Consider the following 72,089-nt stretch of genomic DNA (forward strand, 5'->3'; position numbering starts at 1 on the left):
AGCCCTCTCCGACTTTGTCCGGTCCAGAGAACGAGCTCCCGAGCCCTCTCTGACCTAGTCCGGAGAACGAGCTACCGAGCCCTCTCCGACTTAGTCCGGAGAACGAGCTACCGAGCCCTCTCCGACTTCATCCGGTCCAGAGAACGAGCTACCGAGCCCTCTCTGACCTAGTCCGGAGAACGAGCTACCGAGCCCTCTCCAACTCTGTCTGGTCCAGAGAACGAGCTCCCGAGCCCTCTCTGACCTAGTCCGGAGAATGAGCTGCCGAGCCCTCTCCGACTTCGTCTGGTCCAGAGAACGAGCTCCCGAGCCCTCTCTGACCTAGTCCGGAGAACGAGTTGCCGAGCCCTCTCCGACTTCCCATGCCAAGCTCCTTGCTTAGACTTTTCCGTGCCAAGTCTCCATACTTGGACTTTTCCCGTGCCAAGCTCCCTGCTTGGACTTTTCCGTGCCAAGTCTCCATACTTGGACTTTTCCCGTGCCAAACTCCCTTCTTGGACTTTTCCGTGCCAAGTCTCCATACTTGGACTTTTCCCGTGCCAAGCTCCCTGCTTGGACCTTTCCGTGCCAAGTCTCCATACTTGGACTTTTCCCGTGCCAAGCTCCCTGCTTGGACCTTTCCGTGCCAAGTCTCCATACTTGGACTTTTCCTGAATCAGGTCAACTCAAGTCGGGTCAACCAGGTCAACCTTGACCAAAGGTTGCACCCACAATCTCCCAAGTTTGTATTCTTCTCAAACATCAAGATACAACTTTTCTATCCTCATCAAACATCAAAATACAACTTCTCTATTCTTGTCAAACATCAAAATATACCTCGAGTTAGGTCAACTCGAGTCGGGTCAACCAGGTCAACCTTGACTTAAGGTTGCACCAACAATCTCCCCCTTTTTGATGTTTGACAAAAATCATAATCAAGTTAGGTTAACCCGATAACCTAACTTAGGTTTTCCAATAGTTCTCCAATCAATGTTCTTCCTTGAACATTCTCCCCAAACTCCAATGTTCTTCCTTGAACATTCTCTAGACATTTCTCCCCCTTTTTGACACACATCAAAAAGAGTGAATCAAGGTTAAGAGTTTCTTCCTAATGAAAGTCCCATACCTTTCATTGAAACCCTTAATTTCCCCTTGATACTAAAGACAACAATCAACTTAGTGACCATCCCATGTCACTCATCCTCAGAAATCGAGTAAAAACTCCCCCTAAAAGTCAACTCCCCCTTGACCATTGCACCAACAATGTCTTGGAGAGTTTCAATCCTTTAGAAATCTAAAATACCAACTTCCAGCTGAAATTTCAGACAATCAGTCGAAAATCAGCATTTTGGCACGCTCAGCCTTTACTGGATCGATCACCAGACCGATCCACACTTCCCTGGATCGGTCCAGTGACCGATCCAGACCTCCCTGGACCGATCAGCATCCCTTCTGATCGGTCCACAAAGCTCTGATAAGAGTTCTGAATTTTTTTTCTTTCCCGGAATTCAGAAACCCCTAATAAATTACAGAAAATTCCAAAAATTGTAAAATTTTGAGGATACATTCCTCATAACATATATTATCATGGAAAAATAGTTTTATATGAAAATAACTTCCATTTTCAAATCTTGATACAAAGTTCGAAAGACTTTGAAATAGTTCAAGGTTAATCCATCTTTGTATCAACTTGCTCAATGATGAATGCTATCACTAGAAAAGCTTCATCAAGGTTTTTCAAATCAATTTTGAAATGATTTTAAACCATTCAATTTAGGACCACAATCTTAGGGCTAAATGTACATGACTTGTACACAAGCTTTCCCTATGATCCTCAATTTAGAATTAGGCTCATCTAGGTACAAGAGCTATGCACCTTGATCCTAACTCATAATCCTAATATCTCACACACATCTAAGGTGTATCAAACACATCCAAGTCAATTTTGATGTGAGATATGAGTTTAGGTCATCTTAAGCTAAGTTCTCATGCATTTTCTAAACAACAATTTGATCTCCATATCAAATTGTGTTTTTATCCTTAAATCAATTTAATTGATCATACAGCAAGAGATGATGACATGGCATAAAATAATATCATAAGTGGAAACATGTGCCAATGTCATGATGTCATGGCATAAAGTATGAAACTTAAATAAGGCATGACATATAACTAACCTAAGCATTATCATGACATTTCAAATGATAGTAAATTAGATATGATGTCATGACATGGCATATGGCAAACAATATATGGCAAATAACATATAAAGGTATAGAAAATACCTAATTCTAGATTTAGTTGCCATTTTTGATAATTTTGATCATTTTGCCATAAATTCTATATTCCTAAGTGTAATAGATCTAAAATCATATACTAAAGATTTTTAGATCACTATGTGCCAATTAGATTGACCCTAGAAAATTCCTCAAGTGTGGTTGCCACATCCTAATCACCTTAGGAATGAGTAAAATTTAAATTTCATTTTCAAGGCTTGATTACACCTTGAAAATTCCTAAAATGCCACCTTTTGCCATGATTAGGTTAACTACCTATCCAATTAAGGTTGTCACACCCTAACCCATCTAGCGTGATGGAATCACGCTCCTTGGAACCCAAAACCTATTTGAGCTCATTGGGTTCACTAAATATTCACTAGGGATGACTTCCCTAGCAACCCTCCTAATGACCCTCCTAGGCTTTAAAGCCTTGGTCATTTGGGACTCATCAAGATCAACTCTAGGGGTGACTCCCCTTGTGACCTTGGTGATGGTCTTCCTAGCCCTAGGTCTTGTTCCATAATCGAATGGAACATTATGATAAGTGGGCTTGACCACTTGAGACTTAGGTTTGTGACTCAAACCTCTCATGTCCTTGGGCTTTTGCTTTTAACCCTTAGACCCTAGAGTTGACTTCTCCAAATTCTTAAGAGTCTTTTCTAAGGTGTCAAGTCTTGACCTCAAGACTTGATTTTCCTTCTCTAATACCTCAAGTTTTAATTTTCCATTTTTCTTTGAGGTATTCCTAAGCATATGTATAGTTGTTTTGGGATTCTTACCTAGGTTTTCCTTAACCTTAGATGGGTTAATTCTAGGGTTGGCATTTCTAGTATCATCCTTACCTGGACTAACATGTTTGGCACCTAAGCACATGTATCAGTTTCTATAGTTATCATGCTTATCATTATTGGCAATTGCAATAAAGTTACTAGCATGTTTCTTATTAGAATTGCAATAATGTGCCTTAAAAGATACCTTAGGGTTTGCCTTAGCTCCCCCCATAGATGAGCTTGGTCTCTTGTCCTTGTGAGGTTGCCTCCCCCTTGGACATTGACTCCTATAATGTCCCCTTTGCTTGCATTGGAAGCACACCACATGCTCCTTGCCCTTGCGTATCGGGACTCCAGCTTCCTTGACTTTTGGTGCCGGTGGAGTTTTCCTAATCCTCTTTAGACATTTACTTTTGTAATGCCTATATTCCATACACTCAAAGCACATTATATGTAATTTACTTGAAATTAAGTTGCTTGAGTTACCTAGGGTTGAGGATGAACATAAGCTCTCTTCTTCATCCCTTCCGGAGGTAGAGGCTTCTTCTTCTTGCTCCAATCTTGAAGAAGAACTCTTCTCCTCTTCTTCCTTAGATGTTGAGTAGCCCTCAACTTCTAATTCCATACCTCCATGATGTGAGCTACTTGGCTCACTTGACCCCTCTTCATGACTTGAATTGGAGCTCTCCTCATGGAACTTAGCCAAGTTGTTCCACAACTCCTTGGCATCGTTGTATCCACCTATCTTACACAAGATATCATTAGGTAATGAAAATTCAAGGATTTTCGTTACCTCGTCGTTGATTATGGATTGGTGGATTTGTTCCTTCGTCCACTTCTTCTTCTCGAGAGGTTCTCCTCCTTTATCCATCGGAGGAATAAAACCTACTTGTACACAATTCCAATTTTCTAGGTTAGTCATAAGAAAATACTTCATTCTTACCTTCCAATACGCGAAGTCGTCGCGATCGTAGAAGGGTGGAATCGTGATGTCTTCTCCAAGTCGATCCATTCTCTAGCTCGTGCTCCCCCGGGTGTTAATCCGACGAAGAGCGAACTCGCTCTGATACCACTTGTTAGGACCTTCGGATGCGGCTAGAGAGGGGGGGTGTGAATAGCCGACCTCAAATTATCGTTTCTTCCTATAATTTAGGTTAGCGCAGCGGACATACAATGTAGAAACGAAAGTGGAGAAGATCAAATCTCAAACGCGACGATATAACGAGGTTCGGAGATGATACTCCTACTCCTCGGCGTGTCCGTAAGGTGGACGAATCCTATCAATCCGTCGGTGGATGAGACCCCGGAAAATCGGCTAATAAATACTCCTTCTGGGTGGAGAAACCTCGCCACAATCTCTTTTGCAACAGCAATAAAGGAGTACAAGAAACAAAGCAAGAAACAATGGATAATATGAATGTAAATACACTCTACAAGTTTGCTTGCCTTCTTCTCGTCGACTGGAGTCCGTTGATGAAGCAGCAACTTCACGGATGATGCCAACAGCAACTGATCAACCAGTCGAGGGAAGCTCACACGAAGCTTCAGCAGTGGAGAGCTCAACAAAGCTCAGATCGCAGGAGCAAGAACCAGCAAGAAGAAGCGTTACTGTAGAGGCCCTCCAACTCGATTATAACTTGGACCTGCGAAGAAAGAAGACAGAAATCTAGCCGTTGTGACTCAACGACTAGGCCTGGACCGATCAGGCCATAGCCTGATCGGTCCAGGACATTCTTGATCGGTCTGTGGACCGATCAGGCCCTAGTCTAATCGGTCCCCAGACCGATCCCAATTCTTCACAGTGAGGGGTTGCCGATTTCTGATCGATCTCTGATCGGTCTGTGGACCGATCAGATAACCTACAGCGAACCACTGTTTGGTTACTAATCGGTCACCAGACCGATCAGATAAACCTGAGTATCACTGGATCGGTCACCAGACCGATCCAATGCCTTAGAGCTTCCCAGCCCTAAATCCTAAAGCCTTCCCGGTCTAGAGAACGAGCTACCGAGCCCTCTTTGACCTAGTCCGGAGAACGAGCTACCGAGCCCTCTCCGACTTCCGCGTCCGGTCCAGAGAACGAGCTCCCGAGCCCTCTCTGACCTTGTCCGGAGAACGAGCTACCGAGCCCTCTCCGACTTTGTCCGGTCCAGAGAACGAGCTCCCGAGCCCTCTCTGACCTAGTCCGGAGAACGAGCTACCGAGCCCTCTTCGACTTAGTCTGGAGAACAAGCTACCGAGCCCTCTCCGACTTCATCCGGTCCAGAGAACGAGCTACCGAGCCCTCTCTGACCTAGTCCGGAGAACGAGCTACCGAGCCCTCTCCAACTCTGTCTGGTCCAGAGAACGAGCTCCCGAGCCCTCTCTGACCTAGTCCGGAGAACGAGCTGCCGAGCCCTCTCCGACTTCGTCTGGTCCAGAGAACGAGCTCCCGAGCCCTCTCTGACATAGTCCGGAGAACGAGTTGCCGAGCCCTCTTCGACTTCCCGTGCCAAGCTCCCTGCTTGGACTTTTCCGTGCCAAGTCTCCATACTTGGACTTTTCCTGTGCCAAGCTCCCTGCTTGGACTTTTCCGTGCCAAGTCTCCATACTTGGACTTTTCCCGTGCCAAGCTCCCTGCTTGGACTTTTCCGTGCCAAGTCTCCATACTTGGACTTTTCCCGAATCAGGTCAACTCAAGTCGGGTCAACCAGGTCAACCTTGACCAAAGGTTGCACCCACAATCTCCCAAGTTTGTATTCTTGTCAAACATCAAGATACAACTTTTCTATCCTCGTCAAACATCAAAATACAACTTCTCTATTCTTGTCAAACATCAAAATATAGCTCGAGTCAGGTCAACTCGAGTCGGGTCAACCAGGTCAACCTTGACCTAAGGTTGCACCAACAGCCGCTTCACCTTCATCAATGCTTTTAATGCTCATTTTGGACGAACTTTCTTCGTCTCCTTCTTCTTGGTGACTTGCCACTAGCGCAAGTCCGGTGATGACTTCAATTTTCGATTCGGACGATGTTTCATCCCACGTCGCCTTTATATTCTTGTACTTGTTCTCTTGGGTTGGCTTCTTATTCTTGATCTTGTCCTTGTCTTTCAATTTAGGGTGGTTATCTTTCACATGCCCTTCTTCATTGCAACGGTAGCATCCCATCCTTCTTTTTCTACCCTGCACTTGATTAAATCTTTTAGTTTTAAATAATTTTTTAAATTCACGTACCATCAATGTTGTTTCACTATCATTAAGAGAAGATTCTGAGTCTTGTTCATCCGTCTTTGCCTTTAAGGCAATGTTATGCTCCTTCTTCGGACCTGCATATCTCGTTTCATGGACTTTAAAAGTTGAAAATAATTTTTCTAAAGTAGTTGAATCTAGATCCTTAGATATATAATAAGCATCTACTAATGATGCACATTCAGTATTTCGCGGGAATACGTTAAGAGTGTACCTTAGCGAATCTTGGTTACTTACCTTTTCTCCGAGATTCGTGAGTCCGGTGATGAGCTCCTTGATCCTTGAGTGAAGGTGTGCGATAGTTTTGCCTTCTTCCTGTTTGATGTTGTTGATATGATTTCTGAGCAGATCCAGTCTTGCGAGTTTTGCCTCCGAGGTTCCTTCATGTAGTTCCAGAAATTTCTCCTAGAGCTCGTTTGCAGACTCGTAGGCCTCGATCCGGTTGACTTCTTGTGGTGGTAAGATGCTTAGCAGATGGAACTCTGCTTAACTATTTTACCACGAGGTCTGCTCCTTTTTGGTCCAGTGGTATTTTTCTTTGCCTTCGGGTGCTATAAAACCAAATTCCATTATTGAAAGCAAATTGAAATCAGTTTTGAAAAATACCTCCATCTTCTTCTTCCAGTTAGCGAAATCCCCCTCGAACTTCGGTGGGTAGATGTTTGATCTGGTCATCTCATGTGCTTCGTTCGGCGGTTAGTTCTCCTGAAGCGAACTTGGCTCTTATACCACTTGTTGGCCCAGATAGCCCGGAAGGAGGGGAGGTGAATTGCTGTTAAGAAAAACCTTCCTCGACTTTTAACTCAGATTAGTAGTGCAAAAAAAAGGAAAAATAGAATAAACGAACAACTAAAAAAACGAGGCCAAAAAAAATTGCTTGGTTACAACCGGGGAGGTTGTTAATCCAAGGCAAGTAAACGCACTAAAGATCTCCTTCTTTGAAGGCGGAGAAATCTCTTACACTTGTTGGAAGTTCAGAAAGTAGTTAGGAAATGAATACAGAGGTTGTTATATATTTCCTAAATCCAAGGGTTTTTTTATAGCCTCTGTAGAATCTTATTCGTAGTTTGAAAGCGCCTTCCATAGGGCTGGAAGGCGCCTCTAGCGAGGCGCCAAAGGATAAAACTTTATCCTTCGGCAATGGCTAAAATTAGCATGGTCGAAGGCTCCTTCCATGGGGCTGGAAGACACCTTCCATGGTTGGTTGAAGGCGCCTTCAAGCCTGCTGAAGGCGCCTTCAGCCTGAAGGTCGCGGAGGCGCCTTCCACTCCTGTTGAAGGCGCCTCTAGCAGTTCCATAGCTCCATTTGAGCTCTTTCGCTGCTCCGATCTCCTAGGTGATTTCAACCAACCGAAATTGAACCCACCCAAACCCAATTTTCGGCCTTCTTCCTCGAGCATTCTTTCACTCCAGCTTCTCGTCCCTCGGGCCACCGCACGCATCCTTCTCGTCTGCCAGTGTATTCTTCCGCAGCACCTCGTCTCTCAGACGCACCGAGCCCGTCGGTTCTCTCCTGTGTCGTCCTTCTTGCTAGCCGCGTCTTCCTCTCGACTTTTTTTGCTCTTAAGCTCCTGCGCACTTAAACACAGGGTTAAACACTAACAGGACCTAACCAGACTTGGTTGATCACATCAAAACTATCACGGAATACCAACATAATGGACTCTCCCTCATAAAACTTTAATTTAATTTTTTATATCAGATACTAAATTGATAATTAGAAACAGATACTATACTTAATCTTAGCCAAAAGTTCGAGAAATATATACTTTCTAATGTCGTCGGCCTAAGGTATTATAGAAGCTTCTTCGTTCGCAGTATTACTAATTCTAGATGTGGGACTCATAATAGTACATATTTTTTATATAAAAAATAATCAAAAAAATTACTAATAAGTTTTAAAATTATTTTCAATATAAAAAGAAAAAAAAAGATATTAACATAATTTCATTTTTTATTTCATCAAAATTAGTTATTAAAGTATCCAGACTCTTAATAAAATATAGTAATATTATGTCATATCCACATACGGGTTACATATGGGAATGAAAATGTAAAAAAATATTTTAAAAATAAAATTAATGTTTCGAATTACTCATCCGTTCATGTTTTTAGATTTGCTTGTCCTTCCATATTTTCTTATATTGATGTTGCATATTGTTGATACTTATATTTTCATATTGTATAATATTATTATAATATATATGGTGATGAATTATCAATTTATCATGTGGCAAAGGTGATTCGCTCGTCCTCAGCGCCCTTGCCCATCCATCTATAGGTCAACACGGAGGAGGTAAATCACGGGTGACTACTAACCATTAGTGCAAATGGCCAAGACATAGGGGAGGTTATGCTCGGTCATACCGAGTTTCGACCCCAAGACCTCATGTGGCAACATCTCATGTCTTAACCATCGCACCGCTCTGAGAGGACGAATTATCAATTTATCATGTGGCAAAAGGCGATTCGCTCGCCCCCAGTGCCCCTGCCAATCCGTCCCTAGGTCAACACGGAAGAGATAAATCATGGGTGACTATTAATCATTAGTGTAAATGGTCAAGACATGGAGAAAATTATGCTCGATCAAATCGAGTTTGAATTATCAATTTATCATGATTCATAAGAAAGTTGATTTAAGTTGGTCGTGCAGACTAACCCGTAACAATGATGGAAAAAAAAGATTAAAATAAACTAATAAAGATGATAACATAAAATCTTAAATGTAAAAAATTCTAAGCCTAGCCTTATACTAGAGTATCTTACAGATATTATATGGTGGCATGATATAACCCTCAATCAGTCTTGATTTGTGTGATGACGCTTTATTATTATAGTCCACCAGTATAAGCTTTTAGCCAATCAATTCGATAACCTATGACATTATTACACTGATAATATTGACTTTAGTGATTTATTTTTAATTAATTTATCATATTGAGACCATTCTATATATATATATATATATATACATACTGATACTCACAGCATTTATGATATTAATTCTTGTTGAGATTATACTATTAATGACTTGTATATTTGTTTATACATTTATATATAAATTGAGAACATAAAGAATTTAAAGTTGACATAATAGATTGTGATCTACTTTATTTCTTTAAACTATTAAATAAGGTTAAATTTATACATATTAATTCTGATTACCTACTTAACTATTTAAATTTAATTTATTCGGCCTCTAGTTTTGTAGACACAAATATCATTTTTGATATTATAATTGATTTTAGCTTGTGCATAGACTCGCTTATAGATTTCGACCTACTACTTCCTGATTTAGCTTATTTTAATTTCGTTGTATTCATGTCTTATTTGACCTACTGTTTTATTTTTACAAATTTTGTTTTATAGATAGAAAATGCTATAAATAAATATATAAATTTAAGAAGTTTTTTGATAATCCTGTCCATATAGTGTATGTCTTTTTTTTAAAAAAAATATATTATCATCGAGTGAGATATCGAAAATTACACTCCGATATATTATCACCGAGTGACGGAGTGAGATATCGAAAATTACACTCTAGAGCATGACTTAACCAAGCTTTGACGACGATTCCTTGAGTATGATTTGTGAAGTTGACAAAAGAGGGAGATGAGGCTTCGTTACGTAAAACAACTTTTCTTATTTTTCATCTCTACCAAAACTATATATTTATAGCCAATTGAAAAAAAAAAATAGCTATTGGATTAAAATTTAGTTATAAATCTAATCTCAACCAATTATAGCTCAATCCAATATTTTTTCGAAGAGTATTAAATTAAATCCAATTTAGTTTATTATCATATAAATTAACTTTAAGAAATTATAAAAAAAATTATTTTAATAATAATTTTAAGATCGCTATAAATTTGTTCTAAAATTTGCCTTCACTCCAAATTAATTCTTACAACACCTATAAAATAAATTTGAGCAAAATACATCAAATTAATATCGCACATTAAATAAACTATTAATTTTACAATATTTTCTCTGAATTTAATTGAATAAATTAACCATTAATCTATTGCAATAAAATTCCTCATAAATCTAATTAATTTATAACTTAATTATTTAAAATTATCAATTTTAAAATTAATCAGAAAAAATCTGATATCTAAATTATTATTATTTTTTTAAAAAAATGCCTTGCTAGTCTATCAATTAACTTCGAAAGTAGAAAGAGATTTTGAAAGCAAAGAAGCAGTTTTGGCGGGGCTGGAGGAAAGTTCCAGATTTGTAGGCATGATTGACGTCCCAAATTGAATGCTGCACGTTTTCTTGACTGCGTCAGTGTCCTCACTGTCTCCGCTCAAGTTGGCCCATAACTAAATCTCGGGGCCGGATCTTCTAGACCAAAAATCCCTGATCTCAACCACATTCCTTATATAAAACCCTCCCTCACGCACGAATCACGTGCACGCGGCAACGCACAGAAAAACAAGCCCTAGCCTCGTCCTCTCGTCGCCTCCCTCCAGCGAGCCCTGTCCCCCCTCGCTCCGGCGTTCCAGCCCCCGGCGACCTCCCTCCCACGGCCTCCGGCGCCCGTGGCGAACTCCAGCGGTCTCAGCGTCGCCTCCCTCCCTCCAGCGCCGTCTCCAGCGCCGCCCTCCTGCACACGCCAACGCACAAAAAAAGCCCTAGCATCTTCCAACTCCAGCGTCGCCTCCCTTCCTCCAGCGTTGTCTCCAGCGCCGGCCTCCCGCCGACCTCCAGCGCTGCCCTCCAGCGCCATCTCCAGCGTCCTCTCCAGTCGCCTCCCTCCCTCCAGCACCCTCTCCAGCGCCAACTCCGCACAAAAGCCCTAGCCTCTCAACATCCAGCGCCGCCTCCAGCCAGCATCGCCGACCTCCAGCGCCGCCTCCCTGACCTCCAGCAACCTCCCGTCCTCCACCTCCAGTGGCCTCTAGCGACCTCGAATTCGAATTCCAGCGACCTCCGTCCTTGGCACCGTGTGGACAGAGCAATTTGAAGATTATTTAAGCAATGCAAGCGGTGTTGTGCATTTGGAACGGATCTTGATCTTTGAAGATCTCTGTCAAAGGTTGGTCCTCTACATCTTCTCAAATATTCCAGTCATCTCCATTTTTATGTGTGGATTGTTCTTAATTCTAGAATTTCGTGTTATTTGCAATTCATTTATTCTTTTCTTACATACAACCCTTTTGCTGCCTAAGCTAAGCTTCACCAATTCTTCATTTTTAACTTGCATAAAATCCTGTCAATTGTACTTCTAATGGTCATAGTAATATATATTTGGTTATGTTATTCAGTTACTTGTGGGTTTGCATTCATTCTACTGTCATATGTGTAGATGTTATTGACATGTAAACTGACAGTGCATTTAGCGTAGAAGTTATGAAATCTGGAGAACATTTTTAAGTGTGTCACGACATCTTGTTATTTTCCCCTATGAACAGGTTTGGAGACAATGTCTGTTAGATCAATTTATAGAGTTTTCAGTTGGATTAAGTGCATCCACTTCTACACATTTTCATTTTCTGTTGTCTTTCAGATCCAACTATCATTGTGCAAAGAAGAAAGAGAACTAAGCACCAACTGGGTTCAAGACAAAAAATGAACGTATTTTTTTTAAAGATAAAGCAAGCACACAGGAGATATCGGAACAAGTAAGAAGTCAGAGAAGAGTTGACTTTGTTTCTCACGCTGATCAGGTTCCATACTCCTGACTATAGAGTATTGACTGACTGAAGTTTACCCTTTCTTAGATTGCTAATGCAGATTTTTTTTTAAAAAAAATTGTGGATATGCAGGACGGGCACCAAGAACAGTTGCTTGGTCTCTGACCTACTCCCAACCTGCTAGCTCTTTGGCTGTCGAGATATAATGGATGTTGATCTAGTGATGGAGAATGATGAGACTAATTTTGAAGCCTAAATATTGAAGGAAAAGTCCTTGGATCATCCCTAAGTATTATTTTCTTCTTAATACATGTGTTGCTTATGCTTGAGGCACAGTGTATATCAATTATTTACAGCAAATTTATATGAAATTAACTCATCTGAGTTTGTAATTTATTTCACCAAGAATTTTCTTGTAGCATTCTACTTGGAAATCCCAAATAAGATAGTCAAGTCATTAAGATTGTGTTCCATTTCCCATTGTTCTATTTCTTTCAATGATTCAATGAAGCCCAAAACTTCATTTCATAAGAGTCTTTTTTTTTTTGCACTGCACTCAGCTTAAGTTAGCAATTTGGCGACTAATAAGGATCATTATTATGAAATTTGCATTGATTTATTTTGTGAATAGCCTACAGAACTTATCTGAGCTATAAAGCATAATTTGCATTTTGATTACATACAAAATAATAAATATTCTTTCAAGGTTGCTGGGTGTTAATTACAAAAATTCCTTTCTATACAAAACATGGATCAACATGAACATAAAAAAAAAAGTTATATGAATCAATGTGTCATCAAACATACATATTTTTTGTTACAAAGGCCAAATCTTTTACACATCACTGATACACAGTCACCATCATGGTAGCTCAACAAAAAAAAGAGCATACCTCAATGAGGAAACAATGTTGTGTGGAGGTGGATCCCTCTTCCATCTATGGTTTTCCTTTTTCTTATATACAGTACAAGCATCAAAGAATGGTTGCTTATCTTCAACAAGTTATACGAGGACCTGCGCTTTTGGAACGCGTCGTGAGCATTTGGCACGAGGATGATTTGTCAGACTGTAGGCACAGCCTTCCAGTAGTTCCATATCTTCCTCAAATGTGAATATGGATGCCATTTCTGGATTCTCAGGTAGCAACTTTGATGCCAGAAACCCAGCAATTGTCCATGTTTGATACAATCGTGATTGATTACTGCTGAATCTTGCGGTCAGGGTGTCATAGTATTCAGGCCATTGATCGTTCGAAAGCCTTTTCTCAGCTACCTAGACAGCTTTACGAGCTAATTCAGGCCGGCCCATCTTGATGCAAGCCAATGTGAACTAGAAAATCACAAAGGCAACTCATTTAGTAACACGATTGGAAGAAATAAAGTGTTAGAGAACTATCGATGAACACTTTAATATCTGCCATAGTAGGGTAGGCCATGGTCCACCATTATGATATGACCAAGGCCTGCAAAATATCTAGTGTTATTAGATCAAGAAACTAAGCAACTACAACAATCATCAAAGGTAACTTTTATGGATACCTGTTACCTATGCTTTTAGAATAACAAGTGATATTTGGTATCACTAACATCAACAATTTGTCATATTAGTAAAGAATGACGGAAATGTGATTCACAAATTATCGAGTGTTGTTAGATCAAGATACTTAGCAATTATGACAATCATCACAGAGAACTTTTGAGTTTATGGTGGCTTATTACTTTTTCTTTTAGAATAACTAGTAGCATTTCATATCACTAACATCATCAATATATCATATTGGTGAAAGATGATAGAAAACTGATTCAAGTTCTAAGCCATGAAGATGAGACTCTCATTAAACAGACGGCTATGTTGGGTTCTTTACTTACGCATTTTTCGGATCACTTCCAGTAATTATGTGCCATTCTTCATATTCTAACGCAGGATAACATATCTTCAGAGGTATATTCCAGATGAAATCCTCCCATTTTTTCTCCATCAGGTTCAGAATCTCCTCGGCTTGTCTCGGAGTGGTTAAAGATGAAGTGATAGCCCATAGATTACCCAGTGAGAAGAACCAGAAATCCATGTGAGCTGGCTGAAGGTTCCCGATCAAGTAGCCACCTTTTTCAGGAATCCAATCAACTAGCCAACTAGGAATTTGCTCCGGATAGATGTTGAATTTGTTAGTAGCACCTTGGGAGTATTCTTCAGTCTTGTAGCGATAAATCTCATTGATCTTCTTCATGTCAACCCAAAAGTACTCTCTGATATGGAATGATAGTGCAGTGAGCCTTCTATTAACAGCAAGCAGCAAGCTCCTGGATCCATCATCAGAGGCAATCATCTCACGCTAGCAATGCAAAGCACAGTAGAATAAAGCCTGTATGAAAATTACCAAATATGCATTATTACATAAATAAACATCAACAGAATCAGCTATCTGTCTCGCTCAGATTCCAAAATTACAAATCACTTTAACCAATACTAAAATTGAACTAAATAAAACAGATTCATTTCATTACTTGAATGCATTAATGTCATTGAGGTTTAAAAGGCATAGTTTATACGGTTCTCATCTTTGGACTATCTTATTGGCCTTGTATTGAAATTCCAGCTATCAATTAGCAATCCAGCTTCTTAACTTAATCTCTGTTCGGTGCAAGCATATCGTTTAACCCCTGAAAATAAATTACTTATGGGAAGCATTTAACTATTTTTATCAAAAGGACAGGGATTAGCCAATTAATTCATGCATGGTGATTTGTCATCATCAGTTGGAAGAGAACAAGTATCTGAGATGGCAAAATAGAACCCGTATTACTAGACTAAATGCCTTAAGGATATTGAATATTCATCAAAAAAAAAAAAAAAGGGAAAGATACACTTACTTGGATCTCAAGAGGAGAAATAGAATTCTGGAGACGGCGCTGGAGGGTGGCGACGAGGGAGGCCGGCGCTGGAGACGGCGCTGGAGGGAGGGAGGCGACGATGAGGCCGCTGGAGGTCGCCGCAGGCGCTGGAGACGGTGCTGGAGGGAGGGAGGCGACGCTGAGACCGCTGGAGTTCGCCGCGGGCGCCGGAGGCCGTGGGAGGGAGGTCGCCGGGGGCTGGAACGTCGGAGGGAGGGGGGACAGGGCTCGCGGGAGGGAGGCGATGCTGAGGTCGTTGGAGGTCGCCGCGGGAGGGAGGTCGCCGGGGGCTGGAACGTCGGAGGGAGGGGAGACAGGGCTCGCTGGAGGGAGGCGACGAGAGGAAGAGGCTAGGGCTTGTTTTTCTGTGCGTTGCCGCGTGCACGTGCTTCGTGCGTGAGGAAGGGTTTTATATGAGGAATGTGGTTCAGGAGGGGACCAGGGATTTCTGGTCTAGAAGATCTCGCCTCCTAAATCTCACACCACATCATCTCCGGTATAAAACCTATTTTAATAAAATTGTTGTCCTAGGATGTAGCACAGTTAGGGTACATGATTTCGTAGTCGAAAGATTCAGAATTCGATTCTCGGGGTATCATTGTCTCGGGTTAACATCCCGATTATACGCTTTCAACTGTGTATCTGTATTTACCTTCCTTCAAATTTGTGGGACCGATTCTAGGGGAACTGATGTGACGATTCCACATTTTTATAAAACATATTTTAATATATTTTCAGCACTAATTTAATATTTTTCCAGTACTAAATATTTTTCTAACTCTAACTAATACACATTATTTTCTATATAAAAGAAATATTTCTTAAAATATTTTATTCTTCCATCTTATAATTTATTATTTAACATACATATTAATTTATTTTAAATATTATTTATTTAAGTTAATAACTGATATAAATTTATAATATATAAAATTTACATAATAAATTCAATTAAATTAAATAATATTAATTTATAATATTTAAGAATATTTTAAATATAAATTTAATATTATAATATATTATATTTTAAAAAAATAACCCTTGCACCATCTTAGTGCTACACTATGCACTTGCACTAAAATGATACAAATTTAGAATTTCCATTGAAGTGTATTTGATGTCCCTTTTACATCAAAATAATCAAAATAATATAAAAGAGTATAGGTTATCGGTGGTCTTAAGTCACTTTCCAGTAGAACTGAGTAACATACTGTCGACCGTTATTGGTTCATTATTATTTTAATTTTTTATCGAATTATCTCTTTATTGAATCATCTAAGTAAATTTTTAAAATTATTAAATCATGTAGGATAATTTTAAAATTATTAAATAATATATTTATTTTTGATTTTTCCTTATCAGTCGGTTGATGTTTTAAAATAATCAAATTGATTTGACTATGTACTAAAAGGTCAGAATTTTAATCAAATCAATAAATTAATTTTTTTGTTTAAAAAAAATTAGTCGACTACATCAAATAATCTCGGATTGATACGAAACTAGTTCCTATTTGTTCATCTATCTCTTCTGATTATTTCTATGCCCTCAAACGTCAATTCGACGTTTGGTACATCAGCTGATTTTACCTAAAATTGGTTGATTGACCAAATGATCTCGGATTGACATGAAACTAGTTTCTGTGTTCCTCTACCTCTCCTGATTATATCCATGTCCTCAAACATCAACTTGACTCAATATATTGAAACCATTGATTTTTTTGAACATGAATATGTTTGAAAATTTTAATTCGTATTCAAAAAATCTAGTTGATGGACTAAATAAACTTGGATTGACATGACACTATATTCTATGTGTTCAACTAGTTCACCTGAGTATATACATGCCCTCAAACTTCAATTTGACACAATATATTGAGAGCAATGATTTTTTAAATATGAATTAAATTTTTTAAATATATTAATGTTAAAAAATCATTACTTTCAGTATAATGTGTCAAATTGAAATTTGAGGGCATGAATATAATAAGGAGAAGTAGACGAACATATAAGGACTATTTCGTGTCAATCCGAGGTCATTTGATTCATTAGTCGATTTTGCTTAAAATCGACTGATGGGCCAAATGACCTCGAATTGACATGAAATTAGATTCTGTATGTTTAACTAGTTCTCCTGATTATATCCATGTACTTAAATATCAATTTAACTCAATATATTGAAAGCAATGATTTTTTAACATGAATATTTTTGAAAAATTTAGTTCATGATCAAAAATCATCGCTCTCAATATATTAAGTCAAATTGATATTTGAGGACATGGATATAATCAAGAGATGTAGAAGAACAAATAGGAACTAGTTTCATGTTAATCTGAGGTCATTTAGTCATCATCCCATTTTGGACAAAATCAGTTGATGGACTAAACGCCTTGGATTGATATAAAACTGGATTCTATGTATTCAACTAGTTCTCATGATTATTTCCATGCTCTCAAATATCAATTTGACTCTATATATTGAGAGCGATGATTTTTTGAACATGAATATATTTAAAAAATTTAATTCATGTTCAAAAAATCCTTCCTCTCAATATATTAGGTCAAATTGATTTTTTGAGGGTATGGGTATAATCAAGAAAACTAGTTAAAATCATAAGATCTAGTTTCTTGTCAATCTGAGGTCATTTGGTCTATTAGCCAGATTTTTTAAACATGAATTAAAATTTTTAAATATTTTTATGTTTAAAAAATTATTGCACTCAATATATTGAGTCAAATTGATGTTTGAGGACATAAATATAATCAGGAGAGGTAGGTAAATGTTAGGATCCTACGTACTCGGCTAGAGAGGGGGGGTGTGAATAGCCGCCCCAAATCGCTCGTTTCTTTCTACAAATCAGGTTAGCGCAGCGGAAAAATAACAACAGAAACGTAAATGGAGAAATCAAACCTTAGACGCAGCGATGTAACGAGGTTCGGAGATGAAACTCCTACTCCTCGGCGTGTCCGTAAGGTGGACGAAGCCTATCAATCCGTCGGTGGATGAGTCCCCGGAGAACCGGCTAATATATACTCCTTGTGGGTGGAGAAACCTCGCCACAATAACTCTTGCAACAGCAAGATAGAAGTACACAAAATACAAAGAAGCACAAGACAATATGAATGTAAAAACAAACACGCTTGCCTTCTCGTCGGAGTACAGGCAACTTCACGAGACGCCTACAACAGAGGAACCTCAAAGAAGCTCACACGAAGCTTCGAACTCAACAAAGCTCAAGAGCACAGCAGCTCAAGAAGAAGAAGGAAGAAGAAGAAGAAGGAGGCTCGCAGCAGCAGCCCTTTTAATAACCGCCAAGAAACACAGAAGAAATCTAGCCGTGGCGCGCGATAAGTGCTGGATCGATGCGTGGACCGATCAGGCTCCATGTGGATCGGTCCACGGACCGATCCATTCCCTCCTTTGTTCCGTCCCCGATCGGTCCATGGATCGATCAGGGAACCTCTGATCGGTCCGGGACCGATCAGGCTTCGATCGGTCCCCGGCACGATCAGCCCCTCTGCGCCTCGCTCTGTTCGCTTCGATCGACTCGATCGGTCACCGATCGATCAGTTAACACATACTGATGTTATTGATCGGTCACCGACCGATCGAATATTTCAGATCACCGGATCGATCACCAGATCGATCCAGCTCATGGTTTTTGCCCAAACCAAGTCCAAACCAACATCCGGTCAATCTTGACCTGTTGGTACATTGCGCCTAGCATCCGGTCACTTCCTTGACCTGCTAGGACTCCCCGCTAAGTGTCCGGTCAATCCCTTTGACCCACTTAGACTTTTCTCTCCGTACCAAGTATCCGGTCACTCCTATGACCTACTTGGACTTCCCATCACTAGATGTCCGATCACCCTTGATCCATCTGGATTTTCCCTTGCCCGGCTTCACTCACCAGGACTTTCACCTAGCTTCACTCACTAGGGTTTTCACACTGCCTAACATCCCAGTTAGGACTTTCTTATTGCCTGGCTTCACTCACCAGGACTTTCCAACTGCCTAACATCCCAGTTAGGACTTTCCCACTGCCTAGCTTCACTCACCAGGACTTTCCACACTGCCTAACATCCCAGTTAGGACTTTCCCACTGCCTGGCTTCACTCACCAAGACTTTCCAACTGCCTAACATCCCAGTTAGGACTTTCCCACTGCCTGGCTTCACTCACCAGGACTTTCCACACTGCCTAACATCCCAGTTAGGACTTTTCCGTGCCAAGTCTCCATACTTGGACTTTTCCAGTGCCAAGTCTCCATACTTGGCCTTTTCCCGTGCCAAGTCTCCATACTTGGACTTTTCGCGTGCCAAGCTCCCTGCTTGGACTTTTCCAGTGCCAAGTCTCCATACTTGGACTTTTCCCGTGCCAAGTCTCCATACTTAGACTTTTCGCGTGCCAAGCTCCCTGCTTGGACTTTTCCAGTGCCAAGTCTCCATACTTGGACTTTTCTAGTGCCAAGCTCCCTGCTTGGACTTTTCCGTTGACAAGTCTCCATACTTGGACTTTTTCCCGAATCAGGTCAACCAGGTCAACCTTGACCTACGGTTGCACCAATAATCTCCCAAACATCTATTCTTCTCCCATATCAAGAATACAACTCTTCCACGAGTGTCAAACATCAAAATACAACTCAACTAGGTCAACCTTGACCTAAGGTTGCACCAACAATCTTCCTAAGTCAAACATCAAAATACAACTCGAGTCAGGTCAACTCGAGTCAGGTCAACCAAGTCAACCTTGACCTAAGGTTGCACCAACAGTAAACACATAAAAACTATTTTCATGTCAATCCGAAGTTGTTTGATCCATCAACCGATTTTATCTAAAATTGATTGATGGACCAAACAACCTTAGATTGACATGAAACTAGATCTTATGTGTTTGGTTAGTTCTCCTGATTATATTCATATCCTCAAACTTTTATTTGACTAAATATATTGAGAGCAATGATTTTTTGAACATGAATTAAAATTTTCAAATATATTCATGTTCAAAAAGTTATTGCTCTAAATATATTGAGTCAAATTGAAGTTTGAGGGTATAAATATAATCAGAAGAGGTAGACGAACATATAAGAACTTATTTCATATCAATCCGAGATCATTTGGTCCATCAGCCAATTTTAGGTAAACCGGCTAATGGATCAAACAACCTCGGATTGACATGAAATAATTCCTATATGTTCATCTATCTCTCCTTATTATATCCATGCCCTCAAACTTCAATTTGACCCAATAATAATTTTTTAAACATAAATATATTTAAAAAATTTAATTCATATTCAAAAAATCATTGCTCTCAATATATTGTGTCAAATTAAAGTTTAAGGGCATGGATATAATTAAGAGAACTAGCTGAACATATAGGATCTAGTTTCATATCAATCCGAAGTCATTTGGTACATCAGTCGTATTTTTTGAACACAAATTGAATTTTTCAAACATATTCGTGTTCAAAAAAATCATTGCTCTCAATATATTGAGTCAAATTAACATTCGAGGGCATGAACATAATCAAGAGAGATAAAGGAATACATAGAAACTAGCTTCATGTCAATCCGAAGTCATTTGGTCAATCAGCAAGTTTTAGTTAAAATCAGCTAATGTACAAAATGTCAAATTAACATTTGAAGGCATACACTTTACAAGTTTGTCTTCTTTATTAGCTTGAACTATAGTTTAGCGTCAATAGATTGTCATTTGAGAGTGAAACTCAAGAGTTCATCTAATTTGTTGTTGCAAATATATATTGTAATTATACATAACAAAAAGTACAAAATAGTGACATAATATTTTCATGGCTATTCCGTTGCTAAAGACATTGTGATGGAATAGCAACGGAAAATGTACCTTTATATACATATCAATCGTTGGCACTATAGCAACAAAATATTAAATATTCGTCGCTATTAATAGCTATCCATCGTTATATTTAATGACAGATAATTTAATTTCGGTCACTACTAGCCAAACGGAGCGAAATCTCTGTTAAGGTATTAGCGACGAACAATTGATATATCCGTCGCTATTAGTGATGTATAATTGATATATCCGTCGTTAATCGTTGATCCGCAGTATCGAGAAGTATCGTATAGATATCAATGTTCAGCTAGTAGCGACGGAATTTTAAATTTCCATCGCGATTGGAGACGAATGTTTGAAATATCTGTCGCTAATAGCGATAAAAATTTAAAATATCTATTGCCAATAACGACGGAGATTTAAAATTATGTTGCTAATTTATGATATAGTGGACTAATGCCCTTTTTGTTTTTCCTATTTTCCTTGTTTACATATAAATCTAAATCACTCCAACAATTATTATAAGTGATGATTTTCACAATAAAATCCTAATGCATATCAATAAAACTTACAATAAACTCACTACACATCAACAATTATAATATAACAAACTCATAACACATAAAGAGCGCACAATAAATCATAAAGAACACAATAATCTAGCTAAAATAAAATGAATAATAGATATATAATAGTAAATTCAAACACAGTTTTGAATCTTATAACATAAAGTTTGTCCAATACAAAGTAATCTTACAATTCATCTTAATCAAAATAAGGAACAAAATCATCTCTAGGTCCTACATGAAATTTCGTTAAAATAACTATTTATCTTAAACTAATAAGTAATTTAGGTAGTAGACATTCTTTAAAAATACATACATGCGTCTGGAAAAAAAATGCCAAATCTAAAAATGATCATGAAAATATATAATATAATCAGAGATGCATATGATTATTAAAAAAATATTATTTTTGACTGAAATTAAAAGTTTAGATAAATGGTACATACCTCAAAATAATCTGTTCTACAGGAGAATGGACGAGATCCTAGGTGTCATGGAACTCCAAATGACGCGGCTCAAATATCTGTGAATCAGGAGACAACGTCGCTGCAAATGCTTCCATAAGACGAACTATCACCTCAGTCTGAACCTGTCGCTACCTCATCTCCCGTATCTCTACGTCCCTCCTCGTCATCGTCTCCTCCAATGATGATAGTCGAGTCCGCAAGTCCTCATTTTCCTTCCGCAATTCTCGTAGCTCACTAGATGAGGAGGAGGAAGTAGGACGATTCCTGATCTCTGGAGCCCTCATCTGCTCATATATAACTTTGGCATGAGAGCCAAACTCGTAGAGGGATGTCTTCTTCCTTCTACCAATGACAACATAATAAATGTCATTAACTACATCGGTGAAAAGAGACTATGACCCTTCTCCCTCTACCCCAGGCTGAGACACCTCAACAACTCTACTGGACATTGGTTCATGTGTCAAAATAATGATTTTATTAACCTCCACATAAAGTCTACAAATATATCACTAAATTTAATATTTTTATGTTAATTGCTGAGGAACACCAATCGATAAATGGATCATCTTTCTTTTTATGAGTTTTGTTAAATATCTTCCAACAAGTGAGATGTCTCTATAATTTAGTAGTCCGTGTACAGAAAATGTAAATACATTAAAACTAATAACAAAACATATGTAAGAAATATTTATATAACTTAATTTTAAACATACCAAGTCAGAGGCATGCTTCACAATCGAACGAGATCTAGTAGTATGCTTTCTGGATCCGGTGCTCAACCTAGCAGGCTTTGAATTACTATTGTTACGTGCAATCGCTGAATTGTCCTACCAATGCTGGACAACCCAAATGACTCTCTAAGACTATCAAACTACATCAGGGACCTCGGATGGCCTGGTGCTCCTCTGCATCCACTTGTACAACATGCCCCTATACAATTTAGAGTAGTAGACATTCCAAATTTTCTTAATCATTTCCTCCTGACTCCTCCTCCCAAACATATCTCTTCTACAATAATATATTTTGACAATTAATATCATGTAAACTACAAATATGTTTCTATTCAAAATACTTATAAAAAATTTACCGTAATAAAAATTCTTCATATCCTGGTCTACGAGCTGTCATGTAGTACCAACAGGAGATAATCGTTCTTTAAACTTTTTAGATATATACGATGCTACCTGGTGATCATCCGGGAGAAAACTGCATGGAAAAATATCATGTATTAAATATGTTTAATAATTAAAAAGAAGCTATAGTACTAAAATAATTACTAAATACTGTATTACTTATCTGTCACCAACAACTCGCAAAATAGTCTGGTCACCACGTGGTCTCTGTGCTGGTTTCAAACGGATATATCCATATGAAGTAAACTGGTTCACATAATCGGACTTCTCGATCAAGATAGACTGTTAAGTGAAGCATGACATCTAAGAAAGATGGGGGAAAATATTGCTCCAATAAGCAGAGTGTAACAACCAAGTCAGATTGCAGCTTATCTAACTTGGCTACATCTATAACCTTGCAACAAATATCTTTGAAGAAGAAGCATAATCTTATGATGGCGTATATAACATGTTTTAGCAATGTATCACGTATGATTATTAGTAGAAAATGCTGCATTAAAACATGACAATCATGAGATTTCAAACAAGTCAACTTTAGCTGATCCATGCACACAATATTGTTTATATTTGAAGAGAAACCTTACAGAACTTTTATATCCTTTAATGACTTGCACACTTGTAACTTTTGTTTTTGTTTTTTTTGTGAAAGAGCAAGCAGCAAGAGGAAGATATGTTCTCTTCTTCCTGACTATAGGTGTTAATTCAGGTCAAATTCCCATCTCAACCATGTCCAACCTAGCTGTCATATTATCCTTGGTTTTTTCTTTAACATTCATCAAAGTATTAATAAGAGATTCGAATACATTTTTCTCAATGTGTATAACATCGAGACAATGCCTAACATGCAGGTGTTTCCAGTAAGGAATATTAAAAAAGATTAACTTCTTCTTCCAACATTTTTTGAAATTTATTGCTCCTAAATCTTTTTCGTCCATATTGACTTCCAACTTATTAGCCTTTGCATTATATTTTTTCCCTCTCACACTTATCTTCTTTCTAAACTCACACCTTATGTCAGAAAGTTTGTCAAACAACTTAATCCCAGATAATGGTCTAACTTCTTCTCCAAGTTCCTCTATGCCATTAAACTCCTTCATTTGCCTATGATGGAGATGAAACTGTGAGAAGAATCATCTATGGCCAGTAAATGACATTTGCTTCATATTTTCCAAGTGCTTTGCATAAATATCTTCTCTGCATACTGGACATGCATAATAACCATGTGTAGTACATCCACTAAGGTTACCGTAGGTATGAAAATCATTGATGGTCTATAATAAGACTTCTTTAAAAGTGAAGAACTACCTTTGATAAGCATCATAGACTCCATCAACTCCTTCCCACAATCATTGCAAATCTTCAACTAACACTCCAGATAAGCATCTATATCGTTTCCTGGCTGCTTAGGCTCTAAAATGAGCATAGTTAGCATGATGTATTTCCTCTTCATGCACATATCTGGAAGTAGATTATAGCTGACAACATGATTGGCTAGCAGTTGTACCGACTACTAAGGTTGCTATGAAGATTAATGCCATCAGCTGCAAGTACTAGGCGAAGATTTCTTGGCTCACTTTTGAAGTCGGGCCACATATGATCCACCAACTTCCATGATGGTGAATCAATTGGATGGTGTAATTGACCAACAACTCTTGTAGAATCTGCATGCCATATTAAATTTCTTGAGGTCTCTAAAGATTTAAACATGTGCTTAAATCTTGATATAGGAGGAAAATACCAAATTGCCTTAGCAGGAATACCTTTCTTCTCAACCTTGCTTTTGGTTAGCTTCCACCATGACAAGCCACATCTAGGGCAACTTACGCCGTTTATATATTGCTTCATATAAAGAATATAATACAATTATTAGAACAAGCATGAATCTTTTCATGAGTCAATGCCAAACAACTCAATGTCTTTTTTACATCATACATTGAGGACGTTAGATTGTAATTATTTGGTAGCATATCCCCAAAATCTAATAGTAGATCTGAAAATAGAGCATCAGTCATTCCATGCCTTGCTTTTGTATTGTAAAGTTTCACAAGTGCACTCAACTTTGTATAATGTTGGCATCTCTTGTACAATGATTTCTCTGATTTCTCCAAAAACTTCATAAACACTTCAGGATTTTCTATATAGTTATCATACGCTGTCTCACATATATGAGCGATTTCAAAGTTATCATAATAATTATTAATTAGCTCCTGGTTGACATTTCATTTTACTTTATCATCTTTGGCAGACTTATTATGCCAAATCCAATTCACATAATTTTGACTAAAATCATGGAAATAAAGATGCTCTAAAATAGACTTAACTGATCCTTTTTTAAGATTGATACATTTGCAACAAGGACAATGAATATCATTGGGTCAATATTAGGATTCTGTAAATAATTTCTAATGAACTGTTCTGCACCCTCCTCATACTATTTGGACTTTCTATCCAAGTATATCCAAAATTTATTCATTTCAATCTAGAAAAATTCTCAAATAAATTAGGTCACAATTTGAAGATATTAAAGTAAATATACAAAAGTTAAAAAAATACTACATGTAGTTCAAAATGTAAATTCCATGAAACTTCAATTTAAAAATCTAATACAAGAAGTAAGAAGATACACTTCAAAGAGGTAGCTGTGTGGTATGAAGAAAATTTTATTAACAGCATTAACATACTAATTTCTAATGATATTAAGTTATTTGTAATATGGGTTGGTTAACAAAAGAGTTAGTAGTTTCATAATTGTATTATAAATAACAATGTAGATTTGTAAATACATAATTGCATTATAGAGAACTACAAAATGGACAACCTACATTGCACAACATTTCTGTAATGGTTAACATGTGGCTTTAAATGAATTTTCTACCATTCTAATGTATCAACAATGACACTCAAAATCATGACACTCAATTCATAAATTGTACAAGTGTTAGAAGAACTATATCAGTATATCCTATGTATGCATTTGTAATCTGAGACACGAGATTCATTTTCATATCAGTAGACTTACGAGTTGATGTTGCAAATGAAGTTTTGAACACGAAAAGGGTTCAACAATAGTCTTGTCTTGTACCAAATTGACAAGTTAAATGATTTAGGAAGATATTCCAGTCAATGGAAACAAAGGTCCAGTATTGATCATAATTCGGTTGTAAAACTATGTAAATGGTTTAGGCAAGGCAAGAAACATCAGTAATTGATCTAACATCCAAAATGTCAATTGAGTGATAGATTTATGGAAAGCTAGAAGAAAACATAGGGAGGAGATACCATAACTATAAGGAAGGAGATGCCAAAAACCATAGGGCAGAAAACCAACCTGGTTGATGAACAGATCGGGCTGCAGGATCGAATCAGTTAGAGACGGCGATCTCAAACTCGAACTCCTAGGAAACACTTGCCTCTTCTTCCTGTGGCCAGGAAACCTTAAAGAGGAAGAGATGACGCTCCAGGGAAAGGAAAGAAGGGGGTGGGAGAGGGAAGACGCGCGTGGCCGAAAGGAAGGGAAGATGAAAAACAAAGGCGACGATGAAACCTCGCGCTCGGCTAAGTTATTAGAATTTTATCAAAGGATTAGTTTAAAAATAATAACTGATTAATTTATTAATAAATAGAAAAAATATTTTAATCGGTTCAGACTTATTACTTCACCATATAAACATATGATTTTTATTTTGTGACTTATTACTTCATCAAATATATATTATGAAATAAAATATCAATAAAAATTAATAGTGAGATCTACAATTTTAAATCTATAAAGTCTAAAATAAAATTTATTTTATCAAATTTATTTCTGAAGTTGATTATCCTATATTATTTTGTAATTATAAATTATTGAAGTAATCTGGGTAAAATCCATACCCAATTTTCATATAGTGCAGCACTATAGTTACTTTATACATGGAGACTAAAAAGATATGTCAAAATATCTAATCCAATAGGACCAAATCCAATATATATACGATGGATTCATATCTGCTATCAGTCCATACGTATGCCCATACAAATTTCACATTAAATAATACAAACTTCATAACCATTAATTAAATCACAAAATAGGTGGTCCATCTTTTAGCGACATAGATCCATATGTTACAAATCATATCAAAATGGATAAAATCCAACAGAAACTTCATTGATTTTCTTACCCTACTGCTAAATGCCAACTTCGAGCGAGTCGATCCTAGAGTAGCATCACCATTGTTGTCGACAAGAAGCTCCCCTCAGTTGCAGCTAGAACGGCATCAATTTCAATGTTATCCCGTATATCATCTACACATATATCCTATCTTTGATAATTTCAGTTTTTCATATGAGTTTTCCCGTATATCATATGTTATCCTGCTGTATGTTTTATTGCTGTCAACGATCGGGATTAAATATGTTTAGATCGGACGGCAAAAAAGAAGGTGCCATTGTGTATTGTATTCGATACATCGCCGTAACTCGTGTTTCGTTGTCGCCGTCTGCACGTGCCACGTGCAACAGCTGTAGAACCGCCTTTTGATAAGCGTTAAATGTTTCCCCCACTCCTCAGTCGCTCACCCAGTCGCCTCTCCTCTCCTCTCCCCTCCCATTACTCCGATCCCCAAATCGGCAAACCCTAGAAGAGATCAGGAATCACAATGTTGGATCAGTGGCTGCCATCGACTTTGGCCTCCATATTTGGCTGGTTCACGCCCACCGTCCTCTTCGTCCTTGTCAACATCGTCATCGGCACCATCGCCATCGCCTCCAAGTTCTCCTCCCACCACCACCACCACCACCACCACAACCACAACCAGGCGTCCGCCCCGGCGCTCGATGAGGTCGCGGCAGCCTATCCCGGGGGCTACCTCTTCCGCTCCCTTTCCCGTTCCCCATCCCTCGTCCTCGACCGCCTCCGCTCCTTCAACCTCAACCGCCACGTCGTCGAGCTCTCCCCTCCCCTCGAGGAGGACCAGGCGCCGCATTTGGGCGCCAAGGAGAAGGAGGAAGAGGCGGACGACGAGCACCAGCTGCATCTGGATCGGAGCCAGTCCGACGCGCATCCGACGGGCGGGGAGATGCCGCCGAAGCTGGCGGTGAGAATAAAGAAGTCGGCCAGCGAGAAGTCGCCGTTCGCACACTTCGAGGAGACGGAGATCGAGAATGCAGCTGCAGCCTCGAGAGAGGCCGCCGATCAGGTGGAAAACGACGGCGTCGGGGGCGGCGAGGTGGACGCGCGGGCGGACGACTTCATTAACCGGTTCCGGCAGCAACTGAAGCTGCAGCGCCTGGACTCAATCTTAAGGTACAAGGAGATGCTTGGCCGTGGATCCACCTAGAGAACAAGATTACTACTAGAATGAGTACTAGAATTAGCGTCTGTCAATTTCGTTGTGCGTCCTGTTGCTCAGAACGTCCTTGCGATGCATTAGTTTTAGGTTTGTCTGATGCATTTGGTATTTTTATTTCTAGTGTCGTTTGTTATTATTGTTATTATTATTATCAAAAGTTTTTGTGCTTCATCATGCCATGGGTTCCCAATTCGATCCGATTGGATGGTTGTGATTCCAACTACTACTGGCCGGCGCATCGTATCTATAATCTATTTTGTTCTGTAATCAACCGCTGTGCAATAATGATTGATAGTTCCTCACGTGTGTTAGGGTCTAAGCATGGTTTAAATGTTTTGATATGGGTGGTGGTGGTGTAAAATTAGCTGCACCGCGGCCCTACCTGACAGGACGCGACGATGGGGCTCGGCTCGTGGGTTAGACCAGACCATATATGGACCTAGACGACTCGGCAAAACGAGGTCAAGAGAGTTGTGTCATCCTTTACCTCTGCAAGGAATCTTAGAACTACGACTAGTCGTTGCAAAGTGAGTAGAGAAATGAGGCGGAAGGTTCAAACCCCTTAGTTCCTTGATTTGTTAGAAGTTGAAAAGTTATACTTGAATGCATGAACGATACTAAATGTTATATATATATATCTTGATCTTGTTTGAAAATTAAGAATACAGAACTGCTAGAATAATGACGTGGATGAAATATTGATCGAGTCATGGTGTCCTGGAGGAGGGGGTGTTGGGATGATTTTTGTTTTGATCAAGTTTTCATAAGTCCTCTGGTCAATGCTACCTGCAGCCAGTGACCGGGTCGCTCTGGTCTTTGGTATTCCGATACTCGAGGCAGATCCAACGAATGTTTAAGTAACAGACTAATACTAGAATAATCAAATGAATGGGGAGTGAGTATGAAAACGTACACTACAACAAAAACCTTCATAGACATTGGTTTTCCACCGATGTCTATTTCATTTTCGACCAATGTCTATGAAGCCGATGTAAAAGGTCTGCCATTTTAGACATCGGGTTAAAATCGGTGTAGTATCACTTAACGACACCGGTTTTCGAATCGGTTATTAACCGGTGTAGTATCACTTAACGACACCGTTTCATCAACGGTGTAAAATCGATGTAATATTGTATGTTAATAACACCAGTTTTGACAGCGATAAATGACCGATGTAATATTAGTTAATAACACCGATTTTGCAGCGGTGGAAAACCGATGTAATATGGATATTTTTTAACAGCACAAATTTGATTTCCGAAACAATGAAAAACCGACAGTAATAAAAAAAAATACACAAATATTCACAAATTACACAAATATTCTTCATTCAACAATATCCATAAAATACACAAATATTCACAAATTATATAAATAATCTTCTTACAACAGTATCCATAAAATACCCAAACATTCTTTTTACATCAAAAGCTAGCTAATAGATATCAAAATCAAGGTAGAACATTCTTTTAATAACACATTAAGGTAGAACCACACTTCAAATGTAATCTAGCATGCATTCAACCCACTCGAACCGCACTTCATCAATTTCAACTCTGGAGTACTTGAGATTTGTAAACTGTAAAAACACATAAATAATATATTAGTAAACTAAGACCAAAAATCATAATTGAAAAAGTAGTAAGAGCACCATGTAACAAGATGACTAATTGGAATGCTTAAAAAGAAAAACATTCATCAATTATCTCAACCACATCATATAGTGATAGATCTATCATTCCTGGGAACTTAATATAATCCAAACTAAAAATTTTAATCTAACTACATAAACAGCAATTTAATCTTTCAAATTCAATTCATTAGTAGTCGACCCAAATGACATAACTGTTTACCACTAAGAGTACATGGAAAGTAAATAAATTCACTTTTAGTTTGCAAATAATAAATTCACTTTTATCACTAAGAGTACATGGAAAATAAATAAATTCCTCAGTATTAATAAAGATGAGTAACATCAATTCATTTATATGATTTCCAATGAGATATATATGCACCTTAGATGATAATTTATGTTTCAGAAGAGAAGCAACAGAGCATAAAGCAACAATAGTCAATAACCACACCTCATCGCCAATGTCATTCATGTAAAGATTCAGCCATAGCAAGGACTTAGTTTTCTTAACATACTCAGTGATGCTAAAGGCGCCTTTGGGACCAATCTCATTGTTGCCAATATCTAGAAGTATTATTTTTCCTAAACAAGAAGAAATATAGTTTTACATAATTGCTGAGAAGTAGTACAATCAATAAATACTGGAAAGTCAACAGATCTGATGAAGAAATTAAATCTGCAAGAAAGAACTGCATGGATAGAAAATCTAAGTGTGTGTAAGTCTTATTAGCTTGAGATGTATAGATCGAATTGCCTTATTCTCAACTAGTACTCCAGCAAGACTTGCAAAACCCTATAAAATTTCACATGGAAATAAGGTGTAAGGAGTAAGGACACCAGAAACAAAGTGTAAAAGATCTAGGAATTTCATAAAAAAACATGAAAGATTGCCCAAGAATAAGGTCATACAGAATATAATTGTGTGTAAGTCTTAAGTCTGTGTGGATTGGCTGTAAATGGATGTGGTATGACTACTTTTTCCCTGTTCGCGCAGATGATCAATTCAGATTGCGACCAGATAGGATTACCTTCATCGGAATTTTGATGGCTTGTAGCCATGTAGGCATGATTGACACTGCTATCATCGGCTTCAATTGCATGAAGACAGTTTATGGAGTTGAGCCAAATGCAGAACATGTTGGATGCTTGGTGGATGCTCTTTCTCGTGGGGGGTATCTCGATAAGGCGAGATCAGTGCTTGAGAGCATGCTTTTCGAAACAAATGCTTCTGCTTGGCGTGCACTTTTAGGTGGATGCTTTGCTCATGGTGATTACGAGTTGGGCGTAGTGGTGGCGAGGCATCTCATTGAGCTTGAGCCACCGGAGGAAAGTGGATATGTAGCTCTACAAAAGTTGTATGCGATTACTGGTAGAACAGAGGATGCATTGAAAGTGAGGAAACTGATGTGTGATTTGGACATCAAACAATCCTCAGGAGCAAGCATGATTGAAGTGGAAGGAGCAGCGTGTGAGTTCTTGGCAGGAACACTATGTGTTGGAGTGTATACTTAAAAGTTTAGCTTTTGTACACATTTATTTTGAAATAAAGAATCACATTGGTCAAATGTTTACATTTATTTGTTAAATGTAATTGTTCAATTAATTTATATAGTAGATAACATGGAGTGTGGAGTCACACTTAGAAGATCATGTTGTCGGTTCTCTATAAATTATAAACAGTTGCTCACGACTAAGATGGAAAGAAACAAACCATCAGAATAGACGTAGTGTAATTAAGTATTAGTTTATCTTGACTAATAAATTACACTGATACACTTTAAGTGTATTGAGTAGAATCATTTAGGTAAGTTCTTTTTGTATTGACTTAGTAAAAGAACTAGACCTTAGTTATTATGGAAGTGTGTGCTCTTAATCCTAATAATAACAAACATGTATATTTAATATTTATTCTTTGACTTATCAAAGGGTGAGGTTTAGCTCGATAAATTAATATGCCCGATAAGTTGGGAAATGATATTACTTATAGTATGTGTTTTTGATTATAGAAGGAAGTTGTGTCCTACTTATCTAGGTTGAGAATGTCCCCAAGAGGAGCTCATAAGGATTGCCATGTTAAACCCTGCAGGTGGACCTAGTCCAACATGACAATAAAGTTGAGTAGTACTACTCTTGGAGCTAGATATTAATTAAATGAGTTGTCAGTAACTCACTTAATTAGTGGACATTCGTAATCTTAAACACAGGGAGTCTAACACACTCATGATAAGAAGGAGCCCATAATGTAATTTGGGATTGGTGCGGTAGTGCGGTAATAACTCTTTAGTGGAATGAGTTATTATCGGTGAACTTGAGTTGTGTGTTCGGGGCGAGCATGGGATACTCGAGCTCATCGGAAGGCCAAAACCAATTTCTCCTCTAGGTCCCTGTTGTAGCCTCAATAAAGCCTCAAGTCCATCCAAAGAAAAGTCTATCTTGGTGTCCAAGAAGGGGTCGGTTCATTGCTTGGTGACCAAGCGATGGCCGACCACATATTCTCTAGAAGTGGCCGGCCCTTGCTTTGAGAAAAGGGGCCGGCCGTAATATTTAAATTAGGAAGGTTGTTTTTGAATTTTTAAATTTCCTCAGATATTTACAATTTGTAAAAAGAGAGATTTTAAAAATTTATAAAATTTTTCTAATTTAAATTAGGCCACAAGGTTTTAAAAGAGAGTTGTAAAATTTATAAAACTTTCTTTTAAAAAGAAATATTATTAGAGATGTTTTAAATTTTAAAACTTGATTTTAAATTTTAAAACTTTCCTTTTAATATCCACATTAGAAAAAAAGAGAGTTTGTAAAATTTTATTAGAAGTTTTCTTCTTTTAAAATTTTATAAAAATTTTTTATTTCTTTCCCTTTTAATAAGTGGCCGGCCACCTTGCTTGGTGCCCAAGCAAGGGGCCGGCCAAATAATTAAACATCAACAAATAGTTGTTTAATTAATAAATCAATCTAGAATTGATTAATTAAAAGGAAAGAAAAAGAAAAAATTAAAAGGAAATAGGAATGAGTCTAATTTTTATAAAACTCTTTCCATAATTTTCTGTTGGGAAACTAATATAAAAAGGGGGGGGGGGGGGGGGGGGGGGCCTTGAAGAACATAACAATTGATATTGTGTTGTTGGAGATCATCAAGTGGCCGACCCCACTCCCTCTCTTCCCTTTGCTCTCTTTTGCTCCTTTGTGGTGGTGGTGGCCGAATTCTAGAGAAGGAGGAGAAGCTTTCCGGGTGGTGTTCGTCTTGGAGGATCGTCGCCCACACGACGTCTAAGATGAGGCGAGGGATACGGCAGAAGATCTCGTGGTTTTTAGCATACAAGGAAGAGGTATAACTAGTATTTAATTTTCGCATCATACTAGTTAATTTTTCCTTGTATAAATACCAAATACAAGAGACATTCGATTCTTGTTTTTCGAATTTAATTTCGATGTTGTGTTCTTGTTCTTTTTTCCTTATGATTTGATTGTTCCTTTTGGTTAACCTAGAGTTATATAAGGAAATTAAATATTAACTTTCCTTAAAAGGCTTTGTCTAGTCGGTGGTGGTTGCTCCCATATCCAAGAAGGCCAAGTGCCTCTCCATGCAGTACTGGAAGCCAATTTTGGAAACTAATATTTAATTGAATTTATAACCTAGGTGATTTGGATCAAACGTGTTAAGTTCCGCAGGAGATCCAAATCTAAACCTAAAAGAACATGTAAGTTAAACTTGGAATCAAACGTGTTAAGTTCCGCAGGAGATACAAGTTTAACTTAAAAGAACACATGGTAGCTAGGAAAGGTTCAGATCACGTACAAAATTTTTGTATAGTAGAGCCATTGGGTTTTCCGAGTAGCAACCAACAATTGGTATCAGAGCTAGGGTTTTGCCTCTGTGTATTTGGTATTAGTTTAATTATGCACATGTCATACATAATTTAGGCAGGTTAATAGTAGGATGTGCTAACTTTGTGGATGCAGGATCCAACTATTATGGCTTATAGTTATTATGTGTGTGATTGGACCCTTGGACATGTCAAGGACATTTATTATGCGTGCATGATTGTATTATAAAATACAGCAGGAGCTGTATTTAGTTTTATTAGGATTTTATTTTTTGATCAAGATACATGTACATTCCTTTTATGGAATATAGGATCGATGGATGTAAAGTTTATTTTATGTTCGATCTAGTTTACATGTACATTCCTTCGAGGAATATAGGATCGAAAAATGTAAAATTCTATTTATCTCGCGGATCGAATCTTGCAAGGCGTGGAACCTTTTGAGGATCAGAGTGGCGCAGCGGAACAAGGAGCAAGATGGATGCGACAACTAGACCCGATGGCGGTGGCCAAAGATGGCAGCAGCTAGGGAAGACGACACACGGAGGACAACAATAGATAAAAGCCATAATAGTTGAAAATTAGTTTTTCTATTTATTGCTTTTATATTGTTCTGTGTGTGAATGTTAGTGTACATGTTTAGTAGGCTAGCATCATCAAAATTCCTCACTTTAAATAACTAAGTGGGAGAGAGATTTATTTTAGTGAACTTCACGGTCTCCATTACTGGTTTGTAAGTGATGCAAACAAACTTGCGCGTTGGCTCTGAGTGCCTTCCTTCATATCGGATGAGTTTGTTTGCGGATCACTAGACCAAACTTCCATTTCGGATGACTATAGGAAATTAATTTAGAGTGTGTGATCTTCCCCATCGGAAGGGGCACAATCTTATTAATGGACTTAGTGTCAAGTAATGGTATACACTTAGGCACGTCTAATAGTATCCTCCCCATCGGAGTCACTGCTATTATTTGTGTGACCGAAGGAAACCAACTATTAATTTTATTTGTCAAAAAGTTAGGTTGACAAGATAATAAAATTAATGGGATATACCCTCCTTTTACAGATGTTGAATTTGTATACGTCCACACTATCGTGGCATACAAAATTCACGGTGTTTTAAGGTGTTGGTTAATTTAAAATAGTATTGTTTGAGGAATCAATATTATTCTAAATTTAGAGTTCTGACCAAAATTTATTTTGTGATTCTTAGGATGACTTTCAACCCACTGGCCATTATTCTAAAAGAAAACAGAGTTACTGGTCCCAACTATATAGATTGGAAAAGAAACCTGGACATTGTTTTAACTGCTGAGGGCTATAAGTTTGTACTGTCAGAGGAATGCCCAGAAACACCTAGCAATGATTCTACCCCAGAGGAGATTCAGCATCATAGTAAATGGGTAAAAGCTGATGAGATGGCGCGGTGTTACATCTTGGCTTCGATGTCAAATGTATTGCAACATCAGCATCAGGACTTACCAACAGCCTATGATATAATGAGCAATCTCAAGGAACTCTTCGGACATCAGAATCGGGCTGCTAGGCAAGAGGCAATGAGAAAACTGATGACAGCCACCATGACTGAAGGGACTCCCGTGAGGGGTCATATTCTCAAGATGATGGCTTACTTAAACGAAATACAAGTTCTTGGAGGGGAAATTGATGGGGAAACCTAGGTCGATATCATCCTCCAAACGCTGCCCAGAAGTTTTGAGCATTTTCGCCTGAACTATAATATGAATAAAAGGATGTATTCATTGGCGGAACTTCTGACAGAACTTCAGGCAGCCAAAGGGTTGTTTCGTCAACATTCTCAAATTCACTATGCTGAAAATGGTTCTACTTCTAAGCCGAAAGACAAGAAGAAGAAGAAACAAAATGGCTCAGCAAAGAAGGTGAATAAACCTCAAGGTACAGGATAAAAAGCTGGAATAAAGAAGCCGAAGGGCAAGTGCTTTATTTGCAAGCAGACTGGACATTGGAAGGTGGACTGTCCTCGTAGGAAACAGAACAATAAAGGTATATCTCATACTCTAGTAGTTGAAACATGTTTAGCGGTGTTATCTGCTAGCACCTGGTGTGTAGATACGGGAGGCACTGATCATGTCTGCAATTCTTTGCAGGGGTTCCAGGAAACCCGACGACTATTTGATAGAGAGATAACTGTCTACATGGGCAATGCTACTAAGGTGGCGGCTGTTGCAGTGGGAGACGTCTACTTATCATTTGATAGGAATAGGAAATTGGTTTTAAGGAATTGTCTTTATGTACCCAGTTTTAGAAAGAATTTAATTTCAGTTTCTAAACTGTATTTGGATGGATATTCAGTTTCCTTTGGTAACAATGTGGTTATAAAGAGAAATAAAGTGATTATCTGTTCTGGTGCATTGGTTGGCAATTTATATACTTTAAATCCAATTTCTCCCACAAAGCAAAATATGGAAATTAATAACACATCTTCTAACTCTAATAAGAGAAAAGAACCTTCGGAAATGAACCAAACACATCTTTGGCATCTAAGGCTTGGTCATATTAACTTGAGTAGGATTCAAAGGCTTGTAGCAGATGGACTCTTGGGTCCATTAGAGTTGGAAAACTTTCCAACGTGTGAATCCTACTTGGAAGGTAAGATGACCAAGAGACCTTTTAAGGCCAAGGGGTATAGAGCCAAAGAAGCGTTAGAATTGGTTCATTCTGATTTGTGTGGTCCTATGTCTATCCAGGCTAGAGGTGACTTTGAATATTTTGTCTCTTTTATAGACGATTATTCAAGATATGGATACATTTACCTAATGCGCCGCAAGTCTGAGTGCTTTGATAAGTTCAAAGAGTATAAGGCTGATGTGGAGAAACGTCTAGGTAAAAGTATCAAGACACTACGGTCTGATCGTGGTGGCGAATACCTCTTAGGAGAGTTTAGGAATTACTTATCAGAGGCCGGGATTCAATCCCAATTGTCCGCACCTAGTACACCCCAATAGAATGGTGTGGCAGAACGAAGGAATAGGACTCTTATGGAGATGGTTAGATCGATGATGAGTTATTCAGAATTACCAAATTCATTTTGGGGATACGCTCTAGAAACAACAGCGCACATTCTGAACTTAGTACCTTCTAAATCAGTATCTTCTACTCCCATAGAATTATGGAATGGGCGGAAGCCCAGTCTAAAACATATTCGGATTTGGGGTAGTCCAGCACATGTGCTGAAACAAGATGCTGATAAGTTAGAATCTCATACAGAAGTTCGTATGTTTGTGGGGTATCCCAGAAGAACGAAAGGCGGTTTATTTTATAGTCCTAAAGACTAGAAGGTCATTGTTAGCACCAATGCTCAGTTTTAGAAGAAGACTATATAATGGATCACAAGCCCAGTAGTAAAATTGTTCTAGAAGAACTTAGAGAGGACACGTCTACTTCAGTACCAACAGTACAAGATGAAGTACCACAAGAGACTACAACACGTGTCACACATGATACACAACAACAGACGGTGCCTCGTCGTAGTGGGAGGGTTGTAAGGCAGCCCGAGAGATTCATGTTTTTGGGTGAGTCTTCGGACTTGATCCCAGGCAAACATGAACCAAATCCCCGGACATATGATGAAGCACTCCAAGATATAGATGCAGTATCTTGGGAAAAGGCAATGAATTCCGAAATAGAATCTATGTATTCTAATAAAGTCTGGGAGCTTGTAGAACAACCTGATGGTGTAAAAGCCATTGGATGCAAGTGGATCTATAAAAGGAAAAGAGGGACAGATGGGAAGGTAGAAACCTTCAAAGCAAGGCTTGTTGCGAAGGGGTACACTCAGAAAGAGGGAATCGATTATGAGGAGACCTTTTCGCTGGTAGCTATGCTTAAGTCTATCCGGATACTGTTATCCATTGTCGCTCATATGGATTATGAGATTTGGCAAATGGATGTCAAGACAGCTTTCCTTAATGGAAGTCTTTAAGAAAACATCCATATGAAACAACCAGAATGGTTCATCGAAAAGGGCAAAGAGCATCTAGTGTGCAAGCTTAATCGGTCCATTTATGGACTGAAGCAAGCTTCAAGATCTTGGAACATCCGGTTTAATGAAGTAATCCAGTCATATGGATTTATTTAGTGTCCGGATGAGTCTTGTGTATACAAGAAGTGTAACAGAAACATGGTGGTATTTCTTGTACTATACGTAGATGATATTTTGTTAATTGGCAACAATGTCAAGGTATTATCGGACGTAAGAGTATGGTTGTCCAAACAATTTGATATGAAGGACTTAGGAGAATGTGCACACATCCTTGGGATCAAAGTTATAAAGGGATCGTAAGAAAAGAATGTTGTGTCTATCCCAAGCTTTATATATAGATACAATCCTTGCTCGTTTTAGCATGCAAAACTCCAAGAAAGGTTTCTTACCTTTTAGGCATGGAGTAGCCTTATCTAAAGAGATGTCTCCAAAAACATCAAAGGAGATTAAGGACATGAAGGCAGTTCCTTATGCTTTGGCTGTAGGAAGCCTTATGTATGCAATGTTGTGTACGAGACCTGATATCTATTTTTCCGTGGGCATGGTTAGCATATATCAAAGTAACCCTGGACAAGGGCATTGGACTGCAGTAAAGCATATATTAAAGTATCTGAGAAGGACTAGAGATTATATGCTAGTTTACCAAGCAGACGATTTACTCCCTGTGGGTTACACGGATTCAGACTTCCAATCAGATAGGGACAACAGTAAGTCTACATCAGGCTATGTGTTTACTTTAGGAGGTGGAGACATTGCATGGAGGAGTGTTAAGTAGAAATGCGTCTCAGACTCAACCATGGAAGCTGAGTATGTGGCAGTCTCTGAGGCAGCCAAAGAAACTGTATGACTCAGGAACTTTCTAATGGATTTAGATGTGATTCCTGGTTTGCCCAAGATTGTCACAATTTATTGTGATAATAGTGGAGCAGTTGCAAACTCGAAGGAACCACGAGCCCATAAGGCAAGTAAACATATAGAGCGCAAGTACCACCTGATACGAGACATCGTCAAGCGAGGAGAAGTTGTCGTCGCCAAGATAGCATCAGCAGATAACCTGGCAGATCCTTTCACTAAGGCCCTTCTGGCGAAAGCTTTTGATCGGCATGTGGAGGGGATGGGAATCAGATGTATGGCAACAGATATGGCAGCTTAGACTTTTAGTATAAGTGGCAGATTGTTGGAGTGTATACTTAAAAGTTTAGCTTTTGTACACATTTATTTTGAAATAAAGAATCACATTGGTCAAATGTTTACATTTATTTGTTAAAAGTAATTGTTCAATTAATTTATATAGTAGATAACATGGAGTGTGGAGTCACACTTAGAAGATCATGTTGTCGGTTCTCTATAAATTATAAACAGTTGCTCACGACTAAGATGGAAAGGAACAAACCATCAGAATAGATGTAGTGTAATTAAGTATTAGTTTATCTTGACTAATAAATTACACTGATACACTTTAAGTGTATTGAGTAGGATCATTTAGGTAAGTTCTTTTTGTACTGACTTAGTAAAAGAACTAGACCTTAGTTATTATGGAAGTGTGTGCTCTTAATCCTAATATAATAACAAGCATGTATATTTAATATTTAATTCTTTGACTTATCAAAGGGTGAGGTTTAGCTCGATAAATCAATATGCCCGATAAGTTGGGAAATGATATTACTTATAGTATGTGTTGTTGATTATAGAAGGAATCTGTGTCCTACTTATCTAGGTTGAGAATGTCCCTAAGAGGAGCTCATACGGATTGTCATGTTAAACCCTGCAGGTGGACCTAGTCCAACATGACAATAAAGTTGAGTGGTACTACTCTTGGAGCTAGATATTAATTAAATGAGTTGTCAGTAACTCACTTAATTAGTGGACATTCGTAATCTTAAACACAGGGAGACTAACACACTCATGATAATAAGGAGCCCATATTGTAATTTGGGATTGGTGCGGTATGTTGGTGCAATATCCCTTAGGTCAAGATTGACCTGGTTGACCAAGCTTGAGTCTTGGTTTGGATTTCGATGTTTGACAATGCAAGGTTGATTGAAGAAGAGTCAAGTAGGTCAAGGATGACCGGATACTTGATTGGGAAAGTCCTAGTGAGTGAAGCTAGGCAGGAGAAAAATCCTGGTGAGTGAAGCCAGGTGAAAGACCTAGTGAGTGAAGCTAGGCAATTGGGAAAGTCCTGGTGAGTGAAGCCAGGCAAGAGAAATCCAGATGGGTCAAGGTTGACCAGACATCTGGTGAGAGTCCAAGTAGGTCAAAGGGATTGACCGGATACTTGGCACGAGGAAGAAAAGTCCAAGTAGGTCTTAGGGAGTGACCGGATACTTGGCAAGAAGAGAAAAGTCCAAGTGGGTCAAAGGGATTGACCAGACACTTGGTGAGAGAGTCCTAGCTGGTCAAGGGTGACCGGATGCTAGGTCTTATGTACCAACAAGTCATGGTTGACTAGATGTTGGTTTAGGGGGCTTTGGGCTTAGTTTTGGGCAAAAACCAAGATCTGGATTGATCAGCCGATTGATCCAGCAGGTTTGGATTGATCCGTGGATTGATCCAGCAGGTTTGGATTGATCCGTGGATCGATCCAACAGATCTGGATCAATCCACCGATCGATCCGGCGAGTCCCTGCGAACAGAACCCCTCTGGATCGATCGGTGGATCGATCCAGAGGTCCCAATCGATCAGTGGATCGATTGGGACGCTGCTGCTTCGCGCGATAAGCGCTGGATCGATCCGTGGATCGATCCAGAAGTTTTTCCAGAGCACAGAGGAGCTCTGATCGATTGGGAGCATTCCAATCGATCGGGATTTGACCGTTAGCGTCGATTTAAGCCGCAGGCGTTCATTTCCTTCGGCAGAACTTCACCGATTCATTCCAGATTCATCATAGCTCCTCCCCAACACTCTCTAAGCTCCTCACCGCTAGTTCTTGAAGGTTCTTGGAGGTTCATCCAAGTCAAGAGGCGAGTTGCAACGAGAAGAAGAAGAAGCTAGGGTTTTTACTGCATCTCTTGTAAGCTTTTGCTTATTCTTTACTACCCTTTCTTCTACTTGTATTGAGAGTCTTGTAGGGCTTCTCCGCCTTCGGTAGTTACCGAAAAGGAGTGTTTATTAGTGGAGGTGTGTGTGTGTGCGTGGATCCTTGGACTAGTCACCTCTTGTGAGGTGGATACCAAGTAAAATCCTATTGTTAGCATTGTTGTAGTTTGTTTCTTTGTATTCCGCTGCGCATCACTTTGAAGAAACAAGCAACGAAGCACGACGAGCAAACGCGAAGCTATTCACCCCCTCCCCCCTCTAACTACTTTTCGGTCCTAACAAGTGGTATCAGAGCAAGGTTGCTCTTCACCGGAATCATCGCCGGAAGGGTCAAGTATAACAAGAAGAGCTAGAGGGTGAAGAAGTTGAAGCAAAATTGTCAAAGTCAAAGAAATTCAAAAGCTTAACTTCTACAATGGAATTCCGAGATGGGCTCGGATTCGACACAAGGGTGGCTCCACCATACGCTTCCACGAGCTTCGATTCTTCGAAATCAAGAATCAAAAATTTTCTTATGATGGAGATAGAGCAATGGTTTGCTCTTATGGAAGGCTTCAAGGCTCCAACAAACTCCAAGGGCAAGCTTCTCAAGAAAAGCAAATGGAGCTCGGAGCAAGTCCAAAGGTGCGAGGCCAATGACAAAGTGACCAAGCTTTTGGTAAATTTATTGCCAAGCACCATCCTTTGCAAAATTGGAGAATTTGAAGATGCAAAGGATTTATGGAGAAAATTGGCCAAGCTTCATGAAGAGATCCCCTCCACTGTACAAGAGCAAGAAGTATCCAGAGAGGGTGACTCTTTGGAGCAAGACCAAGAGGAGGACTCCAAGGTTGAGAGATGCTCAACCTCCGAAGAAGAAGTCCAAGAAGAAGCTTCATCCTCAAGGGAATGCATCGAAGGGAACAAGGAGGGAGCATACTCCTTGTTTCATATTCAAGATGATGAAGCCTCCACCTCTAGGATTGAGGGGGAGCGATCCTTGGTGACGCCGGAACAAGAAGAAGGAGAAGCCTCTACATCCGGGTCAAGAGACGAAGAGGAGGAAGAAGATTCTACCTCCACAAGTCAAGAAAAATCAAATGGAGGGGAATCAAGGTCCGATCAAGAGGAAGCTTCCACCTCTCGATCCAAAGGAAAAGATGCCACCCTTACAAGCAAAGGTATAAATATTTCAATTAATAATAAAAATCATATTATATGCTTTGAATGTAGGGAACATGGGCACTACAAGAGCAAGTGCCCCAAATTGGCCAAGAAAAAGGGCCAAATGGCACAAAAAGGCAAGAAGAAGCTCAAGGAGACCATCCCCGGAACAAAAAAGGGCAAGGAGCACATTGTGTGCTTCCTGTGCAACCAAAAGGGGCATTACCGAAGTCAATGCCCCAAGGGGAAGAAGATGGTCAAGGCTCAAGGAGGCATTAGTCAAGGGGGAGCCTCCAAGGTAAAGAAGAAGGTAACATTTATTGAGCCTACCCCTTTACATTATGGTAAAAAGCATGATAGTTCTAATTTTTATCATTTTAATGCAATTTACCATAAGAATAGAAAGCATGAGGGCTTTAAGGAAAAGAATGTGGCCCTACATGCCAAAACTACCCAACCTAAGGTTAGGAAGGTAGATAGACACTTGGGCGGGAACACTAAGGATAATAGATACATGCCCAAGAACAAAAATGCTCATGGACCAAAACCTAAGGATTTAATGATAGAAAATCAAGTCTTGAGGTCAAGACTTGATAAAATGGAAAAGACCCTAAAAAGGATGGAAAATATCCTACAAGGGCAAAATGAGCAATACCTAGGGCTAGGAAAATCAAAGCCATCAAATGGCCATAGAGGGTTGGGATACAAACCAAAGGCTAAGAAGGATGTGCCCTCGTACCATAGAGTTCCATATAGTTATGGAACGAACCCTAGGCCCAGTGGTCAAGCCAAGAATACTAGGGAAGTCATCCCTAAGAGTATTTTTGCGATAAATGTGACTAAGACTTCTAAGAAGTCTAAGAAAGTCACTAACAAGGTCACAAGGGAGGATATCCCTAGAGTTGACCTAGAAAATGTGACCAAGGCTTCTAAGAAGCCCAACAAGGTCACTAGGAAGGTATCTAGGGAAGTAATCCCTAGTGAGTACCTAGAGCATCCAAGGAGCACCAATAGGTGTTGGGTTCCTAGGAGCATCTTCTCTACCCCATAGATGGGTTAGAGAGTGTCAACTCCGATTAGAAGGGTAGTTAACCCAACTTAGAAGAAATTGACACTCAAGGAGCATTTTCAAGGTTTTTGTTAACCTTTGAAAATGAAATGAAATTATTATTTACTCGAAAGGGTAAAATGTGCCTAATGGTGAAAAAAATTTGATTTTATCTTAAATGGCATAAATTGAGAAAACCTAGAGAAATACCAAGTTGGGATTTTGGTATTCTCTTAAAAATTTAAGGCAATCCGGACCTTGATTTACGTGTTTACTCTTGAGGAAAAATGGAATATGCCAACATTTGAGGATATGCTTAATTTTTAAGTGGCATAAACAAATCAAGAGAAATAGAAATATCAATTTAGGTTTTGGCATTTCTGTGAAGCATTTAGGGCAATCTAGGTTAACTTTTTAAAGTTAAAACAAGTAGTATATTTAGAGTTTAGCTAAGTGGTTAAGGATACTTAGGTAGGTAATCTAGGTATATTTTATTTTAAACCTTGCCATGATTGTTTGCCCATCATATGCCATGACATCATGTCTATTGTTGCATTCATGTCTTATTATGAAAAATCTAAAAATACCATGTCATGACATTCATACATCATATAGTTATAGGACATTTTCTTTTGAAAAATTATTTCCTTTTGATGTATGCCATAACATTATCATGCATTATGTTTAATTCCTTAAAAGCAAGGACAAATGGCATTTATCAACAAGTGTTTTCAACAAGTGGTATTAACAAGTAACATCCTAAGTGGATGTTCAATATCCACAAAATGCCTAGATAGATATGCATGATCCCCAGATTAGGGCAAAACCAAACTTTATATCTCACAAAGACCAATAAGATGACTTGTATGTGTTTTAGTGCACATTAGATACAAGTGAGATGTTAGGATGATGAACAAAACTCAAGATGTTGATTTAGTGCATTCTTTTGAGTTTTAAGTTCATCAAAACATATAGTTATGTGTTTTCCTATCATTGGGAAAGCTAATGTACAAGTCATGTGCATTAAGCCCAAGGAACATGGTGGGATATTGGTTTTGAAAATATTTTTAAAATGATTTTTGAAAACCTTGGTGAAGGCTATCTTTTGATAGTAATCACCATTGAATAGTTAGACACAAACTTGAAGAAAACACTAAAATTTTTGCAAGTTCTCAAGTTTGTGTCAATCTTTGAAAATATGATGTATTTTCATAGAAAACTATTTTTCCATGATAAATTATACCCTAAATAATGTCTACACAAATTTTTACCATTTTTGGAATTTTGTAGAATTTTCTAGGGGTTTCTGAAATTGGCTGAAATTGAATTTCAGCAATTTCAGGCCTCCAATCGATCAGTGGATCGATTGGAGTGCCTCAATCGATCAGCCGATCGATTGAGAAGGCATTTCTCGCGAGCAGAAGCTCGCTGGATCGATCAGCCGATCGATCCAAGAAGATTGAATCGATCAGTGGATCGATTCAGCAGGGTTCAATCGATTGGAACCCAACTCCAATCAATTGAAGATGCTGATTTTGGCTGGGAAAGCTTATTTTCAGCATTTTGAACCTATTTTAGTCTAGGTAACCATTCCAAACCCCTGAAAATACATTTGTATACATAAAAAAAAAAAAGGGTGTTTTCGTGTGGAAAACAAGGATGGATTGGTTAAGGAAGGCTAAGTTGAAGTTTAGGTTGAGGTTTGTTTCAAATTTTGAATATTTGAACCTCAAAACTTCTAAAATTGGGTTTCCTAAAGTTTTGGGGATTCCAAGTCATTGTTGGTGCAATGACAGAAGTTACCACCATGTCTTTATGGGGAGGGACTCTTTAAAGACATAAAAATTATTTTTCATGAACCTTGGAAGGTGGTTAACCTTCCATTAAGAACATGCTCAAGGTTGAGTGTTTGAACTTTAATGGGGAGTGGATATCCTCATTGTTCAAGTGGTTTCAAGTGGATAATGCTCAAGGATGGACATTTGCCTACATTGGGGGAGAATGTAGGGTTAAGGTTAATGAAGGGTATGGGGCATTCATTATCGTGCTGATCACAACGAGTGAAGTTGTGAACGACGATGAGAAACTCTTCAGGGGGAGAGTTTTCAACAAGTGAATCTGTTGATGTGTGCCCAAAAATGGGGCATGGTTTGATGTGTGCCAATAGGGGGAGAATGAAAGGACTTATGAAAGGGGGTAAGTTAGGCTTTCATTACCTAGAGGGAGTTTGCCCTCTTAGGGGGAGAATGGAGAGCTTAACTTATGTGTTCATTACCTAGTGGCATGAAGAAGGAGGCTATGGGATTAGCCTAACTTACATGTGGTATTGTGAGTGTTATTGTTGTATTGTCAAAGATCAAAAAGGGGGAGATTGTTGGTGCAATATCCCTTAGGCCAAGGTTGACCTGGTTGACCAAGCTTGAGTCTTGGTTTGGATTTCGATGTTTGACAATGCAAGGTTGATTGAAGAAGAGTCAAGTAGGTCAAGGATGACCGGATACTTGATTGGGAAAGTCCTAGTGAGTGAAGCTAGGCAGGAGAAAAATCCTAGTGAGTGAAGCTAGGCAGGAGAAAAATCCTGGTGAGTGAAGCCAGGTGAAAGACCTAGTGAGTGAAGCTAGGCAATTGGGAAAGTCCTGGTGAGTGAAGCCAGGCAAGAGAAATCCAGATGGGTCAAGGTTGACCAGACATCTGGTGAGAGTCCAAGCAGGTCAAAGGGATTGACCGGATACTTGGCACGAGGAAGAAAAGTCCAAGTAGGTCTTAGGGAGTGACCGGATACTTGGCAAGAAGAGAAAAGTCCAAGTGGGTCAAAGGGATTGACCAGACACTTGGTGAGAGAGTCCTAGCTGGTCAAGGGTGACCAGATGCTAGGTCTTATGTACCAACAAGTCATGGTTGACTAGATGTTGGTTTAGGGGGCTTTGGGCTTGGTTTTGGGCAAAAACCAAGATCTGGATTGATCAGCCGATTGATCCAGCAGGTTTGGATTGATCCGTGGATTGATCCAGCAGGTTTGGATTGATCCGTGGATCGATCCAGCAGATCTGGATCGATCAGTGGATCGATCCAGCAGATCTGGATCGATCAGTGGATCGATCCAGAAGATCTGGATCGATCCACCGATCGATCCGGCGAGTCCCTGCGAACAGAACCCCTCTGGATCGATCGGTGGATCGATCCAGAGGTCCCAATCGATCAGTGGATCGATTGGGACACTGCTGCTTCGCGCGATAAGCGCTGGATCGATCCGTGGATCGATCCAGAAGTTTTTCCAGAGCACAGAGGAGCTCTGATCGATTGGGAGCATTCCAATCGATCGGGATTTGACCGTTAGCGTCGATTTAAGCCGCAGGCGTTCATTTCCTTCGGCAGAACTTCACCGATTCATTCCAGATTCATCATAGCTCCTCCCCAGCACTCTCTAAGCTCCTCACCGCTAGTTCTTGAAGGTTCTTGGAGGTTCATCCAAGTCAAGAGGCGAGTTGCAACGAGAAGAAGAAGAAGCTAGGGTTTTTACTGCATCTCTTGTAAGCTTTTGCTTATTCTTTACTACCCTTTCTTCTACTTGTATTGAGAGTCTTGTAGGGCTTCTCCGCCTTCGGTAGTTACCGAAAAGGAGTGTTTATTAGTGGAGGTGTGTGTGTGTGCGTGGATCCTTGGACTAGTCACCTCTTGTGAGGTGGATACCAAGTAAAATCCTATTGTTAGCATTGTTGTAGTTTGTTTCTTTGTATTCCGCTGCGCATCACTTTGAAGAAACAAGCAACGAAGCACGACGAGCAAACGCGAAGCTATTCACCCCCCCCCCCCCTCTAGCTACTTTTCGGTCCTAACACGGTAGTGCGGTAATAACTCTCTAGTGGAATGAGTTATTATCGATGAACTTGAGTTGTGTGTTCGGGGCGAGCACAGGATACTCGAGCTCATCGGAAGGTCAAAACCAATTTCTCTTCTAGGTCCCTGTTGTAGCCTCATTAAAGCTTCAAGTCCATCCAAAGAAAAGCCTATCTTGGTATCCAAGAAGGGGCCGGTTCACTGCTTGGTGACCAAGCAATGGCCGGCCACATATTCTCTAGAAGTGGCCGGCCCTTGCCTTGGGCAAAGGGCCGGCCGCAATATTTAAATTAGGAAGGTTGTTTTTAAATTTTTAAATTTCCTCAGATATTTACAATTTGTAAAAAGAGAGATTTTAAAAATTTATAAAATTTTCCTAATTTAAATTAGGTCACAAGGTTTTAAAAGAGAGTTGTAAAATTTATAAAACTTTCTTTTAAAAAGAAATATTATTAGAGATGTTTTAAATTTTAAAACTTGGTTTTAAATTTTAAAACTTTCCTTTTAATATCCACATTAGAAAAAAAGAGAGTTTGTAAAATTTTATTAGAAGTTTTCTTCTTTTAAAATTTTATAAATTTTTTTTCTTTCTTTTAAGTGGCCGGCCACCTTGCTTGGTGCCCAAGCAAGGGGCCGGTCAAATAATTAAACATCAACAAATAGTTGTTTAATTAATAAATCAATCTAGGATTGATTAATTAAAAGAAAAGAAAAATAAAAAATTAAAAGGAAATAGGAATGAGTCTAATTTTTATAAAACTCTTTCCATAATTTTCTGTTGGGAAACTAATATAAAAAGGGGGGGAAGGGGAGGCCTTGAAGAACATAACAATTGATATTGTGTTGTTGGAAATCATCAAGTGGCCGACCCCCCTCCCTCTCTTCCCTTTGCTCTCTTTTGCTCCTTTGTGGTGGTGGTGGCCGAATTCTAGAGAAGGAGGAGAAGCTTTCCGGGTGGTGTTCGTCTTGGAGGATCGTCGCCCACACGACGTCTAAGAGGAGGCGAGGGATACGGCAGAAGATCTCGAGGTTTTTAGCATACAAGGAAGAGGTATAACTAGTATTTAATTTCCGCATCATACTAGTTAATTTTTCTTTGTATAAATACCAAATACAAGAGGCATTCGATTCTTGTTTTTCGAATTTAATTTCGATGTTGTGTTCTTGTTCTTTTTTCCTTATGATTTGATTGTTCCTTTTGGTTAACCTAGAGTTATATAAGGAAATTAAATATTAACTTTCCTTAAAAGGATTTGTCTAGTCGGTGGTGGTTGCTCCCATATCCAAGAAGGCCAAGTGCCTCGTCATGCAGTACTGGAAGCCAATTTTGGAAACTAATATTTAATTGAATTTATAACCTAGGTGATTTGGATCAAACGTGTTAAGTTCCGCAGGAGATCCAAATCTAAAACTAAAAGAACATATAAGTTAAACTTGGAATCAAACGTGTTAAGTTCCGCAGGAGATACAATTTAACTTAAAAGAACACATGGTAGCTAGGAAAGGTTCAGATCACGTACAAAATTTTTGTACAGTGGAGCCATTGGGTTTTCCGAGTAGCAACCAACACTATGATCATCTAGAGACATGTAAATACAATCTCATACAATTCCAAACAATCTTTATCTAAACCAGAAGAGAGGAATCAATGGAATGTGCCTGGGTTAGGCATGATAGAGATCCATCCGAGTCACTTTCCGCACTATGCTCAGTTTGGCATGGTTGTAGTACGGCTCGAGAATTGGATTTTCCCTGCAAGCTGCTAGTATGGCGTAACCCTTTGACACTACCCAATTTGCATCTCTAATCGGAACTACTAATGGAAAACTAACATATCATAAAGTAGAAAATTTTAAGTTCAACATTTTAACCTACCATGGAAACAAACACTCCACAAGAGTATATCTGAGGACATTGTAAAAGTTTCAAGATTGTTCATGTGGGCATTTAGTTTAGTAAAAGGAAGTTAAAAGATGGGCATACAAGTTCCTGACTTACATCTAACAAGTGTCGTAGCTTAACGGGACTAAATTGATCCACTGAGGAACCACTGGTTCTTTCTTCTCTGCTCTTTTCTTGGAAGCAGAGAAGAACTAGCTAAACATAGTGCAGAAAACCGACCTAAACAAACTAAGATAAATATAGTCAAATGAACTAGCTAAACATAGTAGGGTATTTGCATTTAGCAACTACAATTAGGAGTATGCTAATTACTTTGTGTGAATTCCTACTATATCAACCACAGTAAATTTATCTAATACCATTAAAGGATTTTGTCATTTACCGTCAAAGAAATCATCTAATATCAAATTATCAATTAATGATGATAATGAACTTTAATTTTTCTTGTATTCCAATACACTATTGTACTTCCAGCAGAATCAAATTGCTTATTTCCAGATGAATAGGCGCAAACATAAAAATTAGTAAAATTAAAAATAAAAAATGGACTTACCTTAGCTCCTTCATCGCCAATATTATTTCCTGATAGGTTCAGAGTTTTAAGCATGGTATTCATCTGAAGAACACCATCAAGTGCCTTTAGGCCAACTGCTGTAATCCCATTGCCAGAAAAATCAACTTCCTCTGTTGCTTGAGACTTGGAAAAAAACTAATGAGATGCTAAACGACACTAAAAAAAGTTATGCTTAAATGTCTTGCTTTAGTAATGTCATACCTTTAAGAGTCTGGTTCAGCAATAGTTTACAAGTAGAAACAAGAAAAAAAAGTAAGGTTATGGAAAAGGAAGGAAAAGAACTAACCTGATTGTAACCAAGGCTTTCAGCAAGAAAAAACAGACCATCATCACCAAAGTTATGACCTAACAGAATCATGAATTTGTTAAATATCTACAAGTATTCCATTACCTTGGTAAAGTAAATGTAAGTTTAATCCCCTGAAAAGTTATCTCATCATATTCATTACCAGATATTAGATTTAGAAATAATCAGTTATAGAGTGAACAACTGTAATCACTTGCTGTAGATACATTCTAACAAGTTCAGTGTGCTAACCTGACAAGTCAACACTTCTGAATGTTCTAAGTTCCTTGGAAAACTCATTTGGTTTTTTCCTAAACTCTTTTTCAAGTTTTGCAGCACCACCTGATAGCAGGTTAGTCCCGGGAGAAAAGGACCACTTAAGTCCAAACGACGAAGCTTTTTTAATCTCAGATGTTGAGCCCTTTGGTTTTGGCATGATTAGTTTTCCAGCCACCTTCCATAAAACTGTGTGCTGAAGGAGTAAATTAGCTGTACCATCTGAATAACTAAAGCATGATGAAGCAAAATGGAGTTCAACAAAGCTATGATATCTTTTAGTGTTTCTTGATGCATGTTCTAGTTGACGTTTTCTAGTTGACTACTTCAATGAGATGAATAAATCCAAAATGGAATAATTACTGAAAAATTTAGCTTATTTCTCCTGCCATATATAATATCTTGAGATCCTATCACTTTTTGAGAACTTCACTTCAAACAATGTCAAAATCGCTTTATAGTTGGTTGGGGACAATCAATAAACACATTGTGGGCGGTTAAAGTGGACATCAAAGATCATCCGCCTGGATTAATTGAGAGAGACATAAAAATGAAGAGGCATGAAAAGAAGAAGTATCATACAATTCAAGCAAATCAGATGCAACCAAAATATAATATGAAACACGATACCATCAAGGAAAGAGATCCTTGCAAAAAGCAGCACATTTGGGATTGGGCATTCACCTGTCTGTCACAAGGCGAAATCTTTGAGGTAACTGGGATCCTTCCGGGCTCGCTCCTGGAACTTCTTGAACCACCGGTCAAGGATATCCATGGGCACGACGAGCCGGCTTCCGTCAATCCCGCAGAAGGACTGCATGAAATTGAAGAGGTTCTCGCCAACCCTAAGAGCGAGTCGCTCGACCTTCTTCTCCGCAACCGCGTAAGCGACAGGTGGCAAGGAGGCAAGGTCCTCGACCGAGATGCCGATCTTGGCAGAGGTGAGCGCGAGTTGGAGGGGATTAGGGTTAGGGTCAGGAATGGGGGGTTCTTCGGAAGGGTCAGGCCAAGGGAGGGAGAGGAGAGAGGATGTGCGGGCAGGGTGGACGGCGTCGCAAAAGAGGAAGGGATGACCAAGGGGCTGGAAGTAGACGGTGAGGGCCTTGCCGGGTGGGAAGGAGGAAGCCGCAACCGGGAGGAGAAACACACAAAGTTTTCTAACATCGCGGTAGGCATCGCTGACAAGGGAGTTCATGTCAAGGATCCAGTGGAGCAGGTCGATCTGCGCGAACGCCGATGCGTCCATGGGGAATCTCCGCTGTAGTCGAGGTTCTTTTCCATTTTCTTTGATGACTATTTAAAGTCGTCTTCATCGGATCGGTGGAACTTAGTATTACCTTTCCCCCTAGTCGTCTTCATCTTGCCTCCCTCCGCCGCTACTACTCTAAAACCCTAGAAAACAAGACAAACTCGTCACCTCTCCTTTCTCGAAATGCGAAGAAGGGTTTCGGCTAAGTATTGGTGTGAAAATTAAATTATTTTATCTTATCATAGACACCGGGTTTTAAAAACCGCTGTTAAAATCAATGTCTATTAACGAAAAAAGGCGCTCATAGACATCGACTTAAAAAATCGATGTCTATGAGCGAAAATCTACACTTATAGAAATTGGTTTTTGGAAAAACAGATGTAAAATACTCAAAGACATCGGTTTTTACTTAAAACCGTTGTTGTTCCACCGATGTCTATGAGGATTTTTCTTGTAGTGGTACCTAGGCCCAAGGGGCACCCTCAGATGGGACGCTGCTCGAGTTGTTGTGTCTTGGAAGAGCAGACGACCATGAGCAGGCTGAAGAGATGGATAACGCGGTGGCCCAGAACCGGATACGACCTCGGTACATAGTCCGAGTTATGATATCGGCACGGAGGTCGGGATAAGATGTCGGCACGTAGGTTGGGATAAGATATCGGCACGTAGGCCGGGACAAGATATCGGCACACAGGCCGGAATACAACGTCGGTACATAGACAAGAATACAACATAAGCACATAAGTCGAAATACACCAACAGCGCGAAGGCCAGAACACGATAGTGAGGTATGATCAGATCGGATGGCAGCGATAACTGGTGCGGGGCAATGATGCGTATTGGCTGTTGGTGAAAGGTGCTGCGGTGCGTGGTGGCTGCCGACATGGGATGATGGCGGTAGCGGCCGGATCGGAGAAGAGCGACACTAATCTAGAGGCGTTGGTGAATAGGCGGCAGAAGGGGATGCGGCGCATGGGCAGATCTGGTGGAAAAAGGAGAGATCCCTGGAACTGGGGCTTCACACGAGGAAAAGAAAGCGACGACCATAGCATGAAGCTGATGCGAAGGGAAGGACCGGCGACACCGGAGGCGGCTTGATCCAGTAGACGGCGAAGGCAACGAGAGGGGCCATGGGTTGTGGTATCCCGAGCGAATGGAGAGGAGAGCCAGCGCTCCCGTCGGATATCAGCGAGGTCATCGGCAAGGAGGAGCCAGATGAAGAAGTTGGCACGGTGTTGGTGAGAGCCTCCGGCGAAGCGATGTCGATCGGAGATGGCAGCGTGACTTACTCTACCCCTCCGGTTGCTGATTATGGCGCAGGAGAAAAAACCTCCCTTCTTGTGGTGTGGTGACGGCTTGCGTGAAGGTCCGGCTAGCGGCGACGGGGGAGGCGACGCGATGGTGTCGGCGTGGAGAAGGATGCTCAGAGGAGCTGCGGCGAGTCTGTTCAGTGGATGCGTCGCGAGGAGGAGGAAGAAGAGGAGAGGCGGTTGTCGCCGACGTCATGAGAAGAAGGAAGAAGAGGAGAGCCGGTCATCGCCGGCATCGCGAGGAGAAGGAGGGAGAGGAGAGGCGGTCGTTGCCGGCGGCAGCGGCGAGAGAGGGAGAAGCCTCTCTTCCTCCCTAGTTGGCGGCAGCCAAGCCCAGCCATCCCCCCCCCCGGCGGCTACAATGCCCTCTTTCTCCTTTAATGTCATACCCTGTGAAAAGACCGAAATACCCTTCCTTCTTACCATAATTCCTTCTCTACCCTTTATCTATATCCATATCACAAGCCTTCCCTCCAAATCTAGTCGAAGGAGGCGCAAGTCCGACTGACTAGACTAAGCACAAAACAGGCTCGCTACTAGAATCAGATCATTGGGCTCGTCTTGTCACGTCGAACGAGCAGCGTTGGTGATGCTGAGCTGAACAGGGGATAGAAAGTCGAGAAAGCAACCGAGTGAATGCTTAAGGAGCACTCGATCGAATAAAAGTGTGTTAAGCTTAATAACGTATGGAATGTCAAGCTGAGCGACATAAGAAATAGTATTAAACGCATGCCAAGTAAGCAATTGACCGAATACCGAGGGAAATTGAGTGATATAGAGAAGACAATCGAACAAAAATTTTGAGCAGAACGATCGGGCGATTATGTAAATGCCAAGCGAGAAGTAAAAAATAAGTGCCGATCAGGCGATAAATGCGGGGCAAAGCGACGAGTGAGACACAAGCAGCGGGTGCATGACCGAGCGACGAACAAGACGTGGACGACGAGTGCAAAGGGGGAACGGCGAGAGAGGCGCGAGCTATGAATGTCAACCAGGCTGAGTGTCGAATAGAACTGCAACCGCCCCAGAATTTGACCGAACATCTGAATGGTACTCGGGCGGTAGGACGATTGCTAAGCGGGTCGGAAGACGATGGGCGAGCAATGTCAAGCGCGCGACCAAGAAAATGTCATCCGAGCGACCAGGTAATAGGGAGACTGATGGACGAGTAAAGTTATGAGCACGACCAAGAAAGTGCTGACCAGGCAACCGAGCAAAAAAGACAATGCGCGAGCGATGCTAAGCGCACGACCGAGAAAATATCAACCAATAAATCGAGAGAACGTCGATTAAGTAGCCATAGGCATGTCAAGCGACAAAAATGAGTGGTCGAGCAGACAATCAGGTGAGCGGCGGATACAGAGCGATCGATCGGGATAATGCCGAGCGAGCGAATGTCGAGCGGGCAAATGTCGAGTGGCCAAATGTCAAATGGGCAAATGCCAAGTGGACAAATACTGAACAAGTGAACGCCAAGCGACGAATACCGAACGGATGCTAAGCAGGCGATCGAGCGAATGTCGATCGTGCGATAGGGCGAATGCTGAGCAAGCGACCCAAAGAATGTCGAGTGGTGCAAAGCGAACGACCAAGTAATGTCGAGCACATGATGCGAATGGAAAGACGCTGGACAATCGGTGCCAAGCACATGTTCGAAAAAAATGCCAACCGGATAATCGAGAGATCACTGGGCGAGTGAATGCTCAGCGGCCGATCGAGGAAATGTCGAGCGGGCAAATGTTGAGCAAAGAATGTCGAGCGGCAAATGCTAATCGATCACTCGGGGAAGGCTCGGGCGGACGAATGCCGAGTGAAAAATGCCAAAGCGACGAATGTGTATCGATCGCTCGAAGTAATCTCGATCGAGAGAATGTCGAGCGAAAAAGGCCGAGCGTCGAATGTCGATCGGCTATTGCCGATCAGTCGCTCGGGGTAAGCTCGGGCGGGCGAGTGTCGATCGACAAATGCCAAGCGGCGAATGTGTATCAGTCGCTCGAAGTAATCTCGATCAGGAGAATGTCGAGCGAAGAAGGTCGAGCTCCAAATGCCGAGCGGCTAATGCCGACCGGTCGCTCGAGGTAAGCTCGGGCGGGCGAGTGCCGAGCGACAAATGGCATGCGGCGAATGTGTATCAGTCGCTCGAAGCAATCTCGATCGGGAGAATGTCAAGCGAAGAATGCCAAAGTGACAAATGTGTATCGGTCGCTCGAAGTAATCTCGATCAGGAAAATGCTGAGTGAAGAATGCCGAGCGTCGAATGTCGATCGACTATTGCCGACCGGTTACTTGGGGTAAGCTCGGGCAGGCGAATGCTGGGCGAAAAATACCAAAGTGGCGAATGTGTATCGATCGCTCAAAGTAATCTCGATCGGGAGAATGTCGAGCGAAGAATGCCGAGCGTCGAATGTTGATCGTCTATTGTCGACCGGTCTCTCGGGGTAAGCTTGGGCGAGCGAATGCTGAGCGAAAAATACCAAAGTGGAAAATGTGTATCGGTTGCTCGAAGCAATCTCGATCGGGAGAATGTCGAGCGAAGAAGGCCGAGCGGCTAATGTCGACCGGTCGCTTGGGGTAAGCTCGGACGGGCGAGTGCCGAGGGACAAATGCCAAGCGACGAATGTGTATCAACCGCTCGAAGCAATCTCGATCGAGAGAATGTTGAGCGAAAAAGGTCGAGCTGTTAGCTAGAACCCTAGAGCCAATCATTTGATGATTGTATATTGGAGTTATTGTATCATATTCTATGAAAATAAAGGCATTTGGATTTTGGTTATTATACTTACTTGTATTGATGCCAAATAAACTAAGTATAATAATGTCCCTGAGTAGACGGTTCTCACCTATATCAATCGATTAGTTGAACCGATAGTGAGATGATATAGGGAACACTATTCTTAATCATTCCTAGTCGAGTATTAACATTCAGGGACAATGTTAATGCAATAAGACTAGCATGTAGGTCAACTCGATGACTTGATCTCACAAGTCATGGATATAGAGATATCAAGTTGACACATGGGTATACATTAGAGAATGTATACTGAATGACCCGCCATGAGAAAGTATCATGGATTGTTATATGAGTGTCATATACTTTCTCATGTGGCTATTAGTATGACTACTAGTCCTTAGACCTGAAGTCACCATAGATCCCTACATAAGGAGTTATGTACTTTGGTTTCGTCAAACTTCACCCGCAACTGGGTGGACTATAAAGGCGATTACTGGGTATATAACAAATTATGCAGAGGGATATGAGTGATGTAGATGGGATCTATCCCTCCTATATGACGGGAGAGACATCGGTATTCTTGATAGAGTGAGACCACGAAGTGCATGGCCATGCCCAAATGAGTCAATATAGGATATTGAGCTCATTTGATTTAGTGAGTCTACTTGGAGTTCAAGATTTAGATTGGTCAGAGGATGACACGGTCTATGCCTCATATTGACCAATCTAGATGTCTAGGATAGAAGGACACTTGTCATATATTGTGAGGAGTCACAATTAGTAGTCACAAGGTGATGTTGGATCTCAACATTCTTGTAACATTGGGTAGTAATGATGTGTTGCTAGATACCGCTCATTACTTATGTTCCTAAATGGGTTTAGGAGCATTGCCAACGTTACAAGAACCTATAGGGTCACACACTAAGGACAATTAGAGGGAGATTAGGTTCATATGATGAACCTAGAGGATTAGATTCATTTGATGAATCAAATTGGATTAAGAGTAATCCTAATTAGGCTAACTTGAGTTCGACTCAAGTTGATTCATGTGTTCAATGAGTCTAATTTAGATTATGACTCATTGAATCAATTTAATTAAATGAATTAGATTAATTATATTAAGTTGGATTGAATCAAATGGTTGGATTCGATCAACCATGGAAGAGATTTGGTCAAGTTTGACTTGATTTGAGAGGAAGATAAAAAGTCAAGTTTGACTTGACTTTATGCCACCTCATTGGTGAGTTGGCATTGATGTGGACCAATGATGTTACTCCACATCATCAAGGGTGCCACCTCATGGAAGTTACAAAGTCATTTTCTTTAATAGATTCACATTAATTGCACTTAATGCAATTTTTGGAGTTACACAACATGAAGTGGCCGGCCACTTTTGAATGGAAAATGAATGGATTTTCTTCATTCAAGGCACATTGATTCCTTCTTCTTCCTCCTTGAGTTCTTCTTGCTCTCTCCCTCTCCTCTTCTTGCCGTGGCCTATCAAGGTGCTAGCACACCTTTGTTTAAGTCTTCTCCACCTAGGTTGTCCGTGTGGATACTTCTAGAGGACCGTACGCTTGACGGTCTAGAGATCCGGCATTTTGGACGAGCGGGATTCGCGTAGGGCGCACATCAAGGGTATATACATCTTAGCCTTTGTAGATTTAGTGTAAATCGAAGTTTTCTAACTCGTACTCGAAATTTTTCGAATTTTTCCTTTGCACGGATCCGGTGGCATGGGTGATTGGGGGTTTCCGCGACGCGAAAAGCGGTTTTCGCGGCCCGAAAAACCAAACAGTGGTATTAGAGCCACGGGCAAAGCGAGTACGAGTTTCGTTTCATATTTTTATGAAAAATATAAATCTGTAAACTTTCTGTAAATTGATATTTTTATAGTTTTAATGGGTTATTTTCTCGTAGTAACGAAGCACAAGTGTTTAGACACTTGTAGGCTTCGACTACCGAGAAGTTTTTCACGAAAAGGTGAAGTTTCAACCCCAAAACGTTTTGGGACAGCGGTCTTAGGCACTATTGGATCGCTTAGGAGCAACTCGCGATGGTTAGATCGCGGGTAGGGGTACTTCCCCTAACCCCGCAAGGGGATTTGCTCCGCGATTGCGCCCGAAATCGCTAATCGGGACCGCCGGGAAAAATTTACCCATAAAATTGTAAAATTATGAAAAATTACAGAAAATTATGAAAAATATATAATTTATAATTATATATTGATTTTGTGATAGTCATGGCCCAATAGACCCAATTGGATTGGAAATTTGTGTTGTAATTTATAATACGGCCTACGCGCCGTCATTTGTGTTTGCGTGTGTTGTATATCATTCGTGACCTGCGCGTCGTGCCTCTCTTTTATATATTCTTGTTGTAAATTAGATTTAGACTTGAATGTAACTCGAGTTTCAAAATTGTAATGTACAAAATTGGAGCGGTGGAAGGTCCACTCGAGACGGAGTTACGAGGAGGGCGCGAGCAACACAAGGTGGTCAAAAGGAAAGCGCTTAAGAAGCTGTTGACCCTAGGTTGACCATCCGATCTTCTCATTGGCTTGAGAAGATCGTAGTAGGGCCATGACTAAATCACAAAAAATTATTTAATTAATTGATTTTGTGTATGTGATGCATAATTTAGTAATTAATTAGTGCCTTATGATTAGATTAGATCTAAATCGTGCACAAGATGCACCCTTACGATTAGATTAGATCTACATCGTGTACAAGATGCACTCTATCGAATAGATTAGATCTATCGTGTATTTGATACACATCAACGTTTAGATTAGATCTAAATTACGTCAACTCTAATGCCTACCATGCCGTGATACCTACCACTACCTCGATCGCATGCTGTTGTTGAATTTGCCAAAGCAGAGCAACACATACTATCTTGGTAGGGTATGGAGGGACAATCTTGGTCCCGCCTATCAACGCATGGGTGAATACAAACTCAATTAGATTGAGTATTCCTAGTTTACTCGGTTGGATCGAGTACAACTATAGGCATTCTTCCAATGGTTGGAAAGGTAGGACAAAATCACATTTATATTAATTCTCAGGCGTATTAGCCAAAGCTAACTCGAGTTTTAATATAAATGCGGATTTTATCCTATAAACAAGAGTTGCATAGAGATGTAATTGGTAATCGTTACCTACCGATCATACTAAGTCTTGGCCGTATTAGCCAAAGCTAACTCAAGGGTTAGTATGATGTGGATCTTGTCCCACATGAATTATAGAATTCAGTAGGAGCATCATTTAGTTAAAGGCCTAATTAAATGATTTAGAATATGGTATTTATTTCTGCTTTTATTTCTGTTGTAGATTACCATGACGTCGAATACGAACACCTTCTCTCTGCGATCTATCCTTGAGAAGGACAAGCTCAACGGAGCAAACTGTTGGTGCGGTTAGCACTAACGATTTAACCCAGGTTTTGATGAATGACAAATAGGTTAAGTTAGTTGTGTTGTTGTCTGACACTTTGATCGAGTGTACAGGAGAAGTCCAGACAGGTCGACGGGCTGACCGGATGTCTGGCAAGAAGTCCAGCTAGGTCGACGGGCTGACCGAATAGCTGGCAAGAAGTCCAAGCGGGTCGACGGGCTGACCGGACGCTTGGCGAGAAGTACAGACGGGTCGACGGGCTGACCGGACGTCTGGCAGGTAAGTGAGGTAAGTCACTAGAGGGGAGTGACTGTGAGGACGCGTTCCCGGGAAGGGGACATTAGGCGTCGATCCGGCTTAGGTCCATTTCGGATGTCTAAGTCGAGATCGTGACTAGATTCCGGTCTCGGAAAGATGGAATCTAAGTCATACTCTTTTTTATCCATCTGTTGAACTTTAACTGTGCTAACAATCTGTTTTACAGGATACATATTTGCCTCGGACTAACTTTGTTTTGCAGGAAAAGGGAGTTTTCTGAAACAAGGTGGTTCGGGCGCACGGAGGGGATCCGGGCGCCCGGAGGTCCGAGCGCCCGGAAGGGATCCGGGCGCCCGGAGGTCCGAACGCCCGGAAGGCGAATTCTATCCAGCTGAGTCGTCGCCACATGGAGCATCATGGTTTGTGCAACTACGTCACATTCCAGGCGCCCGGAAGGGATCCAGGCGCCTGGAACAGCATATAAAAGAAGCCCGACATGAGCTTGAACAATCAATTTTTTGAGAACTCTTCATCGCGATCTTGCCGCCGACGTTCAAGTGCGGCGTCAACAACGCTCGACAAAAGTGCTCCTCGGTTTTATTTAATTTTCTTTGTCGATATTGCTTTATTGTCACTAGCATTTCCTATTATTCTGTAATCATATTTCGACTTGTTAGTGATTGCCCAACGAAGTGGTCAAGGACCAAGGGCCTTAGAGTCGTCACAGGCTCCGAACGAAGTAAAAACATCTGTGTCTATTTTATTTTTCCGCTGTGTTTATACTCGTCTTTTTCGAATCGATATTCACCCCCTCTATCGAATCTAACGGTCCTACAAGTGGTATCAGAGCAGGTATCGCTCTAATTTGGTGCAACCACCAATCAGACAGGGGGTGAATTTTCTTTTGTTTTTTTAAATTTTAAAACTGGTGTTTCGTTAACTTAATCAATTTATATTAGTGCAACACGAATCTAGATTTATTTTTCCTATTTTTTCCCGCACTACTAATCCAAGACCAAGTCTTGGGATATTTTTTTTGGTTATTTACCTGTGCACAGAATGTCCCAACAAGAAGGATTCAGCACAGTACGACCTCCACTCTTCAACGGGGACGACTTTCCATACTGGAAGAAGCGCATGGAGGTCTACCTCAAAACTGACTTTGACCAGTGGATGAGCATTACGAGACCTTACAAAATTCCGGCAGACACCTCCGAGAATATACTGGATCCTGAAGAATGGACAGCTGACTTGAAGAAGAAGGCGTCAACAGAAAACAAAGCGATCAACACTCTACAGTGCGGACTAACAAGAGAAGAGATAAACAGAGTCAGTCCACACAAAAACGCTAAAGAACTGTGCGACAAACTGATCGAGCTGCACGAGGGAACAAGCGACGCTAAGGTAACAAAACGAGACCTGCTTTTAAATAAAATTTTTAATATAAAAATGCAGGAAGGAGAAACAGCGAATCAACTCCACGCGAGGATCAAGGACATCCTCAACGGGCTTCATGCGATAGGCCACCAGATGGAGAACAGAGACTTGATAAGGTACGCATTAAACGCCTTTCCACGTAATAGCTTGTGGGCATCAATAGTGGATGCCTACAAAATTTCTAAGAATCTTTCTAAATTAAAATTAGATGATCTTTTCTGTGAATTAGAATTACACGAACAAACTAATGCTGGAGCCGAGAAAGGTATAGCTCTATTTGCAGGGTCCTCCAAAGAAAAGAGAAGCAAGCCTGAATTTGAAGAAGACTCCGACCAAGACTCCGAAGATGAAGAACACCTGGTAAACTTGGTAAGAAAAATGTTCACCAGGAGAAAGAGGAGCTTCAGCAAAAAGGACCTTCAAAAGATCAGCTCTCCCTCAGAACAAAAGAACGTGACCTGCTACGGCTGCAATAAAAAGGGACACTACAAGAACGAATGCCCAAGACTGAAGTTCGACAAATCAAAGCCAACCAAAAAGAAGGCACTCAAAGCAACGTGGGACGACTCCTCGGACGAAACGGAGGAAGAAGAGCAGAAACATCAGAGCCACCTCGCACTGATGGCCCGCGAAGCTGAAACAGAAAACGAATCGGAAGATGAAGACGGGTCTGAACCCGAAACAAGCCACGAGTCCGTACTCGTTTCCGAAGGCCCGAATAAGGTATACTTTAATTTAAACAAATTTTTTTTAGAATTATTTCCTGTTTAAATAGTAAATTAACTAACTTAGAAAATGAAAACAAATCACTTCTTGAGGAAAATCAAAACCTCAAGGAACAAATCATAAATTCAAATCCAACTCAAGATCCAACACTTGAGGAAGAAAATTTATCACTAAAAAATGAGATCAACAATTTAAAGAAAATGTTAGAAAAGTTCACAACAAGATCAAAAAATTTAGACTTAATCCTAAATAATCAAAAGGCATGTTATAATAAAACCGGACTCGGATACAAGTCAAACTCAAATAAAACTTTTAAGTCGTTAATAACTCAATACAAATCAACTAATCAAGCTTGGGTCCCGAAAGCGTGTCTGATCACGCAAGTAGGAATTAATCAATATTATATACCTAAAGAAAAAATACATTATATAAAATCGAATAAACCAAACCAAAATCCAAAATACAAACCTAAAACAAATTCAAAATCTAAACACCTTAAAAATCAACAAAATTATCACCAAGTTAACCATAACTATAAAAAGAATCGACACAAACCTAAAACCAAATGAATGGCCAATGATTCAGGGGGAGGCTCCAGAATAGCTGGCACCTCCAAAACTAACCTACCCGACAGGGTAACCCAAAACTAACTAACCCGGTAGGGTAATTAGAATTAGAGACCAAGTTTAACCTGAATCATGGTACTGGAGAAGTTTTTGGATGATAGTACGTTAGGGAAGCTTGGGCCTCGCATGTCTAGAAAGATATGGCTTCGATCTGGTGCATTTGGCCAAGTGGAACTGACCGAAGCTACCCTTAAATGGATCCTAATCAGTTAGACCAAGATTTAGTACTAAGCTCCGTGGATAGGACTATTCGGAAAATCTCGAAAGGTTGGTTACTTCTAATTGTTGGTGCAACATCCCTCAGGTCAAGGTTGACCTGGTTAACCAAGCTGAGTCTTGGTTTGGGTTTAGATGTTTGACAATAAGATATTGATCGAAGAAGAGTCAAGTAGGTCAAGGTTGACCGGATACTTGACTGGGAAGTCCTAACTGGCATGTTAGGCAGAAGGAAGTCCTAGTGAGTGAAGCTAGGCAGAAGGAAATCCTGGTGAGTGAAGCCAGGTGAAAGTCCTAGTGAGTGAAGCTAGGCAGAAGGAAATCCTGGTGAGTGAAGCCAGGTGAAAGTCCTAGTGAGTGAAGCTAGGCAGATGGAAAACCCTAGTGAGTGAAGCTAGGTGAAAGTCCTGGTGAGTGAAGCCAGACAAAGGAAATCCAGATGGATCAAGGATGATCGGACATCTGGTGTTTGGAAGTCCAAGTAGGTCAAAGGATTGGCTGGATACTTGGCAAGGAAGGAAATCCAGATGGATCAAGGATGATCGGACATCTGGTGTTGGGAAGTCCAAGTAGGTCAAGGGAGTGACCGGATACTTGGCACGACGAGTAAAAGTCCAAGTGGGTCAAAGGGATTGACCGGACACTTGGTGGGGAGTCCTGGCAGGTCAAGGGAGTGACCAGATGCTAGGCATGATGTACCAACAGGTCAAGGTTGACCGGATGTTGGTTAGGGAGGTTTGGGACTTGGTTTTGGGCAAAAACCAAGTGCTGGATCGATCCGTGGATCGATCCAGGCTCTGGATCGATCCGTGGATCGATCCAGGCTCTGGATCGATCAGTGGATCGATCCAGATTCTTCCCAGCGAACAGAGAGCTTCTGGATCGATCCGTGGATCGATCCAGAGGTCCTGATCGATCAGCCGATCGATCGGGACGATGCTGCTTCGCGCGATAAGCGCTGGATCGATCCGTGGATCGATCCAGGCGCGTTTCCAGAGCACAGAGGCGCTCTGGATCGATCCGTGGATCGATCCAAAGCCTCCCCGATCGATTCAGAACATTTGAATCGATCGGGTTCCGACCGTTGGCGTCGATTTAAGCTGCAGGCGTGCGATGGCTGCGGCATCCCTTTACCGATTCACTCCAGATCTCTCGCCAACTTCTCCACAGCGCTCTCAAAGATCAGATCGCCAGTTCTTGAAGGATCTTGGAAGCTTTCCAAGTCAAGAGGCGGATCAAAGGCAAGAAGAGAAGCTAGGGTTAGGGTTTTCTGTACTCATTGTAAGCTTTGCGCTTATGTTTTGTTTCCCTTTCCTTTCTTCTTGTACTGAGAGTCTTGTAGGGCTTCTCCGCCCTCGGTAGTTACCGAAAAGGAGTGTTTTCATAGTGGAGGGTGCGTGCGTGGTGTGGATCCTTGGACTAGTCACCTCTTGTGAGGTGGATACCAAGTAAACCAACCTTGTTAGCGTTGTGTGATTTGTTTCTGTATTTTCCGCTGCACATCTTAGAAGAAACGAGCAACGCCGAGCAACGAGCACGCGACGAGCTATTCACCCCCCCCTCTAGCTACTTTTGGTCCTAACAAGTGGTATCAGAGCAAGGCCGCTCTTCACCAGAATCATCGCCGGAAGGGTCAAGCATAACAAGAAAAGCTAGAGGGTGAAGAAGTTGGAGCAAATTCTTCAAGTTCAAGACTTTATCAAGCTCAACTTCAAGATGCAATTCCAAGATGGACTTGGATTTGACACAAGGGTGGCTCCACCATACACTTCTACGAGTTTCGATTCTTGGAAATCAAGAATCGAAAATTTTCTTATGATGGAGATAGAGCAATGGTTTGCTCTAATGGAAGGCTTCAAGGCTCCAAGAAATTCAAAGGGCAAAGTTCTCAAGAGGAGCAAGTGGAGCCAAGAGCAAGTCCAAAGGTGCGAGGCTAATGACAAAGTGACCAAGCTTTTGGTCAATTTATTGCCAAGCACCATCCTTTGCAAAATTGGAGAATTTGAAGATGCAAAGGAATTATGGAGCAAATTGGACAAGCTTCATGAAGAGATCCCCTCCACTGTACAAGATCATGAAGAATCTAGAGAGGGTGACTCTTTGGAGCAAGACCAAGAGGAGGACTCCGAGGTTGAGAGATGCTCAACCTCCGAAGAAGAGGAAATCCAAGAAGCTTCATCCTCAAGGGAATGCAACGAAGGGAACAAGGAGGGAGAATACTCCTTGTTTCATGTTCAAGATGATGAAGCCTCCACCTCTAGGATTGAGGGGGAGCAATCCTTGGTGACTCCGGATCAAGAAGAAGGAGAAGCTTCTACATCCGGGTCAAGTGAAGAAGAAGAAGATGGTGCCACCTTCGAAATTCAAGAAATATCAAATGGAGGAGCAAGTGCCATCCCTACACAAGAAGGTATAAACATTTCAATTAATAATAAAAAGCATATCATATGTTTTGAGTGTAGGGAAAGTGGGCACTACAAGAGCAAGTGTCCCAACTTGGCCAAGAAGAAGGGTCAAGTGACGCAAAAGGGCAAGGAGAAGCCCGAGGAGACCATTCCCGGAACAAAGAAGAGCAAGGAGCATATCATATGCTTCTCTTGCAATCAAAAGGGGCATTATCGGAGTCAATGCCCTAAGGGGAAGAAGATGGTCAAGGCTCAAGGAGGAAGCTCAAGTCAAGGGGGAGCCTCTAAGGTAAAAAGGAAGGTAACATTTATTGAGCCTACCCCTTTACATTATGGTAAAAAGCATGATAGTTCTAACTTTTATCATTTTAATGCAATTTACCATAAGAATAGGAAGCATGAGGGCTTTAAGGAAAAGCATGTGGCCCTACATGCCAAAACTACTACATCTAAGGCTAGGAATGTAGGTAAAAGTCTAGGCAAGAACTCTAAGGATTGTAGCTACAAGTCTAGAAACAAAAATGCTCATGAACTTAATGGAAAAACAAAAACTAAGGACTTAGTGATGGAAAATCAAGTCTTGAGGTCAAGACTTGATAAAATGGAAAAGACCCTAAAAAGGATGGAAAATATCCTATTAGGGCAAAAAGAGCATAACCTAGGTTTAGGGGTACAAAAGTCATCCAATGGCCATAGAGGTTTGGGATACAAACCAAAGGCTAAGAAGGATGTGCCCTCTTACCATAGAGTTCCATATAGTTACGGAACAAACCCTAGATCTAGTGGTCAAGCCAAAAATACTAGGGAAGTCATCCCTAAGAGTATTTTTGCAATAAATGTGACTAAGGCTTCTAAGAAGTCTAAGAAAGTCACAAACAAGGTCACAAGGGAGGCTATCCTTAGAGTTGACCTAGAAAGTGTGACCAAGGCCTCCAAGAAGCCAAACAAGGTCACTAGGAAGGTATCTAGGGAAGTTATCCCTAGTAAATACCTAGAGCATCCAAGGAGCACCAATAGGTGTTGGGTTCCTAGGAGCATCTTCTCTACCCCATAGATGGGTTAGAGAGTGTCAACTCCGCTTAGAAGGGTAGTTAACCCAACTTTGAGGAAATTGACACTCAAGGAGCATTTTCAAGGTTTTTGTTAACCTTTGAAAATGAAATGGAACTATTATTTACTCCTTGAAAGAGTAAAATGTGCCTAGTTGTGAAAATTTGATTTTAATCTTAAAAGGCACATATTGGGAAATTCATAAGAGCTACCAAGTTGGGATTTTGGTATGTTCTTAGGAAATTTAAGGCAATCCGGGCCTTAACTTTAAAGTGCTACTCTTGTGGAAAAATGAAATATGCCAACATTTGAGGAATATGCTTAATTTCAATTGGCATAAATTAATCAAGGGAATTAGAAATGCCAATTTAGGTTTTGGCGTTTTCGTGACGCACTTAAGGGCAATCTAGGTTTAAGTTGTAAGTTTAGCTAAGGTTTTAAGGATACTTAGATAGTTAATCTAGGTATATTTTATTTATGCTAAATCTTGCCATGATTGTTTGCCCATCATATGCCATGACATCATGTCTACTTTTGCATTCATGACTTATTATGAAAAATACAAAAATACCATGTCATGACATTCATACATCATGTAGTTATAGGATATTTTCTTTTGAAAATTATTTCCTGTTGATGTATGCCATAACATTATCATGCATTAAGTTTAATTCCTTGTAATCAAGGACAAAAGGCATTTAACAACACTTATTAACAAGTGACATCCTAGGTGGGTGTCTAATATCTCCAAAATGCCTAGATAGTATGCATGATCCCTAGATTAGGGCAAAACCAATCTCTACATCTCACAAAGACCTATAAGATGACTTGTATGTGTTTTAGTGCACATTAGATACAAGTGAGATGTTAGGATGATGAACAAAACTCAAGATGTTGATTTAGTGCATTCTTTTGAGTTTTAAGTTTCATCAAAACACATAGTTATGTGTTTTCCCATCATTGGGAAAGCTAATGTACAAGTCATGTGCATTATGCCCAAGGAACATGATGGGATATTAGTTTTAAAAATGTTTTTAAATGTTTTTGGAAAACCTTGGTGAAGGCTGTCTTTTGATAGTAATCACCATTGAATAGTTAGACACAAACTTGAAGAAAACACTAAAGTTTTTGCAAGTTTTTAAGTTTGTGTCAATCTTTGAAAATATGATGTATTTTCATAGAAAGCTATTTTTCCATGATTAAGTATGCCCTAAATAATGTCTACACGAAATTTCATGATTTTTGGATTTTTGTAGAATTTTCTAGGGGTTTCTGAAGTTGACTGAAATGGAATTTCAGCAACTATCAGAGCTCCGATCGATCCATGGATCGATTGGAGTGCCCGAATCGATCCGTGGATCGATTCAGAAGGCAATTCGTCCGCGAGCAGAAGCTCACTGGATCGATCAGCTGATCGATCCAGGTAATATGAATCGATCAGTGGATCGATTCAGAAAGGTTCAATCGATTGGAACCCAACTCCAATCGATCCAAGTTGCTGATTTTGGCTGGGAAGGCCTGATTTCAGCATATTTGAACCTCGTTGAGTCTAGGTAACCATTCCAAATCCCTAAAATACATTTGTATACATAAAAAGGGTGTTTTCGTGTTGAAAACAAGGATGGAATGGTTAAGGAAGACTTCATTGAAGTTTAGGTTGAGGTTTGTTTCAAATTTTGAACATTTGAACCTCAAAACTTCTAAATCTGGGTTTCCTAAAGGTTTAGGGATTCCAAGTCATTGTTGGTGCAATGACAGAAGTTACCACCATGTCTTTAGGGGGAGGGACTCTTTAAAGACATGAAAATTTATTTTTTTCATGAACCTGGGAAGGTGGTTAATCTTCTGTTTGAAAATGCTCAAGGTTGAGCGATTGAACTTTAATGGGGAGTGGATATCCTCATTGTTCAAGTGTTTTCAAAGGATAATGCTCAAGGATGGGCATTTACCTACATTGGGGGAGAATGTAGGGTGAGGATAATGAAGGGTATGGGACCTTCAGTATCGTGTTAATCACAATAAGTGATGTTGTGAACAACGATGAGCAACTCTTCAGGGGGAGAGTTTTTCAACAATGGATTTGTTGAAGTGTGCCCAAAATTGGAGCATCGGTTGATGTGTGTCCAAAGATGGGTTGATGTGTTTTATTAGTAAGGGGTTGATGTGTGCCAATAGGGGGAGAATGAAAGGGCTTGTGAAAGGGAGTAAGTTAGGCTTTCATTACCTAGAGGGAGTTTGCCCTCTTAGGGGGAGAATGAAGAGCTTAACTTATGCTTTCATTACCTAGTGGCATGAAGAATGAGGCTATGGGATTAGCCTAACTTACATGTGGTATTGTAAGTGTGATTGTAGTATTGTCAAACATCAAAAAGGGGGAGATTGCTGGTGCAACATCCCTCAGGTCAAGGTTGACCTGGTTAACCAAGCTGAGTCTTGGTTTGGGTTTAGATGTTTGACAATAAGATATTGATCGAAGAAGAGTCAAGTAGGTCAAGGTTGACCGGATACTTGACTGGGAAGTCCTAACTAGCATGTTAGGCAGAAGGAAGTCCTAGTGAGTGAAGCTAGGCAGAAGGAAATCCTGGTGAGTGAAGCCAGGTGAAAGTCCTAGTGAGTGAAGCTAGGCAGAAGGAAATCCTGGTGAGTGAAGCCAGGTGAAAGTCCTAGTGAGTGAAGCTAGGCAGATGGAAAACCCTAGTGAGTGAAGCTAGGTGAAAGTCCTGGTGAGTGAAGCCAGACAAAGGAAATCCAGATGGATCAAGGATGATCGGACATCTGGTGTTTGGAAGTCCAAGTAGGTCAAAGGATTGGCTGGATACTTGGCAAGGAAATCCGGATGGATCAAGGATGATCGGACATCCGGTGTTGGGAAGTCCAAGTAGGTCAAGGAGTGACCGGATACTTGGCACGAGTAAAAGTCCAAGTGGGTCAAAGGGATTGACCGGACACTTGGTGGGAGTCTGGCAGTCAAGGGAGTGACCGGATGCTAGGCATGATGTACCAACAGTCAAGGTTGACCGGATGTTGGTTAGAGGTTTGGGACTTGGTTTGGGCAAAACCAAGTCTTGGATCGATCCGTGGATCGATCCAGCTCTGGATCTCGATTCCGTTCTTTCCCAAGGAAGAGCTTGGATCGATCCGTGGATCGATCCAGGTCGCTATCATCCGATCGATCGGGCGATCTTCGCGCGATAAGCGCCGGATCGATCCGTGGATCGATCCAGCGCTTTCGAATAAGCGCTCGATCGATCCGTGGATCGATCCAAGCCTCCCGATCGATTCGAACATTTGAATCGATCGGTTCCACCGCGCGTCGATTTAAGCCGCAGCGCGGCGATGGTGCATCCCTTTACCGATTCACTCCAGATCTCTCGCCAACTTCTCCACAGCGCTCTCAAAGATCAGATCGCCAGTTCTTGAAGGATCTTGGAAGCTTTCCAAGTCAAGAGGCAGATCAAAGGCAAGAAGAGAAGCTAGGGTTAGGGTTTTCTGTACTCATTGTAAGTTTTGTGCTTATGTTTTGTTTCCCTTTCCTTTCTTCTTGTACTGAGAGTCTTGTAGGGCTTCTCCGCCCTCGGTAGTTACCGAAAAAGAGTGTTTTCATAGTGGAGGGTGCGTGCGTGGTGTGGATCCTTGGACTAGTCACCTCTTGTGAGGTGGATACCAAGTAAACCAACCTTGTTAGCGTTGTGTGATTTGTTTCTGTATTTTCCGCTGCACATCTTAGAAGAAACGAGCAACGCCGAGCAACGAGCACGCGACGAGCTATTCACCCCCCCTCTAGCTACTTTTGGTCCTAACACTAATGACGTCCATGTGACTTACCAAGCTTAGAAATTTATCCGAAGAATGCCTATTTGTGAAGACCAAAGCTAAATCTGAATCTAACTCAAGTTAAACCAAAACTCAATGAAAAAAAAAATATCTAATTTCATCTCACAAAATCATAGGATTCCCTGATTAATAATATAGATCGAGTGAGATGAATAAGGCATAAATTTTAAACTTAAAAATTAATTTCAAATTTTAATTTTAACTTAAAAATTAATTTCAAAATGTTAATTTTAAACTTAAAAATTAATTTCAAATTTTAATTTTAACTTAAAAATTAATTTCAAAATTTTAATTTTAAACTTAAAAATTAATTTCAAATTTTAATTTTAACTTAAAAATTAACTTCAAAATTTTAATTTTAAACTTAAAAATTATTCTCAAAATTTTAAACCTAAAAATTAATTCTAATTTTAAACTTAAAAATTATTTTAAACTTAAAAATTATTTTCAAAATTTTAAACTTAAAAATTATTCTCAAAATTTTAAACTTAAAAATTAATTTCAAAATTTTAATTTTAAACTTAAAAATTAATTTCAAATTTTAATTTTAACTTAAAAATTAATTTCAAAATGTTAATTTTAAACTTAAAAATTAATTTCAAATTTTAATTTTAACTTAAAAATTAATTTCAAAATGTTAATTTTAAACTTAAAAATTAATTTCAAATTTTAATTTTAACTTAAAAATTAATTTCAAAATTTTAATTTTAAAACTTAAAAATTAATTTCAAATTTTAATTTTAACTTAAAAATTAATTTTAAACTTAAAAATTATTCTCAAAATTTTAAACCTAAAAATTAATTCTAATTTTAAACTTAAAAATTATTTTAAACTTAAAAATTATTCTCAAAATTTTAAACTTAAAAATTAATTTCAAAATTTTAATTTTAAACTTAAATATTAATTTCAAATTTTAAATTTTAAACTTAAAAATTAATTTCAAAATTCTAATTTTAAACTTAAAAATTATTTTCAAAATTTTAAACTTAAAAAAAAAATTTATTTTCAAATTTTAAACTTAAAAAAAATTTATTTTCAAAATTTTAATTTTAAAACTTAAAAAAAATTAATTTCAAAATTTTAAATTTTAAAATTTTTAAACTTAAAAAATTATTTTCAAAATTTTAAATTTTAAACTTAAAAAATTAATTTCAAAATTCTAAACTTAAAAAATTATTTTAAACTTAAAACTTAACTTCAAACCTAATTTCCAAAAAAAAAAAAAACCGGCGCCCGGAGTCCCCTATAAATAAGGGGCAGCAGGCGCCCCCAATCTTTGCACCACTAATTCTCACTTTTGCCAAGGTTCACTCCGAACCTCAGTGCGAAAGTACTCTAAATCTAAATTTTCTTGCGGTGAAGACGCTGTTGCGATTCAACCGAGGTCGTCAAATCTATATTTTTCGATGGCTCCTCGGTAAAAATTCTTCCCCTCTCTGAAAATTTTATTAGAATTTGTCTTCTCAATCTTTTCTTAGAATATTCTTTTATTTATATACAGTAGGAAACGAACAAATACTGGTGCTGGACCCTCCAATGCTAGTACAGACCCTAGGTTTCCCACAGACGAACTTAGGATTAAGTTTGAGTCAACCATTTATAAGGCCATTAGGACTACCTGCATAGATAGATCGTTCTTTTTAAGGTCGTGTCCCTCCGCTTTAGAGGTTATATGCTACTATAACTTAAGGAACCTTGTCGAATGTACCAGTCCAATAAACATAAGTCTGTGTGCCGAATTTTGCAATAACCTAGTGAAAGTAGACGATCTCACCTATACCACTAGGGCAGCAGGCACTGATATCGTATTTTCCCCTACGACTATCCGAGAGATTTTAGAGTTGCGTCCATCTACTTGCTCCTTTTTGTGCTATCCTCCGAGGGATCTACCATTCGAAGATCCCTACTCACATATTACTCTCGATACGATTTATTCGTATTTTTTCGGGGGAGAGAGAGATCCCACCGTGACACAGTTTAGGTCAGTAGAACTTCGGGTCCAGGACTACGCTCTTTATAGGGTTGTAGTTCTTTGCATTTTACCACTGACTACTCGGGACATCGCTGTGATGCGCCCATTCCATTCGTTCTTACTTTATGCCCTAACTCATAGGTTAGACATTGACATCAGCCTACATATCTTCTCCACCATTATCTACTCAGCTGGATTCGTGACTGATAGTCGAGTCCATATGCCATTTGGTCACATTCTGACAGCTTATATGTCCTCGTTGCACATTGATGTCACTAGAGGAGACGTTGCCCATATGACCGAGTTCGATGTTATAGCCGCTCGGAACTTTTCCCTAGCCGGTATCCAGATAGATAGAGATGACGGGACTATGTCTTGGCGGAGGGGGGCACAACACCAGCCCGATCCAGACGCACAGGTGGACGAGTTCATGCTCATACTATTTCCAGAGGAAGCCGCTCCGGCTCCACCACCGCCCCCAGCTCGAGCACCACGTCACGCTCATCGCTCTCTAGCCGACCGTATGACCGGACTAGAGAGAGCTATGGCGAGTCTCCAGCAGGAGAACTCTGACTTTCATCGGGACATTCGGCGAGAGGTAGCCGAGTTACGAGCTGCCGGGGATACCCGACACACTGAGCTGATGGCGCTTCTCCGATCCTTGGGATCTGGACCACCCCCTTCATCTTCTCAGTAGATCTAGTTATGACTCACTTCTGTAGCTACACTACCTGTAAATTATTTTGGGTCTATCTAGTGGTATTTCAGACTTACATTGAAAATGTTCTATCTTGATAGGCTAGGATCTTTCAAAAATACTTTCAAATATGATTTTACCAAATTATAAGTTAAAACTGTATGTTTTCAAACTTTCCATTTTTAAACTTTCAAAAACAGTTTTTGGCCTTAGACTAGTTTTACATCCTTAGAAAGCATGTACCCATAGGACTAGTTGTTGAGCATCTCACCAACACCTTAGGTTTACCTTGCTTGTGTTTGACAAACATAGAAAGGGGTGAGATGCATAGGCCAACTGTCTAGACTTAAGATGCTTATTTCAGTGCATCAGCATAAGTCTGGACATTAAATACAATTCAGATATTAATCAGATTAAAGTTCATCAGTCAAGTCAAACACTGACTGGTTATAATTAACTTAATCTGACTAACCAAGTGAAAGCTACTATCTTCTGATAGTTAGTT

At 39.9% G+C, this 72,089-nt stretch overlaps 3 protein-coding genes, 1 long non-coding RNA gene and 1 pseudogene across 4 annotated transcripts; 3 read left to right on the forward strand and 2 right to left on the reverse strand.

Annotated features, from left to right (window-relative positions):
- The first annotated feature begins 10,634 nt into the window (after positions 1–10,634).
- On the forward strand, positions 10,635–12,370 carry LOC122003898. Its single transcript, XR_006118149.1, has 3 exons — positions 10,635–11,299; positions 11,771–11,930; positions 12,030–12,370. It is a non-coding gene; the product is annotated as an uncharacterized LOC122003898 (long non-coding RNA).
- A 314-nt stretch (positions 12,371–12,684) lies between these two features.
- LOC122004512 lies at positions 12,685–23,860 on the reverse strand (annotated as a pseudogene).
- Positions 23,861–27,319: 3,459 nt separating this feature from the next.
- Positions 27,320–28,264, forward strand: LOC122003899 (pathogen-associated molecular patterns-induced protein A70-like). Its single transcript, XM_042558876.1, has one exon. The coding sequence runs from the start codon at positions 27,401–27,403 to the stop codon at positions 28,079–28,081; it is 681 nt and encodes a 226-aa protein (XP_042414810.1). The 5' UTR covers positions 27,320–27,400; the 3' UTR covers positions 28,082–28,264.
- A 2,422-nt stretch (positions 28,265–30,686) lies between these two features.
- Positions 30,687–31,238, forward strand: LOC122004513 (pentatricopeptide repeat-containing protein At5g56310-like). The gene has a single exon (XM_042559388.1). It carries the CDS (start codon positions 30,687–30,689, stop codon positions 31,236–31,238), a length of 552 nt encoding a protein of 183 aa, XP_042415322.1.
- An 18,551-nt stretch (positions 31,239–49,789) lies between these two features.
- Positions 49,790–51,811, reverse strand: LOC122004514. The gene is made up of 3 exons (XM_042559389.1): positions 51,683–51,811; positions 50,362–50,935; positions 49,790–49,866 (listed from the first exon to the last, which is right to left on the reverse strand). The coding sequence occupies exons 1-2, from the start codon at positions 51,809–51,811 to the stop codon at positions 50,369–50,371; spliced, it is 696 nt and encodes a 231-aa protein (XP_042415323.1). The 3' UTR covers positions 49,790–49,866; positions 50,362–50,368.
- Positions 51,812–72,089: the final 20,278 nt, after the last annotated feature.

Source organism: Zingiber officinale, chromosome 7B (genome assembly GCF_018446385.1).
Source record: "Zingiber officinale cultivar Zhangliang chromosome 7B, Zo_v1.1, whole genome shotgun sequence".
In the NCBI taxonomy this organism is placed as follows: Eukaryota; Viridiplantae; Streptophyta; class Magnoliopsida; order Zingiberales; family Zingiberaceae; genus Zingiber; species Zingiber officinale.

Excerpts from the sequence above, each read along its gene's own strand:
- LOC122003899 (XM_042558876.1), top strand. The coding sequence starts at position 27,401 with ATGTTGGATCAGTGGCTGCCATCGACTTTGGCCTCCATATTTGGCTGG.
- LOC122004513 (XM_042559388.1), top strand. The coding sequence starts at position 30,687 with ATGTGGTATGACTACTTTTTCCCTGTTCGCGCAGATGATCAATTCAGA.
- LOC122004514 (XM_042559389.1), bottom strand. The coding sequence starts at position 51,811 with ATGTCGGCAGCCACCACGCACCGCAGCACCTTTCACCAACAGCCAATA. Across the intron at positions 50,936-51,682 it reads TTCTGGCCTTCGCGCTGTTG|CGGAGATTCCCCATGGACGC; the intron begins GTGTATTTCGAC and ends CCTCGACTACAG.